The sequence below is a fragment of the Zea mays genome, chromosome 6 (assembly GCF_902167145.1).
Source record: "Zea mays cultivar B73 chromosome 6, Zm-B73-REFERENCE-NAM-5.0, whole genome shotgun sequence".
Taxonomy (NCBI): Eukaryota; Viridiplantae; Streptophyta; class Magnoliopsida; order Poales; family Poaceae; genus Zea; species Zea mays.
Window position 1 is genome coordinate 146,066,540 of NC_050101.1, and position 62,151 is coordinate 146,128,690.

The 62,151-nt window shown below is 45.0% G+C and overlaps 1 protein-coding gene across 6 annotated transcripts; it reads left to right on the plus strand.

The window, feature by feature from the left end:
- Positions 1-25,191: 25,191 nt before the first annotated feature.
- On the plus strand, positions 25,192-58,640 carry LOC103630174 (Putative MYB DNA-binding domain superfamily protein). Of its 6 annotated transcripts, XR_004850348.1 has the most exons (14): positions 25,192-25,560; positions 26,171-26,410; positions 26,508-26,562; positions 27,036-27,093; positions 27,754-27,848; positions 27,975-28,078; positions 28,614-28,742; positions 28,995-30,663; positions 31,581-31,783; positions 32,468-32,546; positions 32,858-33,079; positions 34,818-35,060; positions 35,152-35,298; positions 36,910-37,220. XR_004850348.1 is itself a non-coding variant. In XM_008651256.4 (13 exons), exons 2-12 carry the CDS (start codon positions 26,298-26,300, stop codon positions 35,287-35,289), a joined length of 2,865 nt encoding a protein of 954 aa, XP_008649478.1. In that variant the 5' UTR covers positions 25,192-25,560; positions 26,171-26,297; the 3' UTR covers positions 35,290-35,298; positions 36,910-37,287. The 6 variants fall into 6 exon arrangements, 4 of the variants coding, with proteins under 4 accessions (XP_008649478.1, XP_008649480.1, XP_008649479.1 ...); XR_554895.4 differs by lacking the exon at positions 36,910-37,220 and having other exon boundaries at positions 35,152-35,530; XM_008651256.4 differs by lacking the exon at positions 34,818-35,060 and having other exon boundaries at positions 36,910-37,287.
- Positions 58,641-62,151: the final 3,511 nt, after the last annotated feature.

Consider the following 62,151-nt stretch of genomic DNA (forward strand, 5'->3'; position numbering starts at 1 on the left):
CTTTGACGCGGTTATTACGGCGAAGGCGAAGCATCGCGCGCTTCTCCCGCCAGAGGCGCCGCGTGTCCCGCCGCGGAGTTAATGCGACGGAGCGAGTGGTTGGCGGGGCGGCCGTTGTGTGCGCGCGAGCCGTTCGAGGAACGGCTGTTCCGCTTCGCGCTTTTTGAATCCCGCGTCCGGTCCGGGCGGTGTGCTGGAAACGGTTTCGCCCTGGCCTTCATATACTTGAGAGGGGGTCCGGTGACGGTTCTTCGCTCTGCTCCCTTCTTTTCCCTTTAGGTTTTCGCAACCCGGGAAACTTTAGTCGGAGAAGAGAGAAACCGCTCTCCCTGCCCTCCGCGCCGCCATCTCCTCCATTTTGACGATGGCGGATCGAGTGACCATAATCCCCCCGCGCGATCCGTGGCCCTTCTCCACGGTGACGGCGAGTGATCTGGAGGAGCTGGTCGGCGAGGGTTTGCTCCGCCCCCTCACCGACAAGCAGCGGCCAGAGTGGATTCCTCCCATGGGCGGAGCCGCTCCGTCCCCACCGCCGGGGTATGTCGTAAGCTTCGTCTCCTTCCATGAGCGAGGATTTGGCGTGCCGACGGGCCGCTTTATGCGGGCCATCTTATTCCACTACGGGGTGGAGTTGCACAACCTCTCCCCCAACTCCATCTCGCAGGCCGCTATCTTCGTAGCGGTATGCGAAGGGTACTTGGGGATCGCCCCTCATTGGGATTTGTGGACTCATCTCTTCGTCGCCGAGCCTTTCGCTTTGTCGACGGGGGAGAGGAGGATCTGTGCTGCGGTGCGGGCCGGCGGCTGCACTCTCTTGTTTAGGCAGTCGCGGGCGTTGCAGTACATTCCTGCCATTCTTGCGTCTTCGAACAAGGGGTGGCAGCGCCGGTGGTTCTACCTCCGAAATGACGGTGAGTTGCTCCCACCGTTCTCCCAGCGAGTTGTTACTGCTGCCACCGACGCCTGGCGCCACGGGACCCCGCACGAGAGGCAAAAAAATCTCGAACCCCTTCTCCAGGCCCTGAAGGAGTTGCGGGAGGGGGGACTTACCGCTGCGGGAGTGATCGCCGCTATCCACCGTCGGAGGGTGCTTCCATTGGCGGAGCGGCGGCTGCCGCTCTGGGAGATGACCCCGGAAGCTGACTGGGAGGGCTCGCGAATGTCCCCTGATCCCCTCCCCTTCAACGCTCTCCAATGGCGGGTGTCGGCTGCGATGGGGAAGCCGGACCCCCACGCATACTCCCAGCTTCGGATGCGCCCCGACCAGGGGTGTGTGACTTTGGTGAGTGTTTGCTCCTTCCTTCTTCGTATATCGGGTCGCTCCGGGCCCTTATGATCGGGTTCCTTTCTCCCCTCCTTTTAGGATGTGGGGTGGCACAAACCCTCTCGGCCACGGGTCCCGGAGGACGCGGCGGACCGTGCAGCGCGGCGGGTCGCCGCGGAGGAGAAGAAGAAAAAGAAGGACGCGGAGAAGGCCCAGGCCCGCGAGCGGAGGCGGGCTCGAGACGCCTTGGAGAAGCGCCGCCGCCAGCAGGAGAGGGACGGACTCCCGAGGGAGCCGTCGCCGGAGACGCCCGACGATGATGATGACGATGATGATGATGAAGAGGATGACATGGCTGCCCGTCTCGGCCTCAGCCCCGGCTTGGGGTGTGGCCAGGAGCCGTCGAGCCAGCCCCCGAGTGGGCCGACTCCGTCAGCCCCCGAAGTCGGGGCGTCGGGCTCCCGACCCGAGGCACGGGGGCGAACCAAGAGGTCACCTGACCCCTCAGCCGGAGGAGCTGAGGCAGCTCCGGAGGTCCAGGCCAAGGCGTCTGTTTCCCAGGGGCCGCCGCTCGTGTCGGTGGCGCATGGGGGTGACCCTCAAGTCGTCGCGGCCGTGCCCGGGGAGTCCGCTTCCCGGGCGCCCCAAGCAAGGGTGGTGCCGAAGGCGCCGGCGAAGCGGACTTCGGCGGCTGTTTCGGGAGCCGGGATCCAAGAAGGCTCCCCCCAGGCGCGGTGGATCATGGCCCGAAGTGGGTGAGTATCTCGGAATGTCTTCGTCTTGGCTTCCCATTCATATGTCTCGGTCGTGATCTTTCTTTCCTTCTCTCTTTTTTTTATTCAGCAAGCGAAGTCATGGCCAGACCGACCTGGCACCCCGGAAGGCCCTCAAGACGGCGCCGAACTGTGTGGCCAGCGCCATTCCACCGACCCTTTCGCGGGGTACTTCGCCACCGGGGGCTCGGGCGTCGCCAATCTCTGAGGAGCGGGCTCCCGAGGCCGGCTCTTCAGCCGAGGCGGCTATCGTGGTTGAGGAGGCGGCTGACGCCCACGCGGCCCTGAGTTCGCCTGTCGTGCCGGTCATGCCGGCGCCTGCCACCGCCGAGGTTGCCGCCGTCCCTGTCGAAGGGCGTCCAGTTGCCGCCAGCGTCGGGATGGCTGATGCGTCGGCGCCCAAGACCTCAGAAGAGGTGGGCGTGGACGCGCAATCCGTCCAGCCGGGTGACAGCTTCATCACTGTGCGGCGGAGCCCCGAGGCCCGGCGCCCGTTGCTCCGATTCCGGACCCGCGAGGCCTCGGACCCCGTCTTCGTTCTCGATGATGAGTAGGAGGACCAGTCCTGGGGTGAGCTCCGCGAGTGTGCAGAGGCAACGGTGGGGTCGCTCCGGTCGTCGCTGGAGGTTTTCTGCAGAGACGTCCCCAAAATCCTCCAGGTAGCGGTTTCGGGCATACCTTTTTTCCTTCTGTGGGCGAGACACTCGTCGTGACGCCCTGTTTCCTTTCCCCAGGATCTGACGGACCGGAGCGCCGCCAAGTCGTCGTTCATCCGCCGCGAGGTTGATGTCTGGGGCTCGCTGCGATCCCTGAGGTCCTCGCTCGCCGGGGCTACCGCGCGCCTTTCTCAGCAGGATGCCAAGGTGGCGGACCTCCAGCTGCTCTGCGCCGACCTGAGAGCCGAGGCGGCAGCAGCGCGTGCGGAGGCGCAACGGCAGCGATCGGAGCTCGCCCAGGTCGTCGAGGAACGGGACCGATCTCAGGGCCGGGCTACCGAGGCCGAAAGCCGTGCCGAGACCCTTGCGGCTGACTTAGCCGCGGCCCAGGTCGCGGCCTCGGAGCAGCGTGCCCGAGCCGGAGGTACGTCTTGGTCCTCCCTGGTTCTTTTTCTTGTCCGTTTCCTTTGCTTGTGGTTGAGGTATTTCTCCTGGTTGCTTGCAGAGCTTGAGTCCGCCCTTGACGAGTCCGCCAAGGCGCTTGCTGAGGCGCTTGCCGGAGCTGCCGAGCAGAGGGATGCGGACCTCGCGGCCATGTCCGAGGCCGTCTCGGACTTTTATCGTGTCCTCGGCTCCGGCGGCGTCCCTTCAGGAAGCTCCCCTCAGAGCCGCCTTCGAGCCTTGGGTGATCACGCGCGCGGCAGAGTCCGCGAAGCGCTACACCACGGCGTCAGGCGGGCCTTCGCCGTGCTTGCTTCCCACTATGTTGTGGACCTGGAGCGGGTTAGTGAGGGGTACTGTCTTCCTGACGAAGACGATGCCGCCCTAGCGGAGGTCCAGCGGCTCGACGCGGTCGCCGCGGGTCCGAGCGCGGTGCTGGCGACCACCTTTGAGGCGGAGATCCTTCCCCCTGCGACGTCACCGGAGGCCGAGATGGACTCCACCGACGGCGGGGATGGAGCTGAGGGCGCGGCTCCTTCCCAAAGCGGCGCCTAATTCTTGTTTGAACAGTTTCTTGTTGGATGTGCGTCTCACCGCGGCTGCTGAGGAGAGAGAGCTAGCGCCCTACGTGTCTAGCGGAGAGAGAGCTAGCGCCCTAGGTACATGCCAATGTGGCAGCCGGAGAGGTCTTGGCACCTTGCTAGCGTAATGTCGTGGCTGTCGGAGGTGCGACGGAGCCTGGCGGAGGGACAGCTGTTAGAGCGGTCGAGTCCTTACTGACGTCGCCCTGCTTCCGTAAGAGAGCTGGGGGCCGCCGTCGTCACAGAGCTTGTGGAGTGCCATCATTGCCCATCCGGCGGAGCTGGCCGGATGGGACGCCGGTCTTGTTCTCCGTAACCCGAGTCGATTCGGGGTAGGACGATGATGGCGCCTCCTGTTGACGTGGCGGGCCTGTGCCCTAGGCAGGGTGACGTGGGGGCTCCTCCGAAGCCGAGGCTGAGTCTGTCTTCTGTTGCCGAGGCCGAGTCCGAGCCATGGGGTCGGGCGAGGCGGAGGTCGTTCGGCCGAGGCCAGGGCGGAGTCCGAGCCCTGGGGTCGGGCGAGGCGGAGTTTCGTCGTCTTCCGGGTCTTAGCCCGAGTCCGAGCCCTGGGGTCGGGCGGAGCGGAGTTCGCCGTCTTCCGAGTCTTAGCCCGAGTCCGAGCCCTGGGGTCGGGCGGAGCGGAGTTCGCCGTCTTCCGGGTCTTAGCCCGAGTCCGAGCCCTGGGGTCGGGCGGAGCGGAGTTCGCCGTCTTCCGGGTCTTAGCCCGAGTCCGAGCCCTGGGGTCGGGCGGAGCGGAGTTCCGTCGTCTTCCGGGTCTTAGCCCGAGTCCGAGCCCTGGGGTCGGGCGGAGCGGAGTTCGCCGTCTTCCGGGTCTTAGCCCGAGTCCGAGCCCTGGGGTCGGGCGGAGCGGAGTTCGCCGTCTTCCGGGTCTTAGCCCGAGTCCGAGCCCTGGGGTCGGGCGGAGCGGAGTTCGCCGTGGTGAGAGCACCTAGAGGGGGGGTGAATAGGTGATCCTGTAAAAACTTAACTTATAGCCACAAAAACTTGTTAAGGGTTAGTACAATAATTGCCAAGTGGCTAAGGAGGAGATCTTGCACAATACGACAATCACAAAGAATTCAACACAGAGTAGACACGGTGATTTATCCCGTGGTTCGGCCAAGTACAAAACTTGCCTACTCCACGTTGTGGCGTCCCAACGGACGAGGGTTGCAATCAACCCCTCTCAAGCGGTCCAAAGACCCACTTGAATACCACAGTATTTTGCCTTGCTTATCTTTATCCCACTTGCGAGGAATCTCCACAGATTGGAGTCTCTCGCCCTTACACTTAAGATTCACAAAAAGCACGGAGTAAGGGAGGGAAGCAACACACACAAATCCACAGCGAAATGCACACACACACGGCCAAGAATCGAGCTCAAAGACTATCTCACAGTTTCTCACAAGAACAGAGCTCGAATCACTTAGAATCACAAACGGATGCGCAAAGACTGAGTGTGGATGATCAAGAATGCTCAAGGGTTGCTTAGTTTACTCCTCCATGCGCCTAGGGGTCCCTTTTATAGCCCCAAGGCAGCTAGGAGCCGTTGAGAGCAAATCTGGAAGGCTGATCTTGCCTTCTGTCGTCGGGCGCACCGGACAGTCCGGTGCACACCGGACACTGTCCGGTGCCCGATTTCCTTCCTTAAACAGCGCAGTCGACCGTTGGTGATCTGGGAGCCGTTGGCGCACCGGACATGTCCGGTGCACACCGGACAGTCCGGTGCCCCCTTCCGACCGTTGGCTTGGCCACGTGTCGCGCGCAGAATCCGCGGCCGACCGTTGGCCCTAGTCGACCGTTGGCTCACCGGACAGTCCGGTGCACACCGGACAGTCCGGTGAATTTTAGCCGTACGCCGTCAGCGAATTCCCGAGAGCGGCCTGTTCGGCCGAGGCAGCTTGGTGCACCGGACACTGTCCGGTGCACCACCGGACAGTCCGGTGCCCCAGACCGAAACAGCCCCTTGGCTGTACACAGCCACCTTTTTCCTTTTCTTTTTCTTCCTGTTTCCACTACTTAGACAAGTATATTAGTACACAAAACCAATGTACTAAGACTTAGAAACATACCTTTGCTCTTGATTTGCACTTTGTTCATCCATTGCATAAATTCACATTTTAAGCACTTGAGTTGGCACTCAATCACCAAAATACTTAGAAATGGCCCAAGGGCACATTTCCCTTTCAATCTCCCCCTTTTTGGTGATTTATGCCAACACAACATAAAGCAACTAGAACAAGTGCGAAATCACTTCAAATAAAATTCAAATTGATTTTGACTCAATTTTGGCATATATGGATCATCCTTTGCCACCACTTGGTTTGTTTTTGCAAATCAAACTCAAATCTCTATTTCTATGTCAAACACACATGTTGAGGCATAAAGAGAGTCATTCCAAAAGAGATTGATCAAAGATTTCAAAAACTCCCCCTATTTCCCATAATCAACACTTCTCTCCACAAGAAACCAACTTTTGACAATAGAGACAATAAGAGACAATAAAAGCTTTTGACAAAACAAAAACTCTATTCTACTATTTTCAAAATCTCTCAAAATCTCTCAAGTGGTAGCTGATCCATTTATCGCTTTGGCCTTTATTTTCTCCCCCTTTGGCATCAAGCACCAAAACGGGATCAATCTTGGCCTTTGTAACCCCATTGCCTCACCAAAGTCTTTAAATAAGAGCAAGTGGCAATAAGATTTCATGAGATGAACTTGGAATACGTTACCCTCTCATCGGAGTGCAGTGGAAGTCTTTCATGGTCCAAGTCCACCTTTTCCCTTTTAATCCTTCTTCGAGACTAAATCATCAACCTCAAGCACATGGTTAGTCTCAAAGGGTCAAGTTGTAACACATCTCCCCCTAAACATGTGCATCATTTTGCAACGGACTTGTGAGGTCCAGGGAGTGTTTGTACAACTTGAGCACCATAATAAGCAACAAAATGCAAAAAGGAATATGATCAAAAGCATAGATACATGTATGCTACAATTCAATCCAGGTTCCGCGAATCTATGACATTGAGCTCACTACGCAACCTGCAAAAGGTCTTCTCATCTAGAGGCTTAGTGAAGATATCGGCTTGCTGGTTCTCAGTGTTAACATGAAACACTTCGATATCTCCCTTTTGCTGGTGGTCTCTCAAAAAGTGATGCCGGATGTCTATGTGCTTTGTGCGGCTGTGCTCAACAGGATTCTCCGCCATGCGGATAGCACTCTCATTGTCACATAGGAGTGGGACTTTGCTCAGATTGTAGCCAAAGTCCCGGAGGGTTTGCCTCATCCAAAGTAGTTGCGCGCAACACTGACCTGCGGCAACGTACTCTGCCTCAGCGGTGGATAGGGCAACGGAGGTTTGTTTCTTAGAGTTCCATGACACCAGGGACCTTCCTAAGAATTGGCACGTCCCCGATGTACTCTTCCTATCGACCTTACATCCAGCATAGTCGGAGTCTGAGTATCCAACTAAGTCAAAGGTAGACCCCTTTGGATACCAGAGCCCGAAGCAAGGCGTAGATCCAAATATCTAAGAATTCGCTTTACCGCCACTAAGTGACACTCCTTAGGATCGGATTGAAATCTAGCACACATGCATACGCTAAGCATAATATCCGGTCTACTAGCACATAAGTAAAGCAAAGAACCTATCATTGACCGGTATGCTTTTTGATCAACGGACTTACCTCCTTTGTTGAGGTCGGTGTGTCCGTCGGTCCCCATCGGAGTCTTTGCGGGCTTGGCGTCCTTCATCCCAAACCGCTTTAGCAGATCTTGCGTGTACTTTGTTTGGGAGATGAAGGTGCCGTCCTTGAGTTGCTTCACTTGGAACCCAAGGAAGTAGTTCAACTCGCCCATCATCGACATCTCGAATTTCTGCGTCATCACCCTGCTAAACTCTTCACAAGACTTTTGGTTAGTAGAACCAAATATTATGTCATCGACATAAATTTGGCACACAAACAAATCACCATCACATGTCTTTGTAAAAAGAGTTGGATCGGCTTTCCCAACCTTGAAAGCATTAGCAATTAAAAAGTCTCTAAGGCATTCATACCATGCTCTTGGGGCTTGCTTAAGTCCATAGAGCGCCTTAGAGAGCTTACACACATGGTCGGGGTACCGATCATCCTCGAAGCCAGGGGGTTGCTCCACGTACACCTCCTCCTTGATTGGCCCGTTGAGGAAAGCGCTCTTCACATCCATTTGATACAACCTGAAAGAATGGTGAGCGGCATATGCTAGCAAGATACGAATTGACTCTAGCCTAGCCACAGGAGCAAAGGTCTCCTCAAAGTCCAAACCTGCGACTTGGGCATAACCTTTTGCCACAAGTCGAGCCTTGTTCCTCGTCACCACCCCGTGCTCGTCTTGTTTGTTGCGGAACACCCACTTGGTTCCCACAACATTTTGCTTGGGACGAGGCACCAGTGTCCAAACTTCATTGCGCTTGAAGTTGTTGAGTTCCTCCTGCATGGCCAATACCCAACCCGGATCTAGCAAGGCCTCCTCTACCCTGAAAGGCTCAATAGAAGAGACAAAGGAGTAATGCTCACAAAAATTAACTAATCAAGAACGAGTAGTTACTCCCTTGCTAATGTCACCCAGAATTTGGTCGACGGGATGATCCCTTTGAATCATCGCTCGAACTTGGGTTGGAGGAGCCGGTTGCGCTTCTTCCTCCATCACATGATCATCTTGTGCTCCCCCTTGATCAAGCGCCTCCACTTGAGGTACCTGTTCGTCACCTTCGGTTGGGGGATGCACCATAGTTGAGGAAGAAGGTTGATCTAGTTCATCTTGTTCCTGTGGCCGCACTTCTCCAATCGCCATGGTTCGTATAGCGGCCGTCGGAACATCTTCTTCATCTACATCATCACAATCAACAACTTGCTCTCTTGGAGAGCCATTAGTCTCATCAAATACAACGTCGCTAGAGATTTCAACCAAACCCGATGATTTGTTGAAAACTCTATACGCCTTTGTATTTGAGTCATAACCTAACAAAAACCCTTCTACAGCTTTGGGAGCAAATTTTGAATTTCTACCCTTCTTCACAAGAATGTAGCACTTGCTCCCAAATACACGAAAGTACGATACATTGGGTTTGTTACCGGTTAGAAGCTCATATGACGTCTTCTTGAGGAGGCGATGAAGGTAGACTCTGTTGATGGCGTGGCAAGCCGTGTTCACGGCTTCCGACCAAAAACGCTCGGGGGTCTTGAACTCTCCAAGCATAGTCCTCGCCATGTCGATTAGCGTCCTGTTCTTCCTCTCTACCACACCATTTTGCTGTGGTGTGTAGGGAGCGGAGAACTCGTGCTTGATCCCTTCCTCCTCAAGGAACTCCTCCACTTGAAGGTTCTTGAACTCGGACCCGTTGTCGCTCCTTATCTTCTTCACCTTGAGCTCAAACTCATTTTGGGCTCTCCTTAGGAAGCGCTTGAGGGTCCCTTGGGTTTCAGACTTATCCTGCAAAAAGAACACCCAAGTGAAGCGGGAAAAGTCATCAACAATAACTAGACCATACTTACTTCCCCCTATGCTCAGATAGGCGATGGGTCCGAAGAGGTCCATATGCAGCAGCTCCAAGGGTCTTGAAGTGGTCATCACATTCTTGCTGTGATGCGCTCCTCCCACCGGTTTACCTGCTTGACAAGCTGCACAAGGTCTATCTTTTTCGAATTGTACGTTAGTCAACCCTATCACGTGTTCTCCCTTTAGAAGCTTGTGAAGGTTCTTCATCCCCACATGTGCTAAGCGGCGATGCCACAGCCAGCCCATGTTAGTCTTAGCTATTAAGCATGCATCTAGACCGACCTCTTCTTTTGCAAAATCAACTAAATAAAGTTTGTCGTCTAATACACCCTTAAAAGCTAGTGAACCATCACTTCTTCTAAAGACAGACACATCTATATTTGTAAATAGACAGTTGTACCCCATGTTGCATAACTGACTAACAGATAGCAAATTATAACCTAGAAACTCTACTAAAAACACATTAGAGATAGAGTGCTCATTAGAAATTGCAATTTTACCTAACCCTTTTACCTTGCCTTGATTCCCATCACCGAATATGATTGAATCTTGGGAATCCTTATTCTTGACGTAGGAGGTGAACATCTTCTTCTCCCCCGTCATATGGTTTGTGCATCCGCTATCAATAATCCAGCTTGAACCCCCGGATGCATAAACCTGCAAGGCAAATTTAGGCTTGGGACTTAGGTACCCAACTCATGTTGGGTCCTATAAGGTTAGCACAAATATTCTTAGGGACCCAAATGCAAGTTTTATCTCCCTTGCATCTTGCCCCTAACTTCCTAGCAACAATTTTCTTATCCTTTCTATAAATAGCAAAGGAAGCATTTAGAGCACAATAAATTTTGGAAGGTTCATTCACTACTTTCCTAGGAGCATTATGAACTACATTTCTCCTAAACACATTTCTACTATGCATAACATGAGAACTAGAAGCAGTCATAGCATAAGAGTCATAAGCATGTGAATCAAAAACATCATTACTTCTAAAGGCATTTCTAGAGTATCTCCTATCATAGTACATGAAAGCATGATTCTTCTTAACACTATTAGCCATAGGAGCCTTCCCTTTCTCCTTGGTGGAGATAGGAGTCTTATGGCTTGTTAAGTTCTTGGCTTCCCTCTTGAAGCCAAGCCCATCCTTAATTGAGGGGTGTCTACCAATAGTGTAGGCATCCCTTGCAAATTTTAGTTTTTCAAATTCACTCTTGCTAGTCTTAAGTTGGGCATTAAGACTAGCTAATTCATTATTCAATTTTGAAATGGAAACTAAGTGTTCACTACAAGCATTAATATCAACATCCTTACACCTAGTGCAAATTTCAACATGTTCAACATAAGAGTTGGATTTTTGTGCTTCTACTAGTTTAGCATTTAAGTCATCATTGATGCTCTTTAATTTAGAAATTGAATCATGGCATGTAGACAATTCACAAGTAAGCATTTCATTTCTCTTAATTTCTAATGCAAGGGATTTTTGAGCCTCTACAAACTTATCATGTTCTTCGTACAAGAGATCCTCTTGCTTTTCTAGTAGCCTATTCTTCTCATTTAAAGCATCAATCAATTCATTAATTTTGTCAATCTTAGATCTATCTAATCCTTTAAATAAGCATGAATAGTCTATTTCATCATCACTAGACTCATCCTCACTAGAAGAAGCATAAGTAGAGTTTCGAGTACTTACTTTCTTCTCCTTAGCCATGAGGCACGTGTGATGCTCGTTGGGGAAGAGGGATGACTTGTTGAAGGCGGTGGCGGCGAGTCCTTCGTTGTCGGAGTCGGACGAGGAGCAATCCGAATCCCACTCCTTTCCAATATGAGCCTCGCCCTTTGCCTTCTTGTAATTCTTCTTCTTTTCCCATTTCCCACTCTTCTTTTCCTGGTCACTATCATTATCGGGACAATTAGCAATAAAGTGACCAATCTTACCACACTTGAAGCATGAGCGCTTCCCCTTCGTCTTGGTCTTGTTGGGATGCTCCTTGCGACCCCTTAACGCCGTCTTGAAGCGCTTAATGATGAGAGCCATTTCTTCATCATTAAGCCCGGCCGCCTCAATTTGCGCCACCTTGCTTGGTAGTGCCTCCTTGCTTCTCGATGCCTTGAGAGCAATGGGTTGAGGCTCGTGGATTGGACCGTTCAACGCGTCATCGACGTACCTCGCCTCCTTGATCATCATCCGGCCGCTTACAAATTTTCCAAGAATTTCTTCGGGCGACATTTTGGTGTACCTAGGATTCTCACGAATATTATTCACCAAATGAGGATCAAGAACGGTAAAGGACCTTAGCATTAGGCGGACGACGTCGTGGTCCGTCCATCGCGTGCTTCCATAGCTCCTTATCTTGTTGACAAGGGTTTTGAGCCGGTTGTATGTTTGGGTTGGCTCCTCCCCCCTTATCATAGCAAATCTTCCAAGTTCGCCCTCTACCAACTCCATCTTGGTGAGCATGGTGACGTCGTTGCCCTCGTGAGAGATCTTGAGGGTGTCCCATATCTGCTTGGCATTGTCCAAGCTGCTCACCTTATTGTATTCTTCCCTGCACAAGGATGCTAAAAGAACAGTAGTAGCTTGTGCATTTCTATGGATTTGTTCATTTATAAGCATAGGCCTATCCGAGCTATCAAATTTCATTCCATTCTCTACAATCTCCCATATGCTTGGATGAAGAGAGAATAAGTGACTACGCATTTTGTGACTCCAAAATCCGTAGTCCTCCCCATCAAAGTGTGGAGGTTTGCCGAGAGGAATGGAAAGCAAATGTGAATTCGAACTATGTGGAATACGAGAATAATCAAATGAAAAGTTCGAATTGACCGTCTTCCTGTAGTCGTTGTCGTCGTCCTTTTGGGAAGAAGAGGATTCGTCGTTGTCGTAGTAGACGATCTCCTTGATGCGCCTTGTCTTCTTCTTCTTCCCATCTTTACGTCTGTGGCCCGAGCCAGAGTCGTTGGATTTATCATCTTTTGGCTCGTTGACGAAGGACTCCTTTTCCTTGTCGTTGATCACGATTTCCTTCCCCTTAGGATCCATCTCTTCGGGCGGTTAGTCCCTTTCTTGAAGAGAACGGCTCTGATACCAATTGAGAGCACCTAGAGGGGGGGTGAATAGGTGATCCTGTAAAAACTTAACTTATAGCCACAAAAACTTGTTAAGGGTTAGTACAATAATTGCCAAGTGGCTAAGGAGGAGATCTTGCACAATACGACAATCACAAAGAATTCAACACAGAGTAGACACGGTGATTTATCCCGTGGTTCGGCCAAGTATAAAACTTGCCTACTCCACGTTGTGGCGTCCCAACGGACGAGGGTTGCAATCAACCCCTCTCAAGCGGTCCAAAGACCCACTTGAATACCACAGTATTTTGCCTTGCTTATCTTTATCCCACTTGCGAGGAATCTCCACAGATTGGAGTCTCTCGCCCTTACACTTAAGATTCACAAAAAGCACGGAGTAAGGGAGGGAAGCAACACACACAAATCCACAGCGAAATGCGCACACACACGGCCAAGAATCGAGCTCAAAGACTATCTCACAGTTTCTCACAAGAACAGAGCTCGAATCACTTAGAATCACAAACGGATGCGCAAAGACTGAGTGTGGATGATCAAGAATGCTCAAGGGTTGCTTAGTTTACTCCTCCATGCGCCTAGGGGTCCCTTTTATAGCCCCAAGGCAGCTAGGAGCCGTTGAGAGCAAATCTGGAAGGCTGATCTTGCCTTCTGTCGTCGGGCGCACCGGACAGTCCGGTGCACACCGGACACTGTCCGGTGCCCGATTTCCTTCCTTAAACAGCGCAGTCGACCGTTGGTGATCTGGGAGCCGTTGGCGCACCGGACATGTCCGGTGCACACCGGACAGTCCGGTGCCCCCTTCCGACCGTTGGCTTGGCCACGTGTCGCGCGCAGAATCCGCGGCCGACCGTTGGCCCTAGTCGACCGTTGGCTCACCGGACAGTCCGGTGCACACCGGACAGTCCGGTGAATTTTAGCCGTACGCCGTCGGCGAATTCCCGAGAGCGGCCTGTTCGGCCGAGGCAGCTTGGTGCACCGGACACTGTCCGGTGCACCACCGGACAGTCCGGTGCCCCAGACCGAAACAGCCCCTTGGCTGTACACAGCCACCTTTTTCCTTTTCTTTTTCTTCCTGTTTCCACTACTTAGACAAGTATATTAGTACACAAAACCAATGTACTAAGACTTAGAAACATACCTTTGCTCTTGATTTGCACTTTGTTCATCCATTGCATAAATTCACATTTTAAGCACTTGAGTTGGCACTCAATCACCAAAATACTTAGAAATGGCCCAAGGGCACATTTCCCTTTCACGTGGCGCCTTCGGCAAGGCCTGACTGCCTGTCAGATTCACTCTGTCGAGTGGCACCGTAGTCGGAGTGGCGCAGGCCGCGCTGTCCTTCTGTCAGACTGGTCAGTGGAGCGGTGGAGTGACGGCGGTCACTTCGGCTCTGCCGGGGGGGCGCGTGTCAGGATAAAGGTGTCAGGCCACCTTTGCGTTAAATGCTCCTGCAACTTGGTCAGTCGGTGTGGCGATTTAGTCAGGGTTGCTTCTGAGCGAAGCCAAGGCCTCGGGCGAGCCGGTGATGTGTCCGCCGTAAAAAGGGGGGCCTCGGGCGAGACGAAAGTCTCTCGAGGTCGGCTGCCCTTGGCCGAGGCTAGGCTCGGGTGAAGCGTGATCGAGTCACTCGTGTGGACTGATCCCTGACTTAATCGTACCCATCAGGCCTTTGCAGCTTTACGCTGATGGGGGTTACCAGCTGAGAATTAGGCGTCTTGAGGGTACCCCTAATTATGGTCCCCGACAATGTGTAATTTGTGTAGTGAGTTAGTGTTGTACTAGCATGTACACTAAAGTTAGTAAAATGATACTATTTGCACATATTCCTTTCATATGGTCCATGAGTAGAATGAATGATCCACGAAAGCTGGCTAGAATGTGGTGTTTTGGCTTGGGTTATGAATGTCATGGTGGAACATTTTGGTGGTCAACCATACAATCTGTTAGTGGTCGGAGTGTTCCATTAGAATTGTTCAAGAGTTACTACTTGTATGTTTTACTATTTGTTCTAATGGATGATCCAAAGATCTGACAAATTGAAAGGGAAAAGGGTAAGTTAGCCATTTCTACCTATTTTGGTGATTGAATGTCCAACACAACATCTTGGACTAACTTGTTTGCCAAGTGTATGAGTATAGGTTTACTCGAGTGCAATTTGAAGATTCTAAGTACAAATGAGCTTAACAGAGGCAAGGAGTGCAACTTTGTGAAAAAGGGTAAAACTATGAAGTTTGAACCTTTAAATATGTTGCATATGCCTATTACAATGTTTCTAGCACTTTGGTTTGGTTGCTAACTCAGTTTCTAGAGAAAAGTGTGTTTTGGACTTAGTTTGAGCCAAAACTAAAATCCTGATGAAAAGACAAGGATAAAGCGAGTTTCCTTGACTTAGTTCAGTTGGTTATACTCTAAATATGTTTGTCTAAGTCATAGGGAAGCTACCAAGATCATTCAAAACAAAATGGAAAAGTTTAGCTCAAAAGAGCTAAAGCTGGGCTAGTTTGGGGCTCACCGTCCCGGTCCCGTTTGGTGCACAAGAATGAGTTACCATAGAGCCCCTCTAAAAGACTTTGGGGTTTGGGGTACCAGACCTAGGGTCTGGTGCACTGGGCCCCCTCCACATGTGAACTATTTAGCCTCGAGAAAAGGTTTTAAAATCATCGGACCTTGGTCCGGTGGTGCACCGGACCTCTATAGTAACGAGTACTTTGGACTTCAACAGGCGACCAATGGTTAGCTGACGTGGAGGACGGTGCAGTGGTGCACCGGATTGGTTTAGTGTCAGTTAGATAAGGAAGTTGTGTAGGACCAGTGAGGCAACCAGAGGGGGGCTGAATGGGAGCCACTAAAAATTCTCGACTTACGAGCACGTGACTTTGATCCCAAAGATCAAACCAGAAACCCTCTAGGGACTCAAAGCAGCAGATCAGAGTGTAGCACAGACCAATGGTGATTGTATGCTAAAAAAACCCTCATAACTGCAGACCTAACTTCCTAGAAAATATCAGAGTAAAAAACACCAGAAAGTCAGGTTGGCAGTGCCGGCCTTAGGTCCGGCAGTGCCGCTCACACGGGCAACGGTGCCAGGCAATGAAAAATGCCCAGAACAATTTCAAACTTCACGAAAAGTTTTCTAAGGGTAGAAGATGTTTACTAGTGAAGTATGAACCCGAACACATAAAAAATCGAAGCGCAAATTAGAAAACCAGAGAGTGATGGGGTTTTGTTGGGGTTTTCTCAAAACATACTCAAACGAGAATCAACTCGGGTCATGACCAAGAACTACATTGTGAGGACGTATGCAGTGATCCAAATACTCTATCTCCACCCAAAACAATCCCCAACAACACCCATGTCACAAGAACTCAAAGGTTCTCCACAAATCCATAAGAGAAGGGGAAGGGAGAATCTAAGAACAGAAGACTTCAGAATTTCAGCAAGGATCAGAACTAAGATTAAGAAGTGACCAAAACATGTGGGCCATACCAGCGACATTTCTCGAATTAAACTTGCAGATCACAAACACAGTCGATAGTTACAAAATCGTTGCGGATCCCTCGGCTCACCTGGTGACTACCTAGAGAGAAAATTAGGAGTTCTAAAACAAGAATCCAAAACAATTGGTGGCCAAGATATGACTGTAACAGCAACCCTATGCCTCTATTTATAAAGGGTTATTTCCATTTCCTAAACTACCCCTATCTACATAGAGCCTATCCACTCCACCGGGGGAGAAATGGACAAAATCCTAGGTTTTCGATCCGACGGCCACTCGCTCCACACAAAGTTGCTTCGCCTTGACACACCCTTCGTTGTGATGCCATGTGTACCACCAATTCCCACCGGAACCACCGGCACTGAGTTTTGAGGCACAAACTCAGCAAAACTAGCCATCTGTAGCGCTAGGTGGTTTTGAGACCCAAACTACCAAACCCACCGTCAGTACCGCACCGTGTGCGCTTCCTCCACGACCAGTCGCGTGTCCTGCTAGTTCTCAACCACGCCGGCAAAAAGGTCCACTCCACCATGTCCTCGCGCGTGTGCGTGCCCCAGATGTCAGCCACCATGGCTGGTCACCCGGTTGCTCCGATCCGCTAGTCAAGACCCAACACTCGTCCTTCATCGCTCTCGGTCCATCAGCACGAGCCCGCATGGCCTTCACTTTAGCCATCGACCATCGTCCCTATGCTCCACACCTGCACACCACAAGCCGACCGACATGGTTGCACATACATAATCTCATACTTAGGTTAGTGCACTAACTACCCTAGAGTGCTACCCGTTGACAATCACTATAACACCTCTGGTGTTATGATAACTAAAATCTTGGCATGTCATCATGTCAACTAGCATCATCTTGTTTGTAATACACCTAGAATGCATTCACTAGGATTAAGAGCAAGCTAAGTGTGATGTTAATGGAATAACTGAAAATGTAATGGCTGAATGAGTGAACGACTAAAACTATAATGGAATGACTAAAACTCTAATGGTAATGAAATCATTGAGTTTAGTGACGGAAAATGTAACGAAATGACTAAAACTGTAACGAAAGAACTAAAACTGAAACGAAATGTCTGAAACTATAATATAATGATTGAATAAACTGAATTTCTAAGAATGAAATGAAATGAAATTGTTGACTGCAACTGTAACAGAATGACTAAAATTGTAACGAAAACCACAATAGAATGACTAAAACTGTACCAGAATGGCTGAACGAGTGAATGAATCTGACTATAATGGAACTACGGAATGACCTAAACTGTGACAGAATGACTGAAACTGCAATAGAATGTCAAAAGCGGTAATGGAATGACTGAAATTGTGACGGAACGACTGAAGCAGTAATGGAATAATAGAAACTGTAATAGAATGACTGAAAACTCTAAAAAACATTGGTATGACTAAAACTGTATTTAATAACATAAAAGGGGCCCACATAATAAAATAACGGACGTTAAAACGTCGCCCAACAGAACTGACACCGCTGACTCAACAAAAAACGCGGGTTAAGCGAATCCGTTCTTGTGGTCTGGTGGCTCGTTCCACCGATCACGCGTGTAAGTACTCGCTGGTTAGTTTGATTGGACTTAGGTTCAGGTGATGCGTCGATTGGCTCATCACACACACACATATATATATACATGTATATATATATATACTCTATTCATCACCTAGGGTGATGGACCCAACGTCTATCACCTGGACCAACCACCGCGCCACGCGCGACTCTTTCTCCCTCCCTCCCTCGCGACTCCCTCCGTGCGCTCGCATGGCTCCTAAGCCCGCACGACACGGCTCCCTCTACACGTCTCAGCTCCTCTCCCACCCGACTTCCTCCATGCCACGCATCGACTCCATGGGCCCACTCGTCTGTCAAGTCATTTTTCTTCCGATTCAGACACTCCATTGTTTTTTCAGTCATTATTCATGTTTTTCTCAGTCATTCCTTTTGTTATTGGTTCAGTCATTGCATGCAATATTAAGTCATTCTAGCATCTAAACAATATTAAGTCATTCCGGGTGATATTAAGTCATTCCAAAATCCAGACAAAGTCATTCAGGCATTCATGCAACATTAAGTTATTCTAGTAAACTTTAAGTCATTTTAGGAAACATTAAGTCATTCTATTTGTTTTCATTCATTCTTCGTGTTCTTAGATATTTCTTTGTTATTGGTCGATCATTTTCAAGCAATATTAAGTCATTCTAGCGTCTAGACAACATTAAGTTATTCAAGCTCGGTAGGTGATTCTTTCTGGGGTCGGCTCGGTTTTTGGCTTGGCTCACGTGGTGGCGCGTGAGGTGGACAACACGCAGGGGAGCCGGCTCGGCTCGCGGGGAGCACACGCACGGGAGGGCGTGGACCCGATCGACTGGGGCTATATATGTCCAACGGGTCGTGCCGGGCCGGCCCGGCACGGGCACGGCTAGGCCCGACACGAGGAGTGCCAGTCCAAGCCCGGCACGGTTCAGTATCGTGTCGGGCCGGGCCGGCCCGTGGGTTGGCTGACGCAGCCCAGGCCCGGCACGGTTATTCTTATACGGGTCGTGCCGGGCCGGAGGCACGACGGGCCTGTCGTGCCGGGTTGGGCCCGGACCCGTAAACAAAAAACACTCTAAAATTCAGAATTTAAAGATAATATTCGAATTTATTTTAGATTCAATTAATTATATTTATAATTTTAGATACATACTTAGACAAAGAATTTCAGATACACATATAAACACATATCACAATTCCGAATGCTCTTATATAATAACATATCATCACTATTATAGCTAAAAACAGACTGACCGTTACAAAATAAGTTCCTCAAACGGGCCTTTACCGTGCCTACCAATTAACTGTGTCGGGCCCGTGCCTGCACCGCGGGCCAGACGGTCTGCCCAAGCCCGGCACGACTATCGGACCGGGTCGGCCCGGGCACGATTATAGTCGGGCCGGGCCGTGCTCGTGCCGGGCCACGATCGTGCCGGGTCACAGGCCCACTGCCGGCCCGGCCCATTTGGACATGTATAACTGGGGCATGCGCGGGGGAGGCTGGTTTGGTCTGGTCGGCGCGCTGGGTTGGGTCTAGGTGATAGACCATTGTTCCATCACCCTAGGTACCCTATATATATGTAGGGTATGTTGGGAGCCATGAGCTTCCAAATGTCAACCTCCCCAACGTGCGTCAGTCAAACTCCAGGTCCAGCAACCAACCTTCCGTGTGGGACGCAAGCAGAAATTGCGGTTCTATTTTTTTGGGTAAATAGAGTAAATAATCCACAAAAATAGTGTAAATAGTTCACAGAGATAACATAAAAACTCCGCCTAGCCACTAGACCACGTGCACATACGCACGTGCATGCATGCATATCCTATTTTTATGGTAGATCCGATAATTATGGCAGATCGTGGGAGTTTTCATTGCATGTACGCAAACTTTGGATGATATTTTCGTTTCCATTACTTGTGCACAAAAATTAGATGGCTCCATAAATATAGGATCACTTCAACAACCATACAACTAGGCTCGTTAGAACCAGTTTATGATATTGGCTAATACTAATTATGCTACATGGTGTAGGTATTTTTGCAATTCGGTACACTACGTAAAAATCTGTTTTCTACTACATGCGCAATAAATTTAGGATGACATAAATGTGCAATGAATGGAAATTGATTGACATGCATGGGAACAATAAAATCTAATTTTAAATGCTACATTTCCTCCATAAATATATGATCTTTTTAACAACCATGCAGCTAGACTCATTACAACAAGTTTATGATATATACTGATACTAACTATGCTACACAGACTTGGTATTTATGCAATATAGAACACTGCATAAAAAATTGCCACGTGGTACACTGGTAGACACATCTCCAGATTCGAGCGTTAAAACCTTAAGTTTTGAGCGTGAAATGCCTCAGTTATGTGCGTAAAAATTTTGGATGATATTTTTGTTTTCACTGCGCGCATGCAAATAAAATAGGATGACATAGTTCACGTAGAGCATAAAATCTTATACAAAGTCGCATAAATACATACACCGTGTAGCATAATTGATAAAATAACCTAATATCGGTTCAACTAACAGCCCCCACGGGAATTAGGGATAGTTTTATGACAACATAAAATCATATTCATCGTCGTAAAAAATCACTGGAATGCATAAATAGTGTAAGTAGCAGGCATAAAACATAATCATCGATGGCATAAACATGGATCAGATAGTTGGTCGCCGGAGGACGATTCCAAGGCCGCTAGATCAAATGACGCCACTGAAGCCACCAGATCGAAGGGGTTGGTCGATGAAGGACGCTAGAGCCACCCATGCCTCGTGTGCCCGACATCGCTAGAGACGACCGCACCTCGTGGGACCGCCAGAGTGACCTGCATCTCCTGTGGCAATCGCCACCGCTATCGACGCCTACCACGCCTCGCGCAACCGTCGTTGCCACCGGGCCTGGGGTGCGCCGCCGCCGCTCGTCCGCTTAAGGAGCGTCATCGCCGCCTGCGCGCCTTGGGAGCGTCGCCATCGCTCGATCCTGGTGGAGCGCCGTCACCGGTCGCCCGCCTCGGGGCGAGACCGTCGTTGGCCCCCGAGATCGCCGCTCGCCCACGAGATCAGCCAAGTGTCCTACATAATAACAAGGAAATATGAATTGAGAAAACTGAACACAAGCATAAATATGAGTTATATTTGCTACTAGATCACATAAATATAAGTTTTCTGCTAGAACTTTGCTCCTGTGGTGATCATTGATAGTGAATTGAGTTATATCCTAATAGTTTGGCTACGTGATGCAATTATGATTCTTTTAGATTCAGGAGGACACTTGTCAACTAAACCATTTAACTATGCATGGCTAATAGGTGCACAGATTTGCACGAGTCAAAGAACAATAAGCTTTATGATGTTTGGAATTTTATCATCATAAAGCTCTCCCAAAGTATCAAAGAGTAGGAAAGTTGCCTTGTTGTTGTTAAACTTCTTGATTTTAGGGAATGTCTGCACAGTTAAAGAAAACATTGATTAAATATGAGGTTATTGCTGTGAGGTTATCCCACAAAACTAATTTGATAATGAACTTCAAGAAATCACTTACCACCATGAGATTCTCGCATAAAGTTGGTGGTCCTTCAACCATATTTATTTTCTCATTCCAACTCAATCTGCTCTGTTGCCTTGCTGCTTTCAGCATCTTATAGTCTCTCTTCAGTTGACCCTCTTTATCCTGAATCTGAGCCTTTGTAAAGGATACATACTTGTTCCTCACATGAAACTCCTTGACCATCTTATTCCACCCTTCAGAGTTCCAACCATTGCCACCTCTATAGCCACTATCTTTAAATTCATGGAGAATGTTAACAAGGGACCTCTCAAGGCCTAGATTCTAATGCACTCTTTGTTTCACTACTACATAAACAATGGTCATGCATTAGTAATGCAAAACTTACAAGAAAACATGAAGAAACATTGAACACAATACCTCTTGTAGAACCACCACTCTTTTTTTGCCCCACTGCATTTAGGAGAAGGTTTTTTTAGTAGCACTTGTTGTGGGAATGAACCTTCGCAACTTTGGGGAACTGCTCATGTTGAACCTTGGAGAGCCTTTTCCAGCCATAGTTTGTCAAAGAAAAAACTTATTATATATTACAATACTACTAACTTAATGTTTATATGTTATAATACTAACTTATTACATGTCACAATACTAAATTATTACATCTTGTTCAACCACGAAAATACTAATTTAAATGTTGTTGATATTGAGTCCACATTTCCTGGGCGACGATATCTCTTAAACTATTGCCTTGTGTAGTGCCTGGGTCATTCATATGATCAATGCTTGGTAGAGCAACAAAGTTTGATGGATCGATATTATCTGGCTGATGATCTAACCATTCCTCATCACCATGAAGTGATCGAATTAGATTATGGAAGATGGCAGCAGCCATAGGCATCTTTACTTGATTTTCTAGTGTGTGGAACGTGGCAACTTTTAGAATGGGGAAGCGCTTCTTAAGCACTCCCAAAGCCCTTTCCACATGATTCCTTAGAAATGTGTGGCAGTGGTTGAAGAGTTCCTTTGGGTTTTGTGGTCTTCGATGTCCAACCCCAAATTCTTTCAAGTGGTACCAAACTCCTCAGTATGGAGCAAGAAAAGATGGAGTATTTGCATACCCTCCGTCAACTAGATAGAATTTTCCTGAAAGTACAAGGAAACCCTTGCTCATAGCTGATCCTAGCACTCAAGAATCTGTAGTCGATCCCTCCCATCCACTAGAAACAAAAGTGATGTTGAGATCAAAGTCACATACCACCATCACATTTATGCTGAGTGTTCCCTTCCGATTTCAAAAAGGAGAATGTTTCTCAGGAGATATGGAAATAGGAATGAGTTCCATCAATAGCACCGAGACAATTCTTGAAGAATGGATAGAATCTAGGATTATCTTGAATTTTTTGATGCACTTGATTAGGATCAGGAGGCTGTATGAAACGACGAGAGAGGATAGGAATGACCTTCGTAAAGAAGTGGCTGATGTGATGATGGAAGGTGTCATTACTATACCCAAAGTACACTTGAAGATCTTGATATGAGGCATTGTGACTTAACATGTATAAGAAGAACCCCAACTTCTCTCCTCGACCGTGATCCTTGTATCAACGACGATTCTTCTCGTTCTAAGATAAGTTGCCAGCTCTCTAAAGATGTGTGGTTCCATCCTGAATGTAACTTGACAGTTCTTGACATGTCCCTCAAGGAGTCATCAAACCTCGCCTGTCTCATATGATGTATGGCGTTTCTTCTTTTGTCCCCCACCTCTAGTTGAACCCATCAGATATAAGGCAGGAAAAATAAACAACATCATATCATCATCTTCTTCTTCCCTCCTCTTTCTAATATGATCTCGCAATGACATACTCATTGTAGAAGTAAAGAATATACATTTATTGTCAGGTAGAAGTTAAATAATAAAATAGAATTAAAGCAAATCATGTATCATTTCAAAAGTACAAGTAACAAGGACTAAAGAAAACCATATATACGTACAAAGAATTTAATATCTTTTGGAGTTGGTACCGGATCCCAAGAGGGAGGAGGTTCACCTTCCGCAACTATAATTGGTGTTGTAGGGATCTACATGTAACAACTCAAATAAGGAGCTGGCATACATGATCATAAAGTATACACTTAATTCTTCATGATGATGCGCTAAGATCACTAGCTAATGATGCTGTATGAGTGTTCTCCATTCCATGAAAACATCAGTTGTTTGCAACATTTTAGCCATCGTAAGTACTAGTATTCAATTAGGAGAGAAACTAGGGGGAAAATCAGTTGCACTTGAATTGTGGTAATTTGTTTGTCCTCGCTCTTTTTCTCGAACAAAGTTTGGCTTCTCTCAGATATTGTAAATTGACATGGCTCTGTTCGCAGGAAGAAATCTATGATGAAACAGATGAGTATGTTAATGTACATAACAAGTAAGTATTTCACTAATTTCTGCTTATTCTGAATAGCTAATCTAAATCTATGTTGCGCTAAGAATTTAGGCTCCTTCCACTGCATAGCTGTGCTATCAGGTACTACGAGCCCTGCTGGCAAGGTGGAACTGCGCTGTGCGGCATTCAACTTCTCCTCTGCTAACCACCGCTGATCCAGCTCTCCTCTCCAGCTTCTGCGTTGTGCGGCGTTCAGCAACTGTGCTGTGTGGCTGCCGGTCTCACAGACTGCATCCCTCATCGGCGTCCTCGCGCTCGCACGCCGGCCCTCCTCAGCGTACACGCTCTTCTCTGTTGTGCTGTGCCGCCACGCTATCACGATGAGGAAACCATACATAGGGAAGAGAGGGCGGTGGTTACCGGTGAGAAGACAGCGGGGAGAGTGGCCGTCGTCGCTGCGCTGTGCCACCACGCTATCACTTCGCGCCGCCACGCCGTCACTTGGCGGCGGCGTCTCCTCGCCTCGTTTGTCGCCAGCGTTGCCCCCGTTTCACCCAGATTGGATCCCTTGGTAGCACACCTAGATTCGTACCGGGCCATGGTGTTCAGAAAAACTCCAAACGGAGTCCTTCTCATTTTTTGATTTAGGTCCAAACGAGCAGGATTTAGAGAAGTGGCCAAATTTCAATCCGGGTCATTTTTTCCACCTGGAACCAGATCTAGAATGGACCAAACCAAAACTCCCAAAACCCGACCCGACACGTCAAACGGGGAGACAGGACCAACCCGACCCGAACTATGCACTGGTTGGGTACGGGCCATGCTAAATGCCCCACGACCCAACCTTGACTCGACCCGATGTTTGAACAGGTCTAGCCCGTGCCTTCCTGTTTGACATGCCGGGTCGGGTTTTTGGTCGAAAATCACGGCCCGTACCTGAATCGATAATTATTGCGGGTAAAAAATTATGGTCTGTATCTGCCCGTTGTATTGGTCGGGTCTGGTTGGGCCGAGTTTTTTTGGGCGGGTCGTGTTAGGTGGCCCAAGATCAAGTCTAGAAGACAAAGAGCCAAATAGGCTGGATTCAAGTGGTTCACTAAAAATTGGTCACGGATGGATCTGAATCTGAAATAAAAACTAGTGGTCCATTGAAGGTTGTTCGCTTTGGCCAGGATTGTTGTTGCTCGAGTTTCGGTCACGATAGCTGTTGCCCAATTTCGTCCTCTGCCAACGCTCGTCAAGTTGGATCGAGAGGTCAGCATACTTGGATTCGTACCAGACTGTGGTAGAAGGAAAAACTCCAAACCGTATCACTCTTGTTTTTTGATTCAGGTTCAAACAAACATCTTTTGGACAAACGACGTAATTCCTAACCAGATCATTTTATTCTATCCGGAACAAAGGCTGGAATGGACCAAACCGACCGAACCGAACGAGGCCTTAAAAGAGTTCCATGTTAGCAAGAGAGGCATCAACAATTCAACACAAAATTCAAGGTCTAAAAATAAGCACCATATTTTAAGATAATCAAAACACCTTATAAAGGGAAATTTGGATCCATACCGTTAAAAGATCACCACTTTGGATCCATACCATTACTATCTCACTTACATGTGGGTCCACATGAGTCAATGATATGTGGGGTCTATGGTATATATCTAAAGTTTGGATCTTTTAATGGTATAGATCCAATTGTTCCCCTTATAAAATACTACCAAAATAACCATGACCGGTCGGATATAACAAGACAGGATTAAACCTATATATTTTTCACGACTAACAAAAAGATAACAATTCGCGATAATTAAAACATTATCTACGCGGTGATATAGTAAAACTAGGTAACTGGCAGGCCAGCAAGGCAGCAACACTAAACAGAGCTAGGGCCAGCCGTTGGCGTTTGAAAAGCCCCGAAGCGGCAGTCGCACTGGCCGCCCGTATGGCTCAGATTCACATCGATTCCGACATCCCAACCGTCCTTGCCCCTCCGCTCCGTGCTTCTTCAGTTCTTCCTCTCTGTCACCCAGTCACCCTACCCCGTTCGTTGGCCTCCGCTGCGAAATTTAAAACCTCCCAAGCAGAGCGACGCCCAGAGAAGCCAAGACCCTATTTCCCCATATTATTAATAAAATTGGCTTTGGTGGAAAAAAGCCTTCCCTTTTGGCCTGCGCAATTCGAGATTCCGGAGGACCACGGCGGCGGCCGGATCGGGGTGGCGGCGCGGTTCGGTCGCCGCTGAGCGGAGCTGATGCGCCGCGCCTCCTGTGAGGTGAGACTTCTTTTATGCGCTCCCCTTCTCGCCTGCTCTGCTGCCTCGATCTGGTTGCGCCCAAAGCCCACCGGCGGCGCAGCGCTGTACCTGGCTTCCCGTTCGGCGCGGCAGCGGAAGAGGTGGCGTGGTTGGGGGTGACCGCTGCGTTCATTCTGCAGCCGCTCGAGAGGAAGCAGCCGTGGTCCGTGGAGATGGGTTTGTCGTGGCGGGTTTGTGGGTGAGTGTGGCCTGTGGGGTTGCGCAATGGCGGTAGCGCCGGTGGTGCGCCAGCAGAGCCTTACAGAGGGATTGATTTCCTGTGAGGACTGGGACTGAGAGGATGTGGGGGTATTTTGAAAGACTATATATTTGTTCTTCCTTTGTAGATGTTTATCTTTTTATAGTCTGCGTTCTAGAATTCTCAAATCTAGCCAAATTTTACTCGGATTTGTTAATTTCTCACTGTAAAAAATTGATATCTTGTGGTTAAATTTGAGGGCATGTCTATCATGGCAAAATCACGATGCATCACTGTATCTTCATAGTTGTGTATTTCTGTATTATAATTTCGACTATTTGTTATTTTGTTTACATGATTCAATTTTGTTCCCTTCCCCCCTCTTGGCAGACAATGGCCACTTCTCCCCAAGCGAAAAAAATCTGCTAGAAGACCTTAGAGGGTTTTAACATTGGGATGGATATTTGGGCCCTTACCTTGCTTTAAGTGGAGATTCAGTTTTCTGTTTTCACTTAATATGACAACTGAAGAGCGAAAGACTTTGAAGGGCACAGAGTCTTCAGCTCCTTCTGTTCCTCCTGATGGAGGAGTCAGCAAGGAACCTCAAAAAGGGGGGAGATTATCCAATGGGTGAATTTCTATCCGCTTAATGGAACCACTCATCAGGTTTTACGTTATGCATATTCCTTCTTAATTCTTATACATGTTTGTTTATCTCTGGCTTCAGGAGGACAACTGGTCCAGCACGCCGCTCATCCAAGGGCAACTGGACTCTAGAAGAGGTAAAGTTGGCACTCTGGTTTCCTAAATTCGTTAATAGCATGCATTTTCAGTACAACATTTGAATAATGAAGTAAATAATCTATCTTAGGTAGCTTTGTTGAATGCTATGCTAAACATCCATTCTCAATAAGATAGTCTTTTTTCTCTACATAGCAAAAGATAAATATCATACAGATATATAACTTTTCAGTTTTCACCATACTCTCTTCTACTGTAGTTGATACTATAGTTAATAGTAGGCAGGGATTGATTCTCTTGCTGCATTTATTTTCATTTGCATCAAACATTACATACAGTAACACTGTTCAGTGACATGCCTACATCAGCACCAAAGATTTATTTGATGGCAATGTTCTTTTTATATGCTAAGCATTGCATGATGAAACCGTGTCAAAGATGGCCTTATCTGTGATTAGATCATATTTTGCCTATCTACTGGTGTGGTTTGATGGGCACAACTACTCAATTGTAGGATGACATACTTCGCAAAGCTGTTGAAACCTACAAGGGAAAAAATTGGAAAAAGATAGGTACATTCTTTAGCTAATACAAAGTTCATATGTTCTCTGTTCTCAATTTATGTAGCACAGGCTGTTGATTTCTTTTTGAAGCATCATATATCCAGATATAAACTGACCATATACAATGATACTTACTTATTTTGCTTGCTAACATGCATCTTGTTTTCTTGCGATTTGCATTACAAGTCTTGATCTAAAAAATGTAGTGTTGTATTATGGAATGTAGTACCACCTTTTTTTAGAACTGTCAACTTAGTTTGATGCACTAGCTCGAAGCTAAAACTTTAGCACCAAATAAAGGCCTAAATAGATGTGGCTATCTTGTTAATGTTTATGATGTAATAATTTGAATATGTTAGATAAATAATTGCCCCTGATGCTCATAAATTGTGCACATGCTACATACCTTTATTTTTATTTCGTTGTTATCGCATAACTCTGTTTTATCACGTATATACTTCAAGAAATTGAAATTAGGTGCACAAAACATTATTTGAATCTTGTGGTTGTATCATTTCTGCTCATGTCAATGACTGTACATCGTTCTTAATTGCTTACAATAATGTCACTCGGTTATTTTCATGCTACTATTCCATCCTTTTCCCCTTGCTTATCAATGAGAATCTTTATGTGAAACTAATGCTTGATGAACTACTTCCTTTTCCGCAGCTGAATGTTTTCCAGGTAGGACTGATGTTCAATGTTTGCATAGATGGCAGAAGGTTTTGAACCCTGAGCTTGTTAAAGGGCCTTGGTCGAAAGAAGTAAGTTCTACATTTTTCTGTTTGGTACTTTGGTGTTTATTTCATTTTCTTGAAACAAACTGATGTCATTTAGGCTATTTTACTGAATTATATAATATGCCACATGATTATTTTATTATTTTTCAGGAAGATGAGATCATTACTCAGATGGTAAATAAACTTGGGCCAAAGAAATGGTCGACCATTGCCCAAGCTCTTCCTGGACGTATTGGAAAGCAATGTCGGGAAAGGTATGCCATGAAAGATATTTGTAGTAGTGTTACATGATGACATCAAGTGCTGGGCAAATATTTATTAATTTGTGGTTTGGCTTCTATGGAAAATAGGAGTCATGATTTTGTGCATTTGATCGGAGTACCACATTAACTAGAGGAAACTTTGGTTTTTCAAAATTACAAAACAATACTAAGTGTAACTATTGTTGTCTACTCGTCTCATGATGATTACTATGCAGATAAATTCTCTGAAGTCTGAACAGTAACTGATGAAATATATTCATTTGCATATACACTCAAACTAATGCACTAATAGTCTTATTGATATTGTATTCATTTTATGTGCAATTACTCTTGAAATGAATTGTGATTGCTTTGAGATGTTTGATGTATTAAATATCATGAAATGGCATGCCTATAATTTGTTTCTCCGTGGGTTTGGTTTGGGGCATGTGTAATGCAAACTGTTAGTTAGCTGCAAACATGCAAACCACATTAATTTGAAGATAACTACTGATGTGAAACATTTCGATGTGACATCTTCATTTAGATGGCACAACCATCTTAATCCTGGGATCAATAAGGACGCATGGACACAAGACGAGGAAATCAGGCTCATCCATGCTCATCAAACTTATGGAAACAAATGGGCTGAATTGACAAAGTTTTTACCAGGAAGGTACATATTCTTTCTTTCCCCAGCGTCTTTTAAACTAACAAGAGTAATAGATAATGTCAAATGGAAAAACATAGTCTTCTATGCATTAGTGATATTCCATTGCAGTATGACATATATATCGCATTGTAACATCCTGATATATTTTTCGGTTACTAATTAAAATGTGCATCACTAAATCAGCCTGTTAGAAAATATTGAGCTATATTAGAATACAGAGAAATTGATGAGTAAGTATGTATATTATCCTATCAGGACAGACAATGCAATTAAAAATCATTGGCACAGCTCGGTGAAGAAGAAAGTTGATTCATACAGATCATCTGGTTTACTGGCTCAATCCCAGGGCTTCACACCTGTTGAATACACTGCTGGTGGTTTAAATGTTGATTCTTCATCTGCAATAACCAATCAAATTAGCGAAGGCAGTGGTTTTAATGTTTTTCGGGAGGCTGAAGATTCGATGGAGTTAAGTCAGTCTTCGTTTGCCAAGGGTTCTTGCTCTCAGGAGGAGCAAAATGATGTGACTTTGGGATCTCATTTGCATGTGCATGAATCTTTGTGTCCAGATGGTTCCACTAATGATGGCAATGGTGCTTCTGGTTTACCTGACATTCATCACCGCTTATGCACTTCTGACATGGATCAAGATAAACACTTGCAGGAAGGAATGGATTTGGATAAACACTTGCAGCATGAATTCTCTCAAGGAACGGATTTGCATCTTGATGTAGATGAAGTGCCAAACAACTTTGTGATAAAAGGTAGCCAGTCATCTAATGAGCTTGCAGTTCAATTTCATGACACAGAGATTATGAATAGTTCAAAAAATGATGGAGTGTCTTTGGTACCACATGCTATAACACCATGTGTTCCCATCTTACCTAGTGTTTCTGGATGTGTGCATAACATAAATGTGATATACGAAATGGGCATAAAAAATGATAATTGTTTCCAATCTGAAAAGTGCCAGGATATTTCCATTCAATCAGGTGCATACTCGTCTGAAGCTGCAGGCAGCTTTTTAGCACCACTTTACCCATTGCAGACATCTGAACCAGCAATAATGATGGGTGGCCCTGTGTACTATCAGAGTTCTGTAATGTCATTACCACCAGGCTTTATTTCTTCTGATGGTGCTTCTAATGCATCTGGTGTCAAATCTGAGACAAGTTACTATCCTGTTTCTCGCCAAAATTTGGAGATTAAAACTTGCCACAATGCTTCTGGTGATCCTGAACAAAATTCATATATTAGCAGCGAAGATGACAGAAACAAGACTTCTGAACCTATGGGCAGAATATCAGAATCTGAAAAGAAACAGCAAGTTGATGTTGAACAATCATGTTTGGAGCCTGCAGCCTGCATTGGAAAGGAAGCATTATCTAGTCATGGTGACACCATATTAAGTAAAAAGGAGGATGCTGGAGCTCTATGCTATGAACCTCCTTGCTTTCGGAGTTTTGAATTTCCCTTTGTCAGCTGTGAGCTTGTAAACTCCAGCGATCTCCCAGAATATAGTCCTCTTGGCATTCGAGAGTTGATGAGGACATCCTTGAACTTCCCTACCCCAGTAAGATTGTGGGGCTCCCCTACTAGGGATGGTAGCCCTGATGCTGTGCTAAAGAATGCTGCCAAAAGATTCATGTGCACCCCGTCCATAATGAAAAAAAGGCACAGAGATCTTTTATCTCCAGTTTCTGATATAAGAACTGACAAGAAACCAAATACTGAAAGGGATTTTATGAGCTCAGGCATATCCTCTACAAGAGTTGGGAAATCTTGCATGGATAGCGCTGATGATTCAGCTGATTTAGTTTCACCGAAAGAGAGTGCATTTCAAAAGAAGCTGAAGCTTTGTCACGAAAACAAAGAAAATTTGAATGAAATTGCTGATCAAGGAGAAAATGAAGCCAATGCAAAGGTAAACAATTTGGCTGAAGGCAAGGGATGTTTTTCTGTGAAACTGTGATTGTACAAACAGTTTACTACGCACTTTCAATCTATTATTAGTTATTTTTTATACTCAATAATTATTTGTTCATGGATAAAAACACTAAAAATATTTGGCTCATGGAGTGGTGGATCTCCTTTATTGGAAGTGCACATTGCCTATCAATAACAACATAGCGGGGACATTTTGGACCTTTGTTCTCCTTAATATAATGATGCAGTGATGCACAACTCTGGGGATTTTTCATTAAAAACAGTCATTCATTACGATAATGTTATGTTCCCACAGTCCAAGCTCCCAAAATTATGGGAGAGTTCAGTCCATTCTTCATCGTATTAGGCACCAAGGTAATAGCAGATTGCCACCAATCATCAAAAGAAGGCTGAATATGAGTTGTGTTTTTGGAATTTAGCCAGAGCCAAATGCTTTAGCCTGCTCATAGACCCGGGCTGAAGCTCTATTGGTTTGTGTGTGTTTATGTTTGTGTTGTTTGCGGGTGCCCTTTTTTTGTATTTTTCTTTCTCTTATTAATGAAATGATACGCAGCTCTCCTGCATGTTCGAGAAAAAAACTCTCATGCGTGTTCGAGAGAAAAAATCACTCTTTACAGAAAAACAGGTTTCCAAGGAAACTAGAAATGTAAAGGATCATATAATGCCTGGGGGAGGGGGGGGGCACGCGGAGGGTTCCAGGGTTTTGATCATATAAGGGAAACTAGAAATATAGGTTTCCAGGGTCTTGATTGTTGCATGAAGGGTGGGTTGGTGCAAAAAGTTCACTTATTAGTAATAAAGTTTATAGAATGAAATGCAGTTAATCTTACTCTTCAAATGTAGTTTGCATTGTCTTTGCACTTATCTTGTTCTTCTATATATGTTCTGGTTCAGCATTCTTCAGGGATTCTTACTCCGAGCAGTGTTGACAACCATAATACACATAAGCATGGTCCAAATTTTCGAATTCAGGAGCTAAATACCACTGTACAGGCTTTGTCTAACTCTAAAGACATAATATTTTCTAGATCAAAGCCATCAGAACATGTTGAAAAATCTGCAGCCTGCATTGATGCAGATTACGAGTATTTGAACATGTAAGTTGGAATGTTGTATGCACTTCTACTCTTTACTTAGCGAGGAATTTCCATGTAAGTTTGTTTCACAAATCCTTAAACCGTGCTGTTGGTATATATAGCTGGTAGATGTAAATCAACCATCAAATTAATGCCCTTTAAAATTATGTTTAATTTTCTGGGATACTAGCAAGAAACCATGTGGTTCTCCCCAGTAGAGCAAAAACTGCTTGGTACTTTTTCTCCAAAATTTATACAACGTGCATTGAGTTGGGACTTGGGAGAATATTCTCTTATCACATTACTGTTTAACCTCGTATAAATTCTAAAGAGTGCTTCATGGTTTTAAGACAACTAAAGTCACAATTACATCATGATCCAGTCAGCTATTAGTTCTGGGAAGGTACTCTATTTTAAAATGTTGTCCTGAAGATCTTAGATTTCATTATTTACATTTCAACTATAACCCGTTGATCTGTGGTTAAATAATGATGGTACAGCAAATTTTAGAATTCTTTCAGTTAATGGTACTTGTATTATTAACTTAATTATGGACCCATGTTTCACAGAGCCATTGACACAGTAAAAATGCACTATTCCTTTCCAACTATCCTGTGACAATGTACATTATCCATGATAGTATGAGTACAGCCTTCATAACTCTGCATAGGTACAATCATGATTCTGATTAGCTGTTATTACCAGATTGGCTGATACTCCAGGTATTAAAAGAGGCTTAGAATCTCCTTCTGCCTGGAAGTCTCCTGTGTTCACACCATTCCAGGTAATTATTTTATTTGGAGAGTTTTTGGACTAGGTTTTTCCCCTTAGGATTTCCAATTCTCCAGGGTTTCATTCAAATATTCTCTTGCTAATCATTGTTAGGCACTTAGGCTCAATTTTCATGGCAAGCAAAATGCCAATACTTGTAGGAAATTTTTGGTATCTTCTTTTTTGGGTGCTTTTTATTCTAGTGATGCTAATTTCATATGGATCAGAGAAAGGATTCACTGTCTGGATTATTAATTGTGTCTTAAAAGTATTATTATTCGTCACATTAAGCAGACTGCTTTTTATTTTGTTCTGTTCTTTTAGGATGCATACTTCATGAGCCCAGCAAGCAGAGCTTTTGATGCCTTAGGATTGGTGAAGCAGATTAATGAGCAGAGTGCTTCTGCTGTGGAGGAAGCACATGAAGTTCTGGCAAATGGAAGCCCATGGAAACAACATAACAAGGAAAACTCTGACAAAGAAAATATAGAAAATACAGCTTTGAAGCATGAGCATGTCACAAGCAAACCTCCATCGATACTCATGGTATGTAAAGCTTCCTACTGAAACTCCCTATTTTTTTTATCGAAAGCGCAGGGGAACTGCGCCTTAAATTATATTAAGAAGAGGAAAAAGGTCTATAGTAGACCAGGCTTACAACATTTAACTCCTTACGGAGGCCAGTACCGCACATAAGTGAAAGAGTCTAAGAAAGCCAGACTCAAAAAACTACTAAAATAGAAACAGTAGGGTTCAGCCATTTGTCAAAGAAGTTGCCAAGAAGGAGAGACCCTTGGCCCCAGCTAATTCCCAAAGTCTTCTCTCATCATCAGCCTGCCGAAGGATAGAGGGGAGACTGGGAGTCTGTCCATCAAACACACATCTGTTGCGGTGATTCCAGATCGTCCAGGCCCCCAAAGAGATCAGCGGACTCAGACCTTTCTTGACCATTCCTTGAACTGTTTCAGAAGCTATCTGCCACCATTCCAGGAAGGAAGTCAGGCCCGGTTGTGGAGCCAAGTTATCCAACCCGAACTTTCTGAACAGATTATACCAGAAAATCCTTGCAAACACACATGAGACCAGCAGGTGGTTAATAGTTTCAGGTTCTTGATCACACAGTGGACAACTGCTAGGATGATTGAGCCCCCTTTTTGCTAATATGTCAGCAGTCCAGCACCTGTTATGGGCCACCAGCCAGAGGAAGAAACGACATTTTGATGGAGCCCAAGTTTTCCAAACCCGCTTATAATGTCCAAATGTACAGGATCCCAGGAAGAGACCCTTGTAAGCTGCCTTCGCTGAATATTTTCCATCTGGGGCTATACTAAAGATGTGTCTATCTTCAATGAGAGGGTGCAGCTCAAAACCAGAGAGACAGTCCCAGAGCTTAAAGTAATCTGCCAGAACTCCAACAGTAAGACCACCTCTAATATCATAAATCCATCTGTTGTTTAACAAGGCCTCATGAACCGTTCTACTTTTTGCTATCCTCTTTGGGATTATAAAAAATAGGCTAGGGGCAATGATCGAGATGCTTTTACCCTGCAACCAGTTATCGGACCAGAAGAGGGTACTATGTCCATTACCTACCATCGAGACAAGGACTTTACTGAAGAACGCTCTGACTTTACTTGGAACCTGAATAGGAAGCCCTGTCCAAGGTCTTCTAGAGTCGGTTTTTTGTAGCCACAGCCATCGCATCCGGAGGGCCCATCCAAGTTCCGGTAGACTAGAGATACCCAGTCCACCAAGCTGAAGTGGGCGACACACCTTGCCCCAAGCCACCAAACAGTGTCCCCCTTTAGCTTCTTTTCTTCCTCTCCAAAGAAAGCCCTTTCTTATTTTATCTATAGCATCAACCGCCCAGTGGGGTATATCAATTGCCATTGCCAGATACACAGTCATACCTGTGAGTACATGTTGCACTAGTATTCTCCTGCCTGCTCTGGTCATCAAATCAGCTTTCCAATTAGGAAGTTGGTCAGCAAACTTATCAACATACGGCTGGAAATGTTGCTTGGACAGCTTATGCAAGGATAGAGGAAGTCTCATTATTGCCAAATTAAAGTTCTCAGAATATAGCATTGCTATTAGTTGTGTCTTTCTCGTGTTTCCTTGTATTCCCTTTAGTTTCACATCCTGTAATTGAATACACCATCTCATAGATGGTTGCATCCAAATCTGAGTCGGAGGTATGGAGCAAACGAGGCATTTCATTCTGCAGTCATTGACTTTTTGTAAAAAGCGAATTTTTATTCCTGCCTCTACACTATGCACTCAGCCTAGTTCCAGTCTCCGGCTGTTAGAAATAAGCAACAAGGATTATGGATGCTAATGCAAATTCTCAGTGGCAAACTGGCAATAATCTAAGCCTATCAGTAGACATCAGTTTTGCATGGAACATCAAATTCTAGTGGACATATCAATTAGATCAGTTGGGTAATTCATGTGGCCTATGATACCTGAACTTATGTGGAGGATGAATGAAATTGACATTTTGAGGAAATGGAAAACCAAGTGGCTTGTAAGTAACTGATTGAAACAGAAAGCCTCAAATCTCAATGAGGGATCATCTTCTTTGTTTATATTCAAAATCTTTTTGATTTATTCTGCAGGTAGAGGCACGGGTGCTCGATTTCAATGAATGCTCCACACCTGTGAGGAAGAAAGACGATAAGAAAGTGGAAATAGTTTTAGGAGGACCTGCAACATCCCCTGTTACTTCCTCGCATCTTTGGATAAATATGCGGTAGCCCTTTGAGGTGGGTGGGCGTGGGGATGCTTCGCCTATGCTGTTCAGTATGTACATGTCTGTTATTCCCATAATTTCCACCGTTTTGAAATACACATTCCAATTAGTACTTTATTCTTTGTGCTTGGTACCCTAAATGTCAATTCTAAATGGAAATACATTTTTTTGTAGTGTTAAGATTTGTAATGTGTCATTTGATTATGTTAAATATTAAACAAGGCAATATATTTAAATTCAGAGTATATTATGAAATTTTCTCGTAGGTGTGTACAAGTTTTGGTTAGATGTATATAGGGGTGTAATGAATCATGATTCAAATGTTTTTCATAATTTAAATACTTAATTAATTTTAGTTTAAAAATAAATAGAAATAGAGTCGGATATGAATAGTTGCAAGCGGCTGATATGAATCGTTGAGTTTGAGCAAGTAAAGTTAATATTACTCTTGAATTTTCGCTTTCAGTGAAAAAATCTATCACTTGTAGTTGTAAGGCTACCTCCAGCAGCTTACTCTTCTCACTATTCATCCCACTTATTTCAAGCTTTATTCTATAAATAGTCTAGTCTACAATATAAAAACAGTGTTTTATACATCTATATACATGGTCTGCTGTAGATAGCTTGCTGTAGATAGCTTGACGGTATATATTGAAAAGCAATCATGTTATCCTCACAATCAGAGTGAGTAAAGAAGGCTTTAACACCAACAAGCTAAGTTCTTGTTTCATAGGATCATTACTGATATGTATGGCTCTAGTATTATGACATATGAAAGGAACGGTGACGCTAAGGGGGATAAATTAGTCAATCTATTTTCACACTAATGTATAGCCTCTATTTCTCCCTTAAACAAAACCTATATAAATTATCAAATATTTATATATGTAACTAATGTTTTGTTTAAGTGTTGTTATCTCTATCGCAAAAGAAGTTTTATAACCTAGGTTTTAGACATATACACTAGCCTATGTCTAAGCTAATAAAATAAAGCAGATAACCAAATGTAACAATATAAATACAAAAGCTTAAATATGACAGAGATACAACCTTTCGTTGTCGTGTCGGTGTTTTTACCGAGGCATGAAAAAGTGAACAAGTTTTCTACTGGTTCTCGTGGAGCCCAATGCAATGGAACCCCACGCGAGGGCCAAGCTCTCGGTCAGATTACTTTGTAGGTAGCCTTGGAACATTTCCATATACAAGTGGTGCTCCGGTTTTGGTATATCTCGGATGCTCGTTGTCTCCATTATCAAGCTTTCGGCTAAAACACCACAAGCCTTGTTCCCTCTAGTACAAGGTGGTGCAAGGGCGGGCCTAGGATTTGGAGGATGTGTATTCGAAATTTTACTAGCACATTATTTTTTGACAGCGTAAAGCCTTTATACATATATAATTAATTATAATATCACATAGAAATATTTCATAGAATATAAAATATATATCACATAATTGAACATACACATTACACAACTAGTAAACTAGACCATAACTCATGCAACAAAGAATGACCCATAAGATGATGTTCAATACTCAACATATTAAAATATTAATTGTTTGACGTAATTAAGTGGCTAGTGGCAATATCTAAAATATATAGAGAGACTCAAGTGGTTGGTTGCAGGTTGCGACATCGCCTGGCGCTGGTTGCAAGTCACCATGGGCAGCATGCCGATGCCGCGCCGACGCTCCCTTCCCCAGTCCCTATCGCCACGCCGGTGTCACCACCGTCCGTTGGGATTAGGGTTGCGTGTGCGTCATGTCGCACGTCAGGCGTGCAGAGAGGCAACAACCCTCCAATCAGGCTAAAGATTGTTGGGTCCGATGGGCCACATGATAGAGAAAGAGGCTGGTTGATATGAAATTTTGGTCCAAATAGCTATAAAACATTGTTGTTTTTTATGTTTTTACAATATTTTAGTGTGTATACATTGCATATACATGTTTACATAATTTGTTTCACCAAAAATAATTGGTATTCAAATGAATACCTTTGATTCAATATGGGCTCGCCCCTGCGATGACGTCCATATCATAAACACAGTTGGTGTTGGCGTCCATATCATAAACACAGTTGGTGTGATCTCACAAGACTACAAGCCACACTCGGTACAATACAGTGGTGCACACAAACATCAAGTGTTGAGGGTGTCTAACCTCACTTCTAACAACTCAAAATTAACTTAGAGAAAGAGCTATAACAATAGTTTAACTAACATAAGCACTTCGCAAAGCACCTACGCTAATCAACGAGTGATTCTCCAAACACTTAGGTGTCTATAGCTATAGGAATAGAGTCTCAACTTTCTTGTATTGTTTCTCAACTCCCACACATCTCAAATAGTCGGTTGGGATCATATTTATAGCCGCCATGTCCAAACTAGTCGATGAAAATGACACAAAATTTTTGTATACTCATAGGATACTCTGATGTGGTCACCAGACACGTTCGGTGCATTCCACGTGCAATAGGCGTTAGAAATAGTTGTCGCTGATCATTTATCTTAGGGTATCCAGTGCGATCACCAATGCTACACCAAATATATCTGGTGCATGTAACCTGGTTCGGTTGCATTTGCAACCTCTATGAGTACCCTATCTAGTGCGGTATTAGGTGTACCATCGGACATGTCTAGTGCTGTCGAGTACCATAATTAGGGGTACCCAGATTACGTCTCTAATCATCACCAGAACACACGAGTACCAGGGAATCATAGGGCGAAACACGCTCACCGACCTCCAAGGTCATACAGGACCAAATCAGGATTCGCCCGAGGCTCCGCATGCCGCCTTGGATATATATAATAAAAACATATTTGGTGAGAGATGCCACTTATATATATATATATATAGAGAGAGAGAGAGAGAGATGCCACTTTTACAATATGGAACATTCATTTGGTGGAAATGAAGGCATGTTTTCGTACGAGTGTAGAAGCAGCATATATATATATATATATATATATATATATATATATATATATATATATATATATATATATACACATATGATTTTGATCTTGGGAGCATGATAAGTTTGTCAAGAAGGGTCAACAAGACTCGATAAAACTCAACACAGAGCAAGTAGCATATACCATGAAAGATCATATTTGACTTTTGGTAGGGATTTATCGCCATTGAGGAAAAATCAAGGTTTTCATTGTTTTCTCAAAGCTAAAATTCTGATAGTCATTCTTGTTTGGAACAATATTATAACAGCTCTTGTCTTTGCTATATCATATCTCACAACAACTTAGACGTAGTTATAACACTTATAGACCACAAAATTTTAAGTTTGTGAAGGTTTCATGTGGAGCCAAATAATTCAATCTTAGAGAAATACAAAGTTGTGTACTAGGAACTAAAGAAATATTAACAAAGAAACCATTCATCATCTTCAAGATAAGAAGAATAAGCATGCATAAAACAAAGGGAAAATTCCAACTAACTCCCCTCACCAATTGACAATGTCCATATAATCCCCTAAAGTATTTTTATTTCTTTATGTACAAACTGAGTTTTTTGTGCAAATTTTGTTGGTAAGTATCTAATGCCATAACTTAACCTAGAAAATTATATTATGATTTTTATAATTGTTTTGGTAGGTTAGAGATGAGATAAGATAATAACTTTAATGATACAAAACTAAATATAAAATAACGATGAAAAATTCTTAACATATTTTCGTAACAGAAGTTAAAAAAGAAAACTTACCTATGTGGGAGAGGGAATCTCCCCCAAGCTTCTTTGCTTTCTATGGTCTAGGTGGTCATGGCAAGACACATCTTTGTGTCTAATATGCCTCCCATTGAGGCATGTTCCCTTGTTGTGGGGACTAGAAGAAGTTGGTAATTTTGGTCGATGCCTCATCGCAAGGCTCCTTGGTCAATGCGAATCTCACCAACTTGATTGATGAGTTGCTTCACATCCTCTCTCAATGTATGATATTTCCTATCTCATGAGGATGAGATGTAAAATCATGCATTTTGAGTACATGATGGTGGTGGCTGAGGCATCTTGCTCGAGATTGAGTTTTACCTGGCACTTGACATCTCTTCTTATTCATCATCATCTTCTTCATATGATATGCCACCTTTATAAAATTGTGTGGCTTGTATCATGCTCCTTATAACGCTTCCTATGCTTGTTCCTGCAAAACTTGAATAAGTTACTAGGTTTAAACTCAAGATTCCAGAGGTCAAATTGATTGATTCATCGTGTGAATAAGTTTACAAGGTATGGTCTAGCCTCCGCCCTTCATCCTCCCTGTTGAGAGCACCTAGAGGGGGGGGGGTGAATAGGTGATCCTGTAAAAATCAAATACTTGTAGCCACAAAAACTTGGTTAAGTGTTAGTGCAATGTGACTAAGTGGCTAAGGACCGAGCTTTTGTGAAACACAATGATCACAAAGAGAGACAACACAAAAGACACGGTGATTTATCCCGTGGTTCGGCCAAGTATAACACTTGCCTACTCCACGTTGTGGCGTCCCAATGGACGAGGGTTGCACTCAACCCCTTTCAAGTGATCCAATGATCTACTTGAATACCACGATGTTTTCCTTTCTTTTACTTTCTCCCGTTTGCGAGGAATCTCCACAACTTGGAGCCTCTCGCCCTTACAATTGATGATCACAAAGAAGCACGAAAGTAAGGGAGGGGAGAACAACACACACAAGACTCAAAAACACGAGCACAATCACACACACAAGCCACAACTTGAGCTCACAACACAACTCAAGGAGTTCTCTACTCAAATGGAGCTCAAGTCACTATCTCAAAGAATCGAATGCGCGAGAATGGAGTCTTGGTGCTTAGTAATGATCAAGGAATGCTTGAGTGACTCCTCCATGCGCCTAGGGGTCCCTTTTATAGACTCAAGGCAGCTAGGAGCCGTTGGAACCCAACAAGGAAGGCAATTCTTTCTTTCTGTCGGGTGGCGCACCGGACAACCACTGTAGCATGTCCGGTGCGGATCTCCTTCCATTCCTGGCGCAGCGGACCGTTGGATCTTAGGGCTGGTTGGTGCGGCGGACACTGTCCGGTGCACACCGGACAGTCCGGTGCCCCCAGCCGACCGTTGGCGTGGGCCACGCGTCGCGCGCGGATTGCGCGGTCGACCATTGCGCTGGCGACCGTTGGCTCACCGGACAGTCCGGTGCACCACCGGACAGTCTGGTGAATTATAGCTGTACTCCGCTGAGAGCACCTAGAGGGGGGGGGGGGGGTGAATAGGTGATCCTGTGAAACTTGAAACTTAATCCACAAAAACTTGATTAGGCGTTAGCACAATAATGCCAAGTGGCTTAGAGAGGAGTCTCAACAAAACACAATAACCACAAGAGATCAATCACAGAGATGGCACAGTGGTTTATCCCGTGGTTCGGCCAAGACCAACGCTTGCCTACTCCACGTTGTGGCGTCGCAACGGACGAGGGTTGCAATCAACCCCTCTCAAGCGGTCCAAAGACCCACTTGAATACCACAGTGTTTTGCTTGCTTTACTATATCCCGTTTGCGAGGAATCTCCACACTTTGGAGCCTCTCGCCCTTACACTTGAAGTTCACAAAGAAGCACGGAGTAAGGGAGGGATGAGCAACATACTCAAGACAAGAAATCACAGCAACACCACGCACACAAATCGCAACAAGAGCTCACAACACAACTCAATGAGTTCACAACTCAACTAGAGCTCTAATTGCTATTGCAAGGAATCAAAAGCGCGGAATCGATGTCTTAGTGCTTAGGAATGCTTAGAGAATGCTTGGTGTACTCCTCCATGCGCCTAGGGGTCCCTTTTATAGCCCCAAGGCAGCTAGGAGCCGTTGAGAGCAATCTGGGAAGGCAATTCTTGCCTTCTGTTGCCTGGCGCACCGGACAGTCCGGTGCACCACCGGACACTGTCCGGTGCGGATCTCTTTCCTTAATTGGCGAAGCCGACCGTTGGCGCCTTGGAGCCGTTGGCGCACCGGACACTGTCCGGTGCATACCGGACAGTCCGGTGCCCCCTTCCGACCGTTGGCTCGGCCACGTGTCTCGCGCGGATCGCGCGGCCGACCGTTGGCTCACCGGACAGTCCGGTGCTCACCGGACAGTCCGGTGAATTATAGTCGTACGCCGTTAATTTCTTCCCGAGAGCAGCAAGTTCGCCTGCGCCAGTCTGGCGCACCGGACACTGTCCGGTGCACCACCGGACAGTCCGGTGCACCCAGACAGAGCTGGCTTTGGCTGAACAAGGCCATCTCTTCTCCAATTCGATTTCTCCTGTTTCCAGCACTTAGACACAATACATTAGTCTCTAAAACAATGTACTAAGTCTGAGAAACATACCTTTTGACTTGATTTTCACTTTGTCCACCACTTTGCATAGATCAACACTTAGGCACTTGTGTTGGACACTAAATCACCAAAATACTTAGAAATGGCCCAAGGGCACATTTCCCTTTCAATCTCCCCCTTTTTGGTGATTTATGCCAACACAACATAAAGCAAGTAGAACAAGTGCAAAATCACTTCAAATAAGAACTCAAAATTGTTTTGATTCAAATTTGACATATATGGATCATTCTTTGCCACCACTTGGTTTGTTTTTGCAAATCAAACTCAATTTCCTAAGTCAAACACACATGTTGAAACATAAAGAGATATTTCACGAGAAATTGATCAAGGATTCAAAAACTCCCCCTTTTTCCCATAATTAAGCCTTCTCCCCACAAGAGACCAACTTTTGACAATAAGAGGCAAACAAGAGTATTTTGACAAACAAAAACTCTAACTCTACTATTTTCAAAATTCACAAGTGGTAGCTGATCCATTTATTGCTTTGGCCTTATTTTCTCCCCCTTTGGCATCAAGCACCAAAACGGGATCAATTTTGGCCCTTTAACCCCATTGCCTCACCAAAATCTTCAACTAAGAGTAAACAAGCAATAAGAGTATAGAGATGAACTTGGAATAAGTTACTCTTTCATCGGAGTGCAGTGGAAGTCTTGCATGGTCCAAGTCCACCGTTTCCCTTTCAATTCACCTTTGAAACTAAATCAAGCAAACTCAAGTACATGGTTAGTCCCAAAGAGTCAAGTTGTAACACATCTCCCCCTAAATAAGTGCATCACTTGTAAAGGACTTGTGAGGTCCGGGGAGTGTTTGTAGAACTTGAGCACCATAAATAAACAACAAAATGCATTAAGGAACATGATCAAAGGCATAAACACATGTATGCTATCAATCAATCCAAGTTCCGCGAATCTAAGACATTTAGCTCACTACGCAACTTGCAAAAGGTCTGCTCATCTAATGGCTTGGTAAAGATATCGGCTAGCTGGTTCTCGGAGCTAACATGAAACACTTCGATATCCCCCTTTTGCTGGTGGTCTCTCAAAAAGTGATGCCGGATGTCTATGTGCTTTGTGCGGCTGTGTTCAACAGGATTATCCGCCATGCGGATAGCACTCTCATTATCACATAGGAGTGGGACTTTGCTCAGATTGTAGCCAAAGTCCCTGAGGGTTTGCCTCATCCAAAGTAGTTGCGCGCAACACTGTCCTGCGGCAACGTACTCGGCCTCAACGGTGGATAGGGCAACGAAAGTTTGTTTCTTAGAACTCCAAGACACCAGGGACCTTTCTAAGAATTGGCACGTCCCCGATGTACTCTTCCTATCGACCTTACATCCAGCATAGTCGGAGTCTAAATATCCAATCAAGTCAAAGGTAGACCCCTTTAGATACCAGATCCCGAAGCAAGGCGTAGCGACTAAATATCTAAGAATTCGCTTCACCGCCACTAAGTGACATTCCCTTGGATCAGATTGAAATCTAGCACACATGCATACGCTAAGCATAATATCCGGTCTACTAGCACATAAATAAAGTAGAGATCCTATCATAGACCGGTATGCCTTTTGATCAACGGACTTACCTCCTTTGTTGAGGTCAGTGTGTCCGTTGGTTCCCATTGGAGTCTTTGCGGGCTTGGCGTCCTTCATCCCAAACCGCTTGATCAAGTCTTGCGTGTACTTTGTTTGGGAGATGAAGGTCCCATCCTTGAGTTGCCTCACTTGGAACCCAAGGAAATAGCTTAACTCGCCCATCATCGACATCTCAAACTTTTGAGTCATCACCCTGCTAAACTCTTCACAAGACTTTTGATTAGTAGAACCAAAAATTATGTCATCGACATAAACTTGACACACAAAAAGATCACCATCACAATTCTTAGTAAAAAGAGTTGGATCGGCTTTCCCAACCTTGAAAGCGTTAGTAATTAAAAAGTCTCTAAGGCATTCATACCATGCTCTTGGGGCTTGCTTAAGTCCATAGAGCGCCTTAGAGAGCTTACACACGTGGTCGGGGTACCGTTCATCCTCGAAGCCAGGGGGTTGCTCCACGTACACCTCCTCCTTGATTGGCCCGTTGAGGAAAGCGCTCTTCACATCCATTTGGAACAGCCTGAAAGAATGGTGAGCGGCATATGCTAGCAAAATACGAATGGACTCTAGCCTAGCCACAGGAGCAAAAGTCTCCTCAAAGTCCAAACCTGTGACTTGGGCATAACCTTTTGCCACAAGTCGTGCCTTGTTCCTTGTCACCACGCCGTGCTCGTCTTGTTTGTTGCGGAACACCCACTTGGTTCCCACAACATTTTGCTTGGGACGAGGCACCAGTGTCCAAACTTCATTTCTTTTGAAGTTGTTGAGCTCCTCTTGCATGGCCAACACCCAGTCCGGATCTAGCAAGGCCTCCTCTACCCTGAAAGGCTCAATAGAAGAGACACAGGAGTAATGCTCACAAAAATTAACTAATCGAGACCGAGTAGTTACTCCCTTGCTAATGTCACCCAAAATCTGGTCGACGGGATGATCCCTTTGAATCATTGCTCGGACTTGAGTTGGAGGTGCCGGTTGTGCTTCTTCCTCCATTACATGTTCATCTTGTGCTCCCCCTTGATCACACGCCTCCTCTTGATGAACCTGTTCATCTTCTTGAGTTGGGGGTTGCACCATTGTTGAGGAAGAAGGTTGATCTTGCTCCTTTTGTTCCTGTGGTCACACATCACCAATCGCCATGGTTCGTATTGCGGCCGTCGGAACATCTTCATCTACATCATCAAGATCAACAACTTGCTCTCTTGGAGAGCCATTAGTCTCATCAAAAACAACGTCGCTAGAGACTTCAACCAAACCCAATGATTTGTTGAAGACCCTATACGCCTTTGTATTTGAATCATAACCTAACAAAAACCCTTCTACAACTTTGGGAGCAAATTTAGAATTCCTACCCTTCTTCACTAGAATGTAGCATTTACTCCCAAAAACTCGGAAATACAAAACATTGGGTTTGTTACCGGTTAGTAGCTCATACGACGTCTTCTTGAGGAGGCGATGAAGGTAGACCCTGTTGATGGCGTGGCAAGCCGTGTTCACGGCTTCCGACCAAAAGCGCTCGGGGGTCTTGAACTCTCCAAGCATCGTCCTCGCCATGTCTATAAGTGTCCTGTTCTTCCTCTCTACCACACCATTTTGCTGTGGTGTGTAGGGAGCGGGGAACTCGTGCTTGATCCCTTCCTCCTCAAGGTACTCCTCCACTTGAAGGTTCTTGAACTCGGACCCATTGTCGCTCCTTACCTTCTTCACCTTGAGCTCAAACTCGTTTTGAGCTCTCCTTAGGAAGCGCTTGAGGATCCCTTGGGTTTCAGATTTATCCTGCAAAAAGAATACCCAAGTGAAGCGGGAAAAGTCATCAACAATAACTAGACCATACTTACTTCCTCCTATGCTTAGATAGGCGACGGGTCCGAAGAGATCCATATGTAGCAGCTCCAGAGGTCTTGATGTGGTCATCACATTCTTGCTGTGATGCACTCCTCCCACTTGTTTACCTGCTTGACAAGCTGCACAAGGTCTATCTTTTTCGAAAGTAACATTGGTTAGACCTATCACGTGTTCTCCCTTTAGAAGCTTGTGAAGGTTCTTCATCCCCACATGTGCTAAGCGACGATGCCACAACCAGCCCATGCTAGTCTTAGTAATTAAGCATGCATCTAGACCGGCCTCCTCTTTTGCAAAATCAACTAAGTAAAGTTTGCCGTCTAATACACCCTTAAAAGCTAATGAACCATCACTTCTTCTAAAGACAGACACATCTACATTAGTGAATAGACAATTATATCCCATATTGCATAATTGACTAACAGATAACAAATTATATCCAAGAGACTCAACTAAAAACACATTAGATATAGAGTGCTCGGATGAAATAGCAATTTTACCTAACCCTTTTACCTTGCCTTGATTCCCATCACCGAATATTATTGAATCTTGGGAATCCTTGTTTTTGACGTAGGAGGTGAACATCTTCTTCTCCCCCGTCATATGGTTTGTGCATCCGCTGTCGATAATCCAGCTTGAACCCCCGGATGCATAAACCTGCAAGGCAAATTTAGGCTTGGGTATTAGGTACCCAACTCTTGTTGGGTCCTACAAGGTTAGTCACAATTGTCTTAGGGATCCAAATGCAAGTTTTATCTCCCTTGCATCTTGCCCCTAACTTCCTAGCAATCACCTTCTTATTCTTTCTACAAATGGCAAATGAAGCATTGCAAGCATGATATATTGTAGAAGGTTCATCAACTTTCCTAGGAACATTAACAACATTTCTCCTAGGCATATGAACAACATATCTCCTAGACATATCTCTACCATGCATATAGATAGAACTAGAAGCAAACATGGCATGAGAGTCAAAAGCATCATAAGCATTACAACTCCTATAAGACTGTCTTCTATCATGGTACATAAAAGCATGGTTCTTTTTAGCACTACTAGCCATAGGGGCCTTCCCTTTCTCCTTGGCAGAGATGGAAGCCTTGTGGCTTGTTAAGTCCTTGGCTTCCCTCTTGAAGCCAAGTCCATCCTTAATTGAGGGGTATCTACCAATCGTGTAGGCATCCCTTGCAAATTTTAGCTTGTCAAATTCATTCTTGCTAGTCTTAAGTTGGGCATTAAGACTAGCCAATTCATCATTCAATTTGGAAATTGAAACTAGGTGTTCACTACATGCATCAATGTCAAAATCTTTACACCTATTGCAAATCATAACATGTTCTACGCAAGAGTTAGATTTACTAGCTATTTCTAGCTTAGCATTCAAATCATCATTTATGCTCCTTAAGCTAGAAATTGTCTCATGGCAAGAAGATAGTTCACAAGAAAGCATTTCATTTCTTTTAACTTCTAAAGCATGATATTTTTGTGCCTCTACAAATTTGTCATGCTCTTCATATAAAAGGTCCTCTTGTTTCTCTAAAAGTCTATCCTTTTCATTCAAGGCATCAATCAATTCATTAATCTTATCTATTTTAGTTCTATCTAATCCCTTGAACAAACTAGAGTAATCTACTTCTTCATCACTAGACTCATCATCACTAGAAGAATCATAAGTGGCACTGTTTCGAGTACATACCTTCTTCTCCTTCGCCATGAGGCATGTGTGACGCTCGTTGGGGAAGAGGGATGACTTGTTGAAGGCGGTGGCGGCGAGTCCTTCATTGTCGGAGTCGGATGACTAACACTCCGAGTCCCACTCCTTTCCAAGGTGTGCCTCGCCCTTAGTTTTTTTGTATGCCTTCTTCTCCCTCTTGTTCCCCTGTTCCTGGTCACTATCATTATCGGGGCAGTTAGCGATAAAATGACCAATCTTACCACACTTGAAGCATGAGCGCTTCCCCTTTGTCTTGGTGTTGCTTGGCTGCCCCTTGTGACCCTTTAGCGCCGTCTTGAAGCGCTTGATGATGAGAGCCATCTCTTCATCATTTAGCCCTGCCGCCTCAACTTGTGCCACCTTGCTAGGTAGCGCCTCCTTGCTTCTTGTTGCTTTGAGAGCAAAGGGTTGAGGCTCATTGATTGGACCATTCAATGCGTCGTCCACGTATCTCGCCTCCTTGATCATCATTCGCCCGCTCACAAACTTCCCAAGAACTTCTTCGGGCGACATCTTGGTGTACCTAGGATTTTCACGAATATTGTTCACCAGATGTGGATCAAGTACAGTAAAGGACCTTAGCATTAGGCGAACGACGTCGTGGTCCGTCCATCGCGTGCTTCCGTAGCTCCTTATTTTGTTGATGAGGGTCTTGAGCCGGTTGTATGTTTGGGTTGGCTCCTCGCCCCTTATCATTGCAAATCTCCCGAGCTCGCCGTCTACCAACTCCATCTTGGTGAGCAAGGTGACGTCGTTCCCCTCATGAGAGATCTTGAGGGTGTCCCAGATCTGCTTGGCATTGTCCAAGCCGCTCACCTTATGGTACTCGTCCCTTCACAAAGAGGCTAACAACACAGTAGTAGCTTGTGCATTTTTATGAATCTGTTCATTAATAAATATAGGATTATCCGAGCTATCAAATTTCATTCCATTCTCAACAATCTCCCATATACTTGGATGGAGAGAGAACAGGTGACTACGCATTTTGTGACTCCAAAATCCGTAGTCCTCTCCATCAAAGTGTGGAGGTTTGCCAAGAGGGATGGAAAGCAAATGTGCATTTGAGCTATGCGGAATATGAGAGTAATCGAAAGAAAAGTTTGAATTAACCGTCTTTCTTTTGTCGTAGTCGTTGTCGTCGTTGTCCTTTTGGGAAGAAGAGGACTCATCGCTGTCGTCGTAGTAGACGATCTCCTTGATGCGCCTCGTCTTCTTCTTCTTCCCATCTCTTCGTTTGTGGCCCGAGCCTGAGTCGGTAGGCTTGTCATCTTTTGGCTCGTTGACGAAGGACTCCTTCTCCTTATCGTTGATCACAATTCCCTTCCCCTTAGGATCCATCTCTTCGGGCGATTAGTCCCTTTGTGAAGAGAACGACTCTGATACCAATTGAGAGCACCTAGAGGGGGGTGAATAGGTGATCCTATGAAACTTGAAACTTAATCCACAAAAACTTGATTAGGCGTTAGCACAATAATGCCAAGTGGCTTAGAGAGGAGTCTCAACAAAACACAATAACCACAAGAGATCAATCACAGAGATGGCACAATGGTTTATCCCGTGGTTTGGCCAAGACCAACGCTTGCCTACTCCACGTTGTGGCATCCCAACGGACGAGGGTTGTAATCAACCCCTCTCAAGCGGTCCAAAGACCCACTTGAATACCACGGTGTTTTGCTTGCTTTACTATATCCCGTTTGCGAGGAATCTCCACACTTTGGAGCCTCTCGCCCTTACACTTGAAGTTCACAACGAAGCACGGAGTAAGGGAGGGATGAGCAACACACTCAAGACAAGAAATCACAACAACACCACGCACACAAATCGCAACAAGAGCTCACAACACAACTCAATGAGTTCACAACTCAACTAGAGCTCTAATTGCTATTGCAAGGAATCAAAAGCGCGGAATCGATGTCTTAGTGCTTAGGAATGCTTAGAGAATGCTTGGTGTACTCCTCCATGCGCCTAGGGGTCCCTTTTATAGCCCCAAGGCAGCTAGGAGCCGTTGAGAGCAATCTGGGAAGGCAATTCTTGCCTTCTGTTGCCTGGCGCACCAGACAGTCCGGTGCACCACCGGACACTGTTCGGTGCGGATCTTTTTCCTTAATTGGCGAAGACGACCGTTGGCGCCTTGGAGCCGTTGGCGCACCGGACACTGTCCGGTGCACACCGGACAGTCCGGTGCCCCCTTCCGACCGTTGGCTCGGCCACGTGTCTCGCGCGGATCGCGCGGCCGACCGTTGGCTCACCGGACAGTCCGGTGCTCACCGGACAGTCCGGTGAATTATAGTCGTACGCCGTTAATTTCTTCCCGAGAGCAGCAAGTTCGCCTGAGCCAGTCTGGCGCACCGGACACTGTCCGGTGCACCACCGGACAGTCCGGTGCACCCAGACAGAACTGGCTTTGGCTGAACAAGGCCATCTCTTCTCCAATTCGATTTCTCCTGTTTCCAGCACTTAGACACAATACATTAGTCTCTAAAACAATGTACTAAGTCTGAGAAACATATCTTTTGACTTGATTTTAACTTTTTCCACCACTTTGCATAGATCAACACTTAGGCACTTGTGTTGGACACTAAATCACCAAAATACTTAGAAATGGCCCAAGGGCACATTTTCCTTTCAGCCGCCACAGTTTCCCGAGAGTGGCTAGTTCGCCGGAGGACAGTCCGGTGCACCCAGACTGAGCAGCAGTTGGCTGTACACAGCCAACTCTTTTCCAATCCTTTTCTTTTCCTGATTCTAGCACTTAGACAAATATATTAGTACACAAAAACCAATGTACTAAGTCTAGAATCATACCTTCTTGTTGATTTGCACTTCATTCATCATTTGGCATATAATAACTCACTTAATAGGTGTTGGACACTTAATCACCAAAATATACTTGAAATGGCTCAAAGGCACATTTCCCTTTCAATCTCCCCCTTTTTGGTGATTTATGCTAACACATCAAAAAGCAACAAATAAAAGTGCAACATCAATGCATTGAGAACAAAATTAGTCTTTGACAAGATTTGACATATTTGGATCGTTCTTTGCCACCACTTGGTTTGTTTTTGTAAATCAAATTCATTTTCTTATCTCTAAGTCAAACACACATGTTTAGGCACAAGGAGAGATAATCCAAGAGTAAAAATGATTAAGAGCCAAAAAACTCCCCCTTTTCCCATAATCAAACATTCTCCCCACAAGAGACCAAATTTTGATAGTAAGAGTATTTTGACAAATCAAAAGTTCTACTCTACTCTTTTTCAAAAATTTCAAAAGTGGTAGCTGACCTATTTGCTTTGGCCTTATTTTCTCCCCCTTTGGCATTAAACACCAAAACAGGATCAATTTTAGCCCTCTAACCCCATTGCCTCACCAAAATTGTCAATTAAGAGCAAAAAGGCAATAAGAGCATAGATATGAACTTGGAGTTAATATCGGTGTGCAGTGGAAGTCTTTGCATGGTCCAAGTTCACCTTTCCCTTTCAATTCACCTTTGAGACTACATCAAGTAAACTCAAGCACAATTGTTAGTCTCAAAGGGTCAAGTTGTAGCACTTCTCCCCCTAAATATGTGCATCATTCACATATGGACTTGTGAGGTCCGGGGATCCCTTGCACAACTTGAGCACCATATAAATCTCATAAATGCATAAAGTAACTTGATCAAAGGCATAAAACACATGTATGCTATAGATCAATCCAAGTTACGTGAATCTAAGACATTTAGCTCACTACGCAGCCTGCAAAAGGTTTTCTCATCTAAAGGCTTTGTAAAGATATCGGCTAGCTGGTTCTCGGTGCTAACATAAAACACTTCGATATCTCGCTTTTGCTGGTGGTCTCTCAAAAAGTGATGCCGGATGTCTATGTGCTTAGTGCGGCTGTGTTCAACAGGATTATCCGCCATGCGGATTGCACTCTCATTATCACATAGGAGTGGGACTTTGCTCAGATTGTAGCCAAAGTCCCGGAGGGTTTGCCTCATCCAAAGTAGTTGCGCGCAACATTGTCCTGCGGCAACGTACTCGGCCTCAGCGGTGGATAGGGCAACGAAAGTTTGTTTCTTAGAACTCCAAGACACCAGGGACCTTCCTAGGAATTGGCACGTCCCTGATGTACTCTTCCTATCAACCTTACATCCAGCATAATCGGAGTCTGAATATCCAATCAAGTCAAAGGTTGACCCCTTTGGATAACAGATCCCGAAGCAAGGCGTAGCATCTAAATATCTAAGAATTCGCTTAACGGCCACTAGGTGACACTCCCTTGGATCGGATTGAAATCTAGCACACATGCATACGCTTAGCATAATATCCGGTCTACTAGCACATAAATAAAGTAAAGACCCTATCATAGACCGGTATGCCTTTTGATCAACGGACTTACCTCCTTTATTGAGGTCGACATGTCCGTCGGTTCCCATTGGCGTCCTTCATCCTGAACCGCTTGAGCAAGTCTTGCGTGTACTTCATTTGGGAGATGAAGGTGTCGTCCTTGAGTTGCTTCACTTGGAACCCAAGGAAGTAGTTCAACTCGCCCATCATCGACATCTCAAATTCTGTGTCATTACCCTGCTAAACTCCTCATAAGAATTTTGGTTAGTAGAACCAAATATTATGTCATCGACATAAATTTGGCACATAAATAGGTCACCATCACAAGTCTTAGTGAAAAGAGTTGGATCGACTTTCCCAACCTTGAAAGCATTAGCAATTAAGAAATCTCTAAGGCATTCATACCATGCTCTTGGGGCTTGCTTAAGTCCATAGAGCGCCTTAGAGAGCTTACACACATGGTCGGGGTACCGTTCATCCTCAAAGCCAGGGGGTTGTTCCACGTACACCTCCTCCTTGATTGGCCCGTTGAGGAAAGCGCTCTTCATGTCCATTTTAAACAACCTAAAAGAATGGTGAGCGGCATAGGCTAACAAAATGTGAATAGACTCTAGCCTAGCCACAGGAGCAAAAGTCTCCTCGAAATCCAAACCTGTGACTTGGGCATCACCTTTTGCCACAAGTCTAGCCTTGTTTCGTGTCACCACCCCGTGCTCATCTTGCTTGTTGCGGAACACCCACTTGGTTCCCACAATGTTTTGCTTGGGACGTGGCACCAGGCTCCAAACTTCATTTTGCTTGAAATTGTTGAGCTCTTCCTGCATGGCCAACACCCAGTTCAGATCTAGCAAGGCCTCTTCTACCCTGAAAGGCTCAATAGAAGAGACAAACGAGTAATGCTCACAAAAATTAGCTAATCTAGAGCGAGTGGTTACTCCCTTGCTTATATCACCCAAAATCTGGTCGACGGGATGATTTCTTTGAATCGTCGCTCGGACTTGAGTTGGAGGGTCCAGTGGTTCCTCTTCCTCAATCACTTGATCATCTTGTGCTCCCCCTTGATCACACGCCTCTTCCTGATGAACCTGTTCATCTTATTGAGTTGGGGGTGCACCATTGTTGAGGAAGAAGGTTGGTCTCGCTCTTGTTGTTCCTGTGGTCGCACATCTCCAATCGCCATGGCGCGGATTGCGGCCGTAGGAACATCATCTTCATCTACATCATCAAGATCAACTTGCTCTCTTGGAGAGCCATTAGTCTCATCAAATACAACGTCGCTAGAGACTCCAACCAAACCCGATGATTTGTTGAAGACTCTATACGCCTTTGTATTTGAGTCATAACCTAGCAAAAACCCTTCTACAACTTTGGGAGCAAATTTAGAATTTCTACCTTTCTTCACTAGAATATAACATTTACTCCCAAATACACGAAAGTATGAAACGTTGGGTTTGTTACCGGTTAGAAGTTCATATGAGGTCTTCTTGAGGAGGCGATGAAGGTAGACCCGGTTTATGGCGTGGCAAGCTGTGTTCACAGCTTCCAACCAAAACCGCTCGGGCGTCTTGAATTCTCCAAGCATCGTCCTCGCCATGTCTATAAGTGTCCTGTTCTTACTCTCTACCACACCGTTTTGCTGTGGTGTGTAGGGAGCAGAGAACTCGTGCTTGATTCCTTCATCCTCAAGATACTCCTCCACTTGTAGGTTCTTGAACTCGGACCCATTGTCGCTTCTTATCTTTTTCACCTTGAGCTCAAATTCATTTTGAGCTCTCCTTAGAAAGCGCTTTAGGGTCCCTTGGGTTTCTGACTTATCCTGCAAAAAGAATACCCAAGTGAAGCGGGAAAAATCATCAACAATAACAAGACCATACTTACTTCCTCCTGTGCTTAGATAGGTGACGGGTCCAAAGAGGTCCATATGAAGTAGCTCCAGAGGTCTTGACGTGGTCATCACGTTCTTGCTGTGATGAGTACTTCCCACCTGTTTACCTGCTTGACAAGCTGCACAAGGTCTATCTTTTTCGAAAGATACATTGGTTAGACCTAACACATGTTCTCCCTTTAAAAGTTTATGAAGGTTCTTCATCCCAACATGTGCTAGACGGCGATGCCACAGCCAGCCCATGCTAGTCTTAGCAATTAAGCATGCATCTAGATTGGCCTCCTCCTTCAAAAAATCAACTAAATAGAGTTTGTCGTCTAGTACCCTTAAAAGCTAATGAACCATCACTTCCTCTAAAGACAGACACATCTACATTTGTAAACAAACAATTGTAGCCCATGTGGCACAATTGACTAACCGGCAGGAGATTATAGCCTAGCGACTCTACTAAAAATACATTAGAAATAGAGTGCTCATTTGAGATAGCTATCTTGCCCAAGCCTTTGACCTTGCCTTGATTCCCATCTCCAAAGATGATCGAATCTTGGGAATCTTTGCTCTTGACGTAGGAGGTGAACATCTTCTTCTCCCCCGTCATGTGGTTTGTGCATCCGCTGTCGATAATCTAACTTGAGCCCCTGGATGCATAAACCTGCAAGACAATTTAGGCTTGGGTCTTAGGTACCCAACTCTTGTTGGGTCCTACAAGGTTAGTTACAACATCCTTTGGGACCCAAATGTAAGTCTTGTCTCCCTTGCATTTGGCCCCCAATTTCCTAGCAACCGCTTTCTTATTCTTACAACAAGTTGCAAAAGAAGCATTGCAAGCATGGTAAATTGTAGTAGGTTCATTACATACTTTTCTAGGCACATGATGAACAACATTTTTCCTAGGCATATTTCTACCATGCACAAAAGAAGAACTTTCATTACATACTTTCCTAGGCACATGATGAACAACATTTTTCCTAGGCATATTTCTACCATGCACAAAAGAAGAACTTGAAGCAATCATGGCATTCCTATGAGCATTTCTAGAAAATTTTCTATCACTACAGATGAAAGCATGATTCATTTGAGCACTATTAGCCATAGGGGCCTTCCCTTTCTCCTTGGCAGGAATAGGAGCCCTTTGGCTTGTTAAGTTCTTGGCTTCCTTTCGAAAGCCAAGCCCATCCTTAATTGAGGGGTGTCTACCAATAGTGTAGGCATCCCTAGCAAATTTTAGCTTATCAAAGTCATTTTTGCAAGTCTTAAGTTGGGCATTAAGACTTGCTACTTCACCATTTAATTTTGTAATAGAAGTAAGGTGTTCAACACATGCATCAACATCAAAATCCTTACACCTATTACAAATGACAACATGCTCTACACAAGAACTAGATTTATTAACTACTTCTAGCTTAGCATTTAAATCATCATTTGTTGGGGACTTGTTCTCAACTGCTTTGAATTAAGAACAAGGCAACATAGAATGTGAAATGTTAATGCCATTCGTCCATTGAAGCATTATCTCCCCAAGGATATAATGATCTTCGGACGAAGGCCATGAGCGGAAAATCACGAAGGTCGTACCTTCGTGACTGGAGTTGTGAAATAATGTAAGATGAAATATAAAATATAAAACATAAAGAAATGATATATCAAAACACATAAACTTATCCGTATATTTTGTTATACAAACTTAAATATTGAAACATGACATTCAATTACATTTATACCTTCGTCTTGACAGAAGGCAATAATCCAAGCGTAGTGTGCCAGTGATTACCAGATTGCGTGAACAGTACATGGGTACTGTTCACCTATTTATAGACACAGGGCGCAGCCTCTGTAGAATTACATTTATGCCCTTTACAATCGATTACAATAATGACACAAAATATCATGGGTCTATAGGTCATTTTATCTTTAAGTCGGTTCACCCCCTTCATCTTGAGACATGTCGCTATGCCGAAACTTTATGGGCGATAGCTTCGGCACTGCTTTTGAGAGGGTCTGCCGAAGGTGTTTCTTTCTTCAGGATCTTCGGCTACGAAGCATACCCCCAACAGTAGCCCCTTCGCGGTGCTAGATCGTTTTTCGTAACGAGCTGGATCCGTGAAAAAATCTTCTAGGCTTCGGGATGCCGAAGATCCGAAAAACACCTTCCCTGAGCTCGTTGCCGAGAAACGATTAAAATACTCCGAGCGCGAGGTGGCCCCATCATGCAGCAGTTACGCACGCTCTGGCGATTCACCTTCTTGAACTCTATGGCCCACCGTTCAGTGGGTGCGGGTGGCTGTTTGTCCGGTGCGGAAGACCTTGATGATTCACCTTCCCACCTACAGCACTATATAAACAGACGGGTAGGTGTGAAGTTACCACAACATTCATTGCTATTGCGCTGTTTTGCTACCAAAAATTTGACCAAAGCCGAAGCTTGCTTACTGCATCCTCAACCGAAGCTATTTATTTTGTTCAAGCTTCGTAACAAGAAAGAGCTTCGGCAAAGTTAAAAAAAATTTCAACTTCGTTTGAAAAATAAGAAATTCAATCATCAGATGGCTAGGGTACGCTCAACAGCTAGGGTTACTCGCGACGGAGAGGAAGTCGAAGGTGCCAAAACCGATCCAATCCCTAAAGTGATGAAGCGGTCAGGGCTGGTAGTATCGGAGGATGCACCTGCCGCTGAAGCTGAGCAGGCTGATGCTGAGGAAATTGAATCTGAAGACGATTACAGCGCCGTGCCATCTAAACCCAGCCACCTGGAGTTTGGGACATCCACCATTTCTGAAGGTGATATGCCCAAGCTGATGAATTTAGGCTATTTCAGTGAAGCAAAAAAGGAGCTGGTTCGTTTCGGCGGAGAGGAAATTACTCCAAAGCCGGGAAAGGATGAAATAGTGGTCTTCAAAAGCTTCTTTAAAGTAGGATTAAGATTTCCTTTAAATGGGATGATTGCTGATGTTTTGAAGAAGTTTGGGATTTATCTTCATCAGCTAACTCCTAACGCCATCATTAGGCTTAGCGTTTATATCTGGGCCCTCTGAAGCCAGGGGGTAGAACCATTTGCCGAAGGCTTCTGCCTAGTGCACGAGCTTTATTATCAAACAAAAGCTAGAGGAGATGGGCTGCATGAAAACTTTGGTTGCTACAATTTTGCATATCGCAAAAATACGAAATTTCCAGTTATCAGCTATCGTACCAAGTGGCCAGCTGGCTGGAAGTCTGAATGGTTTTATGTTAAAGTTGATGAAGAAAAGGAGAAGCTGGTCCAAAGTCCACTAGAATTAATCTTCGGAGAAACCAGACCTCAGTGCAACATGACACCAGAGAGTCCAAGCCAAATTGCTGTGGGCGAATTTCGAGTTATTGCGGAGCATATTGGCACTAGGGACTTGCTGCAAGAATTCTTGGCTTTTAGAGTGTTCCCAACTTTGAAAGAGTGGGACATGCCGAAGCTTAAGGGAGAAAAGAAAAGGGGGGAACTTATTCGGTTGCCCTATTATTATAAATTCAAGAAACATTTCAAAGTGCCTTGCCAAGAGTGGTTAGACACAATTGAAGTTATGTGCAACGAAGTTCTTGGCAATTATTCTAAAAAAGAGGATCAACTAATGACTGCAGCCTTCAGCACCCGTCCGAAGCGAAGGTTAAATTGGGTGATGGATGCTCTGAACTTTGAGTATCCTAACTACGAGCGACTAGACAGGGGTGCCGAAGGGCAGAAGAGAAAGAGAGTGGCTAGTGTTCTGAATAAAGAAGCTACTAAAACGATGAAAGACGATGAAGAAGAACTGAAAAAGAAAAAGCTGAAGCCTGAGCCGAAGATAGATGCTTCGAAGAAAAGAAAAGTTGCAGCTCCGAAGCAGAAGACAACTGATGTAGAAGAAGAAACTGTTGCAACACCCTCTGCCACCGACGTGGAGGAAATCTTAAAGGTAATGACTGAATCTTTGCCTATCAAGCTAAGTCCACTGGGCCACATCTGACGAAACTTTTTCAGAAGGGAAAGGAGCCCTCGGTAACGAAGAAGGCAGCTAGGCCGAAAAACAAAGAATTATTATAATGACAGAAGTTATTGAAGGGACACCACCACAAGCTTCAGCTTCGAAGGCACCAGCTGTTGAGAGCGCAGCAGCTACCGAAGCTGCCACGACCGAAGATGTACATTTAGAAAGCACACTTTCTAACATTGATAAGATACTTCTGAACATGGCTACAGAAGAAGCTACCGCAGCCGCTGAAGAAGCCATAGCTACAGTACCTGAGAAGGAGAAGGAAATAGCTGAAGATACTTCGGAAGAGGAAATTTTCAATTTTCAAAACTTAGTTGGACAAGAGTTAACGAAGGCTGAAAAAGAAGAGTTAAAAGAATATGCCATATCCTGTGGATATCAACCAGGGGCACTGCTCTTCGGTGGTGTTGATGATGAGAAGTTAGGCTGCGTCCGAGATCAAACCGAAGCGAAGGTTATCGGTACTCTATCAAAGAGTATTGGTTTCCCGAAGCTCGAGACAGACATTAGCCGCTACCGACGACAGCACATCGTCGGTAGTTTATTCTATTCCAATTTTAAGGTAAAAAACTTTTCTTCAACTTTTATTGTCTTTAACAACGAAGATGTTTTCTAACGAAGGTTGTTTGTGCACAGAGTATGCTGTTGAGTAAAGCTTTGAGAATGCAACAAGATTTTGAAGATAAAAAACATGAAGTTATAATTGAGAGTTTAGAAAGCAAAATAAAAGATCAAGCAGCTGCTCTTGAAAAGAAGGACTTCGAGCTTCAGACAACAGAAGGTTTATTAGCAGAAGCTAAAGCTAAAATTGCAGAATTAAATACGGAGCTTCTCTCAAAGTCAGAAAGCTTTGAACAGGAAAAGCAGAAGTTTAATGCAAAATTTGAGGCTGAGGTCGAGAAGAGTTCAAATTTGCAAAAATCATTGACAGAGCTTCAAAACAAATGTCTGGAGTTCAGTAGCCGATGTATACAACGGCTGAAGCAGGTTTTCAATTCGGTTGGAGCCAGCTGCAAAAAATTTAATCCTTCGACTGAAGACCTGCCGGGGGCCTTCGAACATATCGAGGGTGAAGTTGATGACCTTGATGAAATTATAGCCGGACATGGTGATTTCTGTGCCTTGGTAGCTTCTCGGGGCACAGCTGTCGCCTTCCTGAAATCTGGTTGCCAACATGGAAAGGTTGTTAATAGACCCAACTTTAGTTTATCACCAGCAGATCTGGTTGATATTCCCAGTCTTGCCCGAAGCATAGGAAACAGATTTATAAAACTAGTATGGATGAAGGGTGGACGAAGCATAGCTGGTGACGAAGCTCGAAGTCATCTTAAGCTGGTAACAAAATCATACCTTGTGCTTACCTCTTCCTTTAAACTTGAATTTTCCTTAGAATACTTTAATATGTACAGGATGACGAAGCCGAAGAGCAAGATGACGAAGCTGAAGAGTAAGATGACGAAGTCGAAGCTTAACAGACGACGAAGCCGAAGCTCAATAGATAATAATGAAGCTTGAATAGATAGTTGTGGAAAAAACTCTAAGAACTCTTGTAATAGCCTTTGTAAAGAATAATGTAATTAAATTTTACTCTGTGAACTTTGTCCATACCTTGTAATATATTCTTACCTTTCTATCAATGTATGAAGTGCTTCGATGTGAACGAAACTAGCATTTTTTGAGCCGAAGGCGAAAAACACCTTCCCTTCTTTTCGTACACAGTGAAGCATAAAACCACTTCTTTTTCCTTTTGCCGAAGCCTTGTCTTTAGAGCCGAAGCAACCGCCTGTGTTATGATGATGATGATCCTATGTATGTCTAAATGAATGTTTATGAATGCAAATGTATGATGTAATGTGTCGTGCAAATGAATGTCCAAACACACGCATACGAAGCCACAACCATAGCCTTCATTCCCTTGGGAATGACCGAAGTCTTTTTGTCGTTTATTTTTCGGCTTTACCGCTTATTTTTCGGTGTATCAGCGCTGACTTTTCGCTGTAAGTTCTGCATCCCCTTAGGAATGTCTTTTGAACTTCTTCGCCTTCTATTTCAGTGGTATCACGTTGACTTTTCGCGCTTCGCCTTATATTTCGGTGGTATCAACGTTGACTTTTCGCTGTAAGCTCTGCATTCCCTTAGGAACGACTTTTGAGCAGAAAACTTACACCGCGCTCCCTTAGGAACGGCTTTTTGTAGCTTCGTCGTGCTCTGCATCCCCTTAGGGACGACTTTCGAGCTTCTCCCTGTTTTTTTCTTTGCACTCGATGGTGGATGCTCAGCTTTTACATTTACATTTTTTGGGGGATTTTGCTCTTGTAGAGCTAAAATAAGAAAAAGAGAAATTACATGCTATGGCCCCATTAAAAACCTTTCTCCCCCTTTAGAAAGGAAAAGGGTGCCATAGGAAAAATAAAAAGATTACATCAAGCTATACATAATATCTCCGAAGCTCATCCGCATTCCAAGATCTAGGAATGTCGTTGCCGTCCATATCCTTCAATCTGTAAGAACCGGGTCTTGACGAAGATACTACCAGAAAAGGTCCTTCCCACTTCAATTGTAGCTTGCCTACTGTATCTGGGTTGGCAACTCTCCGAAGTACCAAATGCCATGGCTTAATGTTTTTTAACCGAACTTTTCTATCACGCCATTTTATTGTTTCGGCTTGATATTTATTGATGTTCTCCATGGCCTGAAGCCTGGTCCCTTCTATAGCATCTTTTGTCACAGAATAATCAGCTTCGTCCTCTGCCGAAGCCACTGTTCTTATTGATCCTGCTTTAGCTTCTTCTGGGGTTATTGCTTCGTCACCAAACAGTAATTTGAATGGTGTAAAGCCAGTTGACCTTGATATTGTTGTGTTGTGGCTCCACACCACTTTGATCAATTCCTCTGGCCACTTTCCTCTGGGCTGATTGAAGATTAACTTCGTTATTCCTGTCATTATAATGCCATTAGCTCTTTGAACAAGTCCATTTGACTCCGGATGTCTGACCGATGCAAAATGAATCTTCGTGCCAATTTGTTCACAGAACTCATTGAAAGCTTCAGCATCGAACTGTGTTCCGTTGTCCACAGTAATAGCCTTCGGCACTCCGAAGCGATAAACAATATTTTGCTAGAAAAATTTCTGGACAGTGACCGAAGTTATTGTGGCTAAAGGCTTCGCCTCAATCCACTTGGAAAAATATTCTACCGCCACCACAACATATTTTAGATTTCCTTGTGCTGGTGGAAGTGGGCCTAGCAAATCGAGGCCCCACCTTTGCAACGACCAAGTGGGCTATATTAACTGAGTTAAAGATGAAGGTTGCTTCTGGTCTCTTGCACATTTTTGACAACCTTCACATTTTTGGACTAATTCTGCTGCATCCGAAGCTGCCTTTGGCCAATAAAATCCTTGTCGAAAAACTTTTCCCAACAAGGGCCTAGATCCGATGTGAGATCCACACAGACCTGCATGTATCTCCATTAATTCCATACCTTTAGTTCTTGATAAACATTTGAGAAGTGGTGAACAAACTCCATGTTTATACAATTCCCCTTCTATTATCACATATGGTCTTGTTCTTGCCTCCATTCTTTTGTTATAAGCTTCGTCACTTGAAAAACAATTGCCTTGAAGGAAAGATATTATTTCAGTTCTCTAGTGTTCGCTGTGTACTGGAGAAATAGTAAGCACTGCTCTCTCCATGAGCTCAACCGAAGGTGCTTTTATTGCTTCAAAAAATACTTCGGAGGGTAGGGGAGCCCCTGAGCCGCTGATTTGGCTAGCAAATCCGCATGCTCATTTTCACCTCTTGGAATATTCTTGACGGAAAACCCTTCGAAGGAAGCTTCCAACCTTCGAACTGCATCCAGATATTTTTCAAGCTTAGGATCTCGTGCCTTGCTGCTCTTATCCACATGGCCAGCAATAACTTGAGAATCAGTCTTTAGGATGACCCTTCTTATTCCCACTAGGTGAGTGCCCGTGCGTTGCAACGGAACCGTATAATGACACGATAACTTATGTACATATGTGTGTTATATTGTTATAGATATGTGTCCATGCGTTGCTGAGAGCACCTACAGGGGGGGTGAATAGGTGATCCTGTAAAACTTGAAAACTTAAGCCACAAAAACTTGGTTAAGCGTTAGCACAGTAAATGCCAAGTGGCTAGAGAGGAATCTTTAACAAAACACAATAACCAACGAGAGATCAATCAGATATGGCACAGTGGTTATCCCGTGGTTCGGCCAAGATCAACGCTTGCCTACTCCACGTTGTGGCGTCCCAACGGACGAGGGTTGCAATCAACCCCTCTCAAGCGGTCCAAAGACCCACTTGAATACCACGGTGTTTTGCTTGCTTTTCTCAATCCCGTTTGCGAGGAATCTCCACAACTTGGAGCCTCTCGCCCTTACACTTGAAATTCACAAAGAAGCACAGAGCAAGGAAGGATTAGCAACGCACACAAGACACAAGAATCAGAGTGTCAACACGCACACAAGTCGCAACAAGAGCTCGCAACACAACTCAATGAGTTCACAACTCCACTAGAGCTCTATATGCTATCACAATGAAACAAATGCGCGGAATCGAGGTCTTGGTACTTAGGAATGTTGTAGGAATGCTTGGTGTTCTCCTCCATGCGCCTAGGGGTCCCTTTTATAGCCCCAAGGCAGCTAGGAGCCGTTGAGAGCAATCTAGGAAGGCTGATCTTGCCTTCTGTCGACTGGCGCACCAGACAGTCCGGTGCACACCGGACACTGTCCGGTGCCCGATTTCCTTCCAAAAATGGCGCAGTCGACCGTTGACAGCCTGAGAGCCGTTGGCGCACCGGACATGTCCGGTGCACACCGGACAGTCCGGTGCCCCCTTCTAGCCGTTGGCTCGGCCACGTGTCCCGCGCAGATCGCGCGGCCGACCGTTGGCCCTGCCGACCGTTGGCTTACCGGACAGTCCGGTGCACACCAGACAGTCCGGTGAATTATAGCCGTACGTCGCCGGTGAATTCCCGAGAGCGACGAGTTTTCCTGTGAACGACCCACCGGACAGTCCGGTGCACCACCGGACAGTCCGGTGATTTATAGCCGTACACCGCCGTCGAAGTCCCGAGAGCAGCCTTTTCGCCAGAGCCAGCCTGGCGCATCGGACACTGTCCGGTGCACCACCGGACAGTCCG

What these genes read in the sequence shown, in the direction of transcription:
- LOC103630174 (XM_008651256.4), top strand. Translation starts at nt 26,298, where the DNA reads ATGACAACTGAAGAGCGAAAGACTTTGAAGGGCACAGAGTCTTCAGCT. An exon ending in GGGGGGAGATTATCCAATGG is followed by an intron (nt 26,411 to 26,507) that starts GTGAATTTCTAT and finishes CTCTGGCTTCAG; the next exon opens with GAGGACAACTGGTCCAGCAC. An exon ending in GATTACGAGTATTTGAACAT is followed by an intron (nt 31,784 to 32,467) that starts GTAAGTTGGAAT and finishes TGTTATTACCAG; the next exon opens with ATTGGCTGATACTCCAGGTA.